The 72,089-nt window shown below is 39.6% G+C and overlaps 1 protein-coding gene across 3 annotated transcripts; it reads left to right on the plus strand.

Annotated features, from left to right (window-relative positions):
• The first annotated feature begins 10,081 nt into the window (after positions 1-10,081).
• Positions 10,082-52,034, plus strand: si:ch211-57n23.4 (immunoglobulin superfamily DCC subclass member 3). Of its 3 annotated transcripts, none has more exons than XM_062056691.1 (14): positions 10,082-10,812; positions 22,295-22,600; positions 23,153-23,297; positions 25,657-25,787; positions 25,945-26,082; positions 26,160-26,318; positions 36,082-36,247; positions 37,560-37,810; positions 37,884-38,048; positions 38,319-38,507; positions 41,443-41,556; positions 43,819-43,945; positions 44,039-44,132; positions 44,276-52,034. In XM_062056691.1, the coding sequence occupies exons 1-14, from the start codon at positions 10,764-10,766 to the stop codon at positions 44,354-44,356; spliced, it is 2,115 nt and encodes a 704-aa protein (XP_061912675.1). In that variant the 5' UTR covers positions 10,082-10,763; the 3' UTR covers positions 44,357-52,034. The 3 variants fall into 3 exon arrangements, with proteins under 3 accessions (XP_061912675.1, XP_061912676.1, XP_061912677.1); XM_062056692.1 differs by having other exon boundaries at positions 44,279-52,034; XM_062056693.1 differs by having other exon boundaries at positions 41,446-41,556.
• The last annotated feature ends 20,055 nt before the right edge of the window (positions 52,035-72,089 follow it).

Consider the following 72,089-nt stretch of genomic DNA (forward strand, 5'->3'; position numbering starts at 1 on the left):
ACGTGGAGAAGGCTAATTGGTCTGTACATGTTCTGGTCTTTTTTATTTCCTGCTTTATGGATTTAATCATAGTAGCAGTTTCTCGACGTGGTAGGGAAAGTGTTTTCCGTTATTGATTTATTTACCAATTGTTGTTACACGAGCAATAATACAATCCTTATGTTTTTAGGAAGATAGTGTCCAACCCATATATATATCTCTAGATCGTGAGTCTGACAATGCAGCGAAGATTTTGTTTAACTTTGTTTCATTTGTTAATTCTAAAATTAGTCCATCCTGAATAAATGACAATTATTTGCACTGATTTTGAGGGATTTTTTATTCAGGGTTTGTACAGACTGGATGAAATGTTCATTAAAATTATTACTTATGTCCAGACTGTCTGCGACAGTAGCGCCATTGATATTTAATGTTATTGTGTTGTTTCTTGTTTGCTCTCTTTCCGTAAGTTTGTATCTGGTTTTCCATAACTTTCTAATGTTCCCTTTTGCAACTTTGATTAATTCTAAGTGAAAGTCAGCCTTAGGCTTCCGCAAAAACATTGTAACTTTGTTCCTCCAAACTTTTAAAATCATACGATCTGTATTTAGACCTGTTATAATTGCTCTTATGAGAGCTGAGTCCCGATGTCTTTATTAGAATCCAAATTGTTTTATTAATCCAATGGTATTTTTATTTTAGCACTCTTCTTTCTGGTTTTGTATTCGTGTATTTACAGATGTTCTCTTTAATTTTTGTCATCCAATTGTAATTCTAGTAGGGCTGCTTATCATTTGTATCATATAGAAGCCGTTTATAATATCCTTAAGTTTCTTTCTACGTGTTTTATTTAACCAGTCCAGATTAACGTCCTCCATGACGTTACTTCTTTCATACTATGCTGTTTGAGGATGTCTGAAAATGAATCAAGAAAAATGTCTTTAGCTGTGGTCGGTCGGTATACTACAATTACCTTGAAATACATTTCTGAGGAAAATGTGATTTTAATTTCAACATTCCCAAATTGATCTACTTTTAATGTTTTCCCTTTCATAAATCATAATTCCTCCCCCCTTTGTCACTCGATCTGTCTTTTCTGTAATCTTGTCCCCCGGGACATTAATTAGAACGAAAGTTCTTGTGGGTTTTAACCATGTCTCTGCTAGACAAGGTAATCCGGATTAGAGTCTGACAGTAACTGCTGTATTTGTTCAGTATGTTTCCTGTGGTAGAAAGTTTAATAATGCGGACACGTTTGTTACTGAATACTTTCTACAGACTTCTGTCTCTCTGCGACTTTGTGTATGTAATAAGCAACTATAAATATTTGATATGCTTAAATTTTGTTTTAGCTCAGCTGTTGTGTAGCTGCTAGCTCTTTGTAGCCTACAGCAGAAATGTCCAAATTGCAGCCCATAGCTATGTTTTTAACAGACAACTGAAATAATTGAAAATGTGGCATTTGCGTATCGGTTCAATCAGCGGCAGTTACGCCCTGTTTTATCATTTGACCTAAATTTTTGGTTTCGTAGGCAGGACAGAGGGAACAATGTGGTTCATTAGTTGTCCATCTTATACCATTCTAATTGTTGTAAGGATAGTTCACATGAGCGGCCATACCTTGAGTCCTACCATATATAAGAGTCAAAAGGCTCCTATTATGAGTCGTCTAATTGGTGATCATACACTTTGGCGGTTTGGGTGGCAGGACACACGGACGCACCTCAGTCAGCTAGTGCTAGGACAGTTGGAGCAGTCCCCGTCTTCCACTCATTTCTGGGAGGCGTCCCCAGTAGTTGTCAGCTGATGTCGTGCTGTCAGGCAACATCGGGAAGTTCCTTCTGTGCAGTATTGAATTGTCAGGGCACAGTTCGTAAGCAGGTCATTACAAGGTGTGTGCAGGTTGACCACAAAGGAATGCTTCAAAGATTGTGTTGAACATTGTCCGTTGACACTTATGTCCAGCAGGGGTCTGTTTGTATCCTGCTGTTCGTCCTGCTGTCACACCTGTATTTTTTGTGAGCATGTTCTGGCTACAACTTTGGAGCTTGTCTTGTTCAGAGAAGTTGGCAGTCCCCCTGCTGCATATATTTCCACCCTCGCTTGACCTAGCACAACCGTGGCTACCACCCAAGTCCGTCTGTATGGTTTTACGTTTTGTTGAGGTTTTTTCCTCCAGAATTTGGAACTCAAAACATGTACACCCATCGTTTTCATATCCTCTCGGTTAGTTCAATTTGCATATCACGTTTTAAAATTACAGTCTTAACTATCCCATTAATTGCTAATCAAAAACCTTAATTCAAAGATTATACGTACTACTGGGCAGTATAGCTCGGTTGGTAGAGTGGCCGTGCCAGCAACTTGAGGGTTGCAGGTTCGATCCCCGCTTCCGCCATCCTAGTCACTGCTGTTGTGTCCTTGGGCAAGACACTTTACCCACCTGCTCCCAGTGCCACCCACTCTGGTTTAATGTAACTTAGATATTGGGTTTCACTATGTAAAGCGCTTTGAGTCACTAGAGAAAAGCGCTATATAAATATAATTCACTTCACTTCACTACTTCGTGCGTATTTAAGTACCCTTTTAATTCACTTAAAGATTATCTATAAGTTAATTTAAACTATCATTTGTCTATCAGTAGGCGCGAGCAAGCTGTCATGCTTGCACTCTGACCTCCCGCTGTACGTGATATTCTCCAAAACAAAAGAATGTTTTTATTCACGTTTCTCCTTATCTTTCAGCTAAATCTTTTAATCTTTTAACTTTTAACTTCCGCACTGTGTTTATTCTTATTGTCTGCATTTTAATTTTGCTTTTATTTTCTTTCATTTCACTTTGTTGCATAAAAAACGCCACACAAACAAAGCTGCATATCCTTGCCTTGCCCGTCTCCGACTGGTTATCCAACCTAGTCACAACAAACACAAGGCCATGCTCTAAGCGCCAGCCCTAATCACACTTCTCCTCTTTTTAACATTTTACATATCGGCTCTTATTCTATTTATTAATGTAGGCTGTTATTTGTAATTATTATTCAACACTATTCACAGCAAACAGTTGTAAAGTTATAGTTATTCGCATTATACTCTCAAAATCTGTAGCTAACTGAAAGCTGTTGAGATTTGGTTTGCCTCCTTCATCTCAGTGGCCTAGTGGTTAGAGTGTCCGCCCTGAGATCGGCAGGTCGCAAGCCCAAAACCCCGGTCGAGTCACACCAAAGACCACAAAAAACTTGGGAGCCAAATCACCAAACATGATTCCCCCACCTCCCAGGGGCAGTCACGGGGGATGGGCCAAATGCAGAGGACAAATTCCACCACACCCAGTGTGTGTGTGACAATCACTGGCACCCCAACTTTAATTCTAACTTTATTCTGTCATGCCATTATCCTCTTCTAGCTCAACATCCAGAAGTATGGTGTACTGCAATGTCTAAATAAAAATATAAATTACTCCAAACTAAAATGTCAGACTGCACTTTAAAGTTACTTTTATTAAATTAATTTCCAAACTAACCACCACCACAGCAGACATCTTCCTCAATCCTATCCCAATACTCCCATAAATTAGAAAGGTGTTTCACAACAGTGGTTAAGTAGTTATTTTAAGTAATAGATCTCAATATGTAGAAATTAATAAGACTAAATTTGCCCTAGTGTGTGAATGTTGTCTGTCTATCTGTGTTGGCCCTGTGATGAGGTGGCGACCTGTCCAGGGTGCAAAGTCAAATTGTGAAAAGTAAAGTTTTTTGAACATTATAAAATATAGTAACAATTACTTTCATCTTTTAACGTTGATGTTCCAGGTAATTTAATGTTCAGTAATTGTATATCATAGGCCAATATAAGCTTTGGCTTCCGCCTATTCTTTTTTTTTCGGTCATTCTTTTTTTTTCTTTTTTTTTTCTGTGTGTAAATGTGTATGATTGTTAATATGTCTAATTTACTGTTAAACTGCTCACACAAATTGGTTGATGGTTGATTATATGACCAAAATAAACCTATTTCATCTATTCATTCATTATCTATCGCACTCATAGTTTTATTCCATTTTGCATGTAATTATTCCTATTGATCTCTTCCCCTTTCACTCAAAAAACTAAACAAACAAACAATTAAACAAACTTGCAGCTAACCACAATCAACAGCATACCATTTACGAATACCTTCATTTGTCACTTTCTCATCTTTTCTTCACTTTCGTTTTCCTTTACAAACAACATCCTGTATCCATCTCTTCCTTACACTTCACACAATGTTTCTATTTTCTGTTCTCCTAGAAACCATTCACATAACGTAAGGTTATAAACATCCTTTTCCCATATTTTCTCAGACCATCCTCTTCACCCTCATTCTGTTTTTTCACCTGCTCTCTCTTCCTCTCTCTCTCACTTTCTCTCCTTCTCTCACAATACAAACACAATAATCCAAAATAATCAGTCTTATAAAATAATTTTAGCTTTAGATATGATTTAGGGCAGTGGTTTTCAACCTTTTTTCCCAGTAAAATAAAGAAATAAAATACAGCATAATGTCATTATTTTCTGATTTATTAAATTGTATAACAGTGCACCATATTGCTCATTTGTTGTGGTCTTACTTGACTTATTTGGACAAACAAAAAAAATAAGAATAACTAAAACGTTTTAAAAATTAAACAAGTGATTAAATTATAATAAAGATTTCTATACATATAATCAATCATCAACCTTCTTTGGATATTGCAATAGAGATCCATCTGGGCTCGTGAACTTAATTCTAAATATTTATTTTGTTGAAGAATTATTCTTCTATAATTATATTTATAAAGGATTTTGAATCGTCGCTATTTTAAAATATTTAAAATCTCAGGTACCCCTTGGCATACCTTCAAGTACCCCCCTTTTTTGTCCGGGCGGAAACACCATACCCTCCTTTGAGAACTACTGGTTTAGCCTATAAATAATCCTTTGTCTCATACTTCATTACACTGTACAACTCCTCTTTGGGGGGGCTAGGATGACAGGGAATGCAAAACAATGACAGTGCAATACTTTTTTATATCATGGTCGTTAATGCCTAGTTTCTCTTATTTTACTGTTCTATTTTTATTGTCCTTGTAATATTTTTCTATTTTGTTTCCATTTATACCCTTATTAGTTACTGTTTACTTTTTAGTTCTTCTTCCTGAGGGAACTCTCCTGAAGGAATCAATAACGTTTTATCTGTCTATCTATCTATCTATTACTAACCCGAGCACAATTCATGACGTCATGCTCATCTTGCAGACAGTTATTTCCATTTAGTTTTATTCTCTATTTGTAATTCTACATGCACCAATGTCACATAGAAATTTGCTTTCTTTGTTATTTATTTACATTATTATTTCTGGTTTACTTGCTGTCTGTTTACTTAAGTTCTCATATTTTGGTCTGTCTTCCTTCTGATTAGAATTTGTTTAACGCTTCTCTATGTTTTGTTTTGACAATGGCGCTGAGTGGCTCTTATCTGTACTTCTTCAGACTCTATGTTTCACAGATGCCCTTAGATGTATTAGAATATAAATTTAACTTTTATTTTATTGTGTGTTTATTCCTAAAAAAAATTAAAATGTCAATGTATGATCAATTTATCTTTATCAAATTTAAATTCAATATTATTAATTTATTTGTTGTATAACTATTAATTCAAAGTTACAATGTGCCCTAATCTATGATGTTCGTGCGTGTGTGTTTGTCTCAACTTCCACACAGAAACTGGATGGATCAGCAGAGCATCAAGGCTGTACCAAAAAAGTATACTAAACATATAAATGAATGATGAATTAAACAATGTTTCAATGTCCCACAATCCGTATTTATTTATTGATATTTAAACGTGTAATTTTCCATATATTTATTATTTTACTGGACTTAGCAAGCACCTACTACTAGCACACTCTACAGACCGAGAATAACTGTTCAACCACACTTAGTAATGCCAAGCTAGATGCTAACTTAGCCTTACTATGCCTCAGTAAGCAAACTTTTGCTAACCTAGCCCAATGCTATGCTAACACAATGCTAACCCAGCTCAATGCTATGCTAACACAATGCCAACCTAGCTCAATGCTATGCTAACACAATGCTAACCTAGCTCAATGCTATGCTAACACAATGCTAACCTAGCTCAATGCTATCAGTGTCACTCCTCTTCGAACCAATGCCTCACGCAGCTGTCACTCACACAGCCTCGTCACACGCACACACTCTTATCTCAAAATGTCTCCCAGCTGAGACTCCTTTTTTTTTTTTTTTTTTTTATATGCGTCACACAGTCACTCACACACAGAGAATTTACCAGCGAGCAAGAGCCTTTTTTCCCGTACTCAAAATCTCAGTGTGTAAAACAACTGTAATATCGCACAGTCACAATCACCAGTATAGTTAAAAACAAATTCAAATGACTGGAATTCGCTCGCAGCGCCCAAGAGGGGGAGCCTCCCTGCTTAGGCTGCTGCCTCCGCGATCCAACCTCTTGATAAGCGGAAGAAAATAATTATATGGATGGATCATTCACTCATGTGTTTTCTGTACATAACTTTGTCTATTTTCTCACACGCACACACATAACCGACAATTTCCCAGCTCTTGCAGATCAGCGTGGGTGCGAAAAAAGCGTTTGGGGAGAGGTTGATTTTTTCAGAGGGGAATTAAAACAGATAAGAAACCAGGTGCTACACAAATGTTATTACAATACGCAGATATATATATATATAAATTTAAAAAACACACATTTTTATCCCACAAACCACTCCCCCCTGGTCCGGACCAATATAAACAACTAATGCACGCGTGCTTTTGTGGAATCGGCCGTCTCATTAACAAACACAGGTCCCATCATTACTCATACAACGGCGATTAACCCGTTCAGCGGAGCAGCCCCTGGTTTTACTCCCTGACCAATACACGGCAACAGCATAAAAGCACCATAGAGTCACTGATAATCACCCAATGCTCTACAGTCATCATGTTTTGGTCAGTTCCATACAGTTTCACCAAAGCTTCACCAAAGCTCCACCAAAGCTCTACCATATGCAGCCCGATCAATATCCATCTATACTGCAGCCAATTAAACAGAACGTCGTGACAAATACAGCTCAGTTGATCTCCTTTACCGGAGTCACCAAACGGTCACCCAAAATGAGGCTTTTCCAACGCTGCAGTTTCCACATAGAGAGATATGTCGCACATTCATAGACTTCATAAATTTGTATGGGCCAAATGTCACATCAGTTAGCAATCCCTGCCTTAAATTTAGCTGTATCCAACTCTGGCTAATTCTGATGCACTTGCAGAAAGAAGCATCCTCTGCCAGCAACGACAGAGGATGAAGAGGTTAAGAGAAATTTTTCGTCTCACATAGTCTATGCTTCTACACTCCAAACCACCAAAATTCTATCAACAATCCCCTTATGTTAAAAACAAGAAATCACAAGTTTTCAACAAACACACAGACAAATGATCACATATAAAACAACTCAATCCAACCATAATTTACCCCATTCCAGTTTGTTTTTGGAGAACCTGACTAAACCTATCTTTTATCAAAAATAGATTCAGCAATTAGTCTTATCGATCCGGCTCTCTCCAGGCAGAAAATGTTTACACTTCAAGCAAAACGCTTACCTTGTATTAGATGCGCGCGTGCAGCACACTGTCTGCCTGACAGAGAGAGCGGGAGCGGCTGTCGACCTGTAGCTTCTAAACCATCCTGTTCGTGACGCCAATTTGTGTAGTGGATTGTCCGAAGCTTAAACAGGCAACAAAAGTAGTTTAGTACAACAAATGTATTTACCCATTATCAGAGGTGCAGGTTGAATTGAGTTGGCCGTGCAGACAGACCACATGTCACTCCGGAGCAAACAAGACACACACAAGCCAAAATCACTGTCGAGTTCCGGTCTTCTGCCATTTTTTATATGTCTTTTGTGCGTCATTGTTTGTTATCTAAATGCGTCAATGTCTTGTTGTTTTTCCTATCTGTTCCTTGTGCGTCATTGTTTGTTATCTAAATGCGTCAATGTCTTGTTGTTTTTCCTATCTGTTCCATAACAACTCGAATCCTTTAGACAGTCAACACATTCTGTAGACAGGTTGGCACGACTTAATATTCACTTTTGTCCCACCACTGGTCCATTCAATGGCACAAAATACAAGAGAATTGAAAATGAGCGGACATTCTTAAAAGACAAGAAATATAGGTCAAAAGGTCAGAAATTCTACTACAAACTAAACTGAACTTTGTTTAAATATATTTTTTTTAAATATTATTTTTAGAATGTGCCGCAGGCCGTGAAAAAATGACCTGCGGGTTGCAAATGGCCCCCGTACTGCACTTCAGACAGCAGTGGCATAATCCATTCCATAATTTAATTCCACATACTGATATATTAAATGTCTTTTAAGTGTTGGTCGTGCATACAAATGTTTTAAGTTAAAATTTTCTCGAAGAGAAATCTAACTGGATCCGGAGAGTAATTTATGTTACGCAGTTACAACTATTTAAATTCTTGCTAAACAAAGCACTGTTTTTTTTGTGTTTTTATTTTAATTTTATAAACCTTTATTTATAATATGCAACATTTACATAAAATCAAGAAATAATACTAATCAAAACAAGTTCAGAAATAGTTCAAAAACAGTACAAAACAGCACTAGGGGGCTGTAAACTCAATAAAGTAACTAAAATAGAATGCAAAATATATATTTGTAACAAAATGTAAAGCCATAGGCTCACACAAATAATAATTGGGGGTTAAATCACCAAAAATGATTCCCGGGCGCGGCACCGCTGCTGCCCACTGCTGTCCACTGCTGTCCACTGCTCCCCTCACCTCCCAGGGGGTGAAAAAGGGGATGGGTCAAATGCAGAGGACACATTTCACCACACCTAGTGTGTGTGTGACGATCATTGGTACTTTAACTTTAACTTTAATAGTAATGGAGTGCTTTCCTAAGTCCAAAACAGGTGGTAAACAGTCCCTGGATGCATAAGGTGAACAAAGCACTGTTTTTTTTTTGTTTTTTTTAAATAAACCTTTATTTATAAATTTCAGAGTGGATCGTGAGATCGACAGGCGGATCGGTGCGGCGTCTTCAGTAATGCGAACGCTGTATCGATCCGTTGTGGTGAAGAAGGAGCTGAGCCGTAAGGCAAATCTCTCAATTTACCGGTCGATCTACGTTCCCATCCTCACCTATGGTCATGAGCTTTGGGTTATGACCGAAAAGACAAAATCACGGGTACAAGCGGACGAAATTAGTTTCCTCCGCCGGGTGGCGGGGCTCTCCCTTAGAGATAGGGTGAGAAGCTCTGTCATCCGGGGGGATCGTAAAGTAAAGCCGCTGCTCCTCCACATCGAGAGGAGCCAGATGACGTGGTTCGGGCATTTGGTCAGGATGCCACCCAAACGCCTCCCTAGGGAGGTGTTTAGAGCACGTCCGACCGGTAAGAGGCCACGGGGAAGACCCAGGACACGTTGGGAAGACTATGTCTCCCGGTTGGCCTGGGAACGCCTCGGGATCCCCGGGAAGGGCTGGACAAAGTGGCTGGGGAGAGGGAAGTCCGGGCTTCCCTGCTTAGGCTGCTGCCCCCGCGACCCGACTTCGGATAAGCGGAAGAAGATGGATGGATGGATGGATACATTTCAACATTTACAAACAGTTGAGAAATGATAATCAAAGTAAGTACAACAACAGTACAAAAAACGTATAAAACAGCGCCAGGGGGTTGCAAATTCAAAGTAACTAAAATAGAATGCAAAATATAAACAAAATGCAAAGCCATAGGCTCACTCAATTTCAGTAAATAACTTAAATTTGGAACACAGCATCATCGTTTTCACAGCTTTTTGGTTGTTAGAGGTAGAGAGCGTTTTAACGTAGAGTTCTAATTCTTTATTAAAGGCACAAAAAACAGGTCGGGTATTGAGAAACTTACATTTATGAATATAAAACTTAGCCAATATATAATGAGGTTGCAAAGGCAAAATTTATTTTCAATAACAAAGCACTGTTTTCAATGAACACATGTGTTGTATTACGTCATCATTGCACCTTTATTTGGTTCCTGCATGTTGTTTCCGTGTACCTGAATACAGGACGGACAGGAGAGTTGAAAAGGGAGCGCGAAGTACAGGACGTGCACGTGAGGTTAAATAAAGTGTTTTTTTTATTTTTATTTTATTTAGCAAGGAGGACAACAAAACTAATACTTCAATTACAACATATTGCCGCAGGGACTGGCGAGAGACCAAATATTAGGATTCCATTGATTAAATCTGCTTGGGGTCAAAGAGCTCGCTGCCAGCTGACCGGGGATCAGCGTGTCCAGCTCAGGCCACAGCTGGTCGGAGGCCGAGCGAGTGTCCGGCGGTTAAGATGAAAATGAATCAGGCCTCTCAGGCTAATTAGCGGGCCGCCGCCCTCCGCCCCCGCCGTGCTGCGATTGGTCCTGAGGAGAACAACCTGCCGATGGCCGCCGCATCATCATTGTCCCTTCAACGGCAACAATGAGGCGGAATAACTAATGAGCTCGTCCGGGCTGAGGTCTCACTATTCTCAGCCTGGCTTTGGACGTGACCAGCAGCCTTCGGTGGGCCCGTCACCCCGCCAGGAAACCAGAAGAACAGAAATGCTCTAATATTCGAAAACAACAAAAACATTTAGCCTAGCAACCAAAGAACACATATAGTCATTTGGATTACTTTTTTCTTCACTATTTACATTTTTGTCAAGGATTTCACAGAGGAGAACAGCAAAAATGAAAGCAAGAAGATTTCCCAGCGCCTTGACAGCAATGTTGTGTTTAAGTAAGTCCACTTTCTTCAACTTTACAATGTCTGCTTGAACTTATATTATTGTCAATGTCCTATTTTAGAATCCTGCTGTTTCTCATGAAAGTTGCTTCCAATATTATTCTAATACACTCAAAGTTTAGTCTTTTTGAAACATGCCAAACACTTGCACAGCATGTCTGAAAAGGAGTAGGAAGAAGCAGAGTTTATTTAATCATACCACTTTTCCATTTTTCGGCAATTACTGATCGCTGTTTAAAACAAGCAGTTTATTTTCTAGCTGTGAATGAAAAGCAAGATGATGTTTGTCAAGTAGTCTTAAGACAATATATTAAGTAATATTAATAGTGTAAAGAACCACCTCTGCAGTGGACATGTGTGGTTTTCTCTGATAAAAGCCCTAAACAGCATCTTCTGAATTGCACATTTTTGGTTTTCTTCCAAAAAAGCCCCAAACCAACATCTTCTCCAGTGGATGTTTGTGTTAATCTGTGAAAAAAGCTTCAAACCAGTATCCTGGTTGTGTCAATGGTGTTTTACCACATAACTAGCATCCTCTACAATGGACATTTGTGGGTTTCTCGAATAAAAGTCCTAACCCAGCATCCTCTGCAGTGGATATTATGGTTTTCGCTGATAATAGCCCCAAACTAGCATCCTTTGGAGTGGACATTTGTGGTTTTCTCCCCCCAAAAAACCCAAAACCAACGTCCTATGCAGTGAACAATTGTGTTTTCCCCCTAATGAAAGCCCAAAACCAGGGTTCTCTGCATTTGTGTTTTTCTTTGGTAAAAGCCCCAAACTAGCATCCTCTGCAGCGGGTATTATGGTTTTCGCTGATAATAGTCCCAAACTATTGTCCTTTGGAGTGGACATTTGTGGTTTTCTCCCCAAAAAAACCCAACACCAGCATCCTCTGGAGTGGACATTTGTGTTTTTCTCTGGTAAAATTTCAAATGCAACATCTTCTGCAGTGGACATTTGTTTTTTGTCAGAAAAAAAGCCCCAAACCAGCATCCTCTCCAGTGGACTCTATTTTTTTATATGTTAAAAGCCCAAAACCAACGTCCTATGCAGTGGACAATTGTGTTTTCCCCTGATAAAAGCCCCAAACCAGTGTCCTCTGCAGTGGACATTTGTGTTTGTCTCTGATAAAAGCCCCAAACCAGCGTCTTTTGAAGTGGACATTTGTGTTTGTCTCTGATAAAAGCCCCAAACCAGCGTCTTTTGTAGTGGACATTTGTGTTTTTCTCAAATAAAAGTCCTAATAGAGCATCCGCTGCAGTGGATATTATGGTTTTTGCTGATAATAGCCCCAAAGTAGTGTCCTTTGGAGTGGACATTTGTGTTTTTTCCCCAAAAAAAAACAACCCAAACCAGCGTCCTCTGGAGTGGACATTTGTGTTTTTGTCTGGTAAAAGTTCAAATGCAGCGTCTTATGGAGTGGACATTTGTTTTTGTCAGAAAAAAAGCCCCAAAACAGCATCCTCTCTAGTGGACTCTGTTTTTTTATATGTTAAAAGCCCCAAACCAACGTCATATGCAGTGGACAATTGTCCTTTTCCCCTGATAAAAGCCCAAAACCAGGGTCCTCTGCAGTGGACATTTGTGTTTTTCTTTGGTAAAAGCCCAAAACTAGCATCCTCTGCAGTGGATATTATGGTTTTCGCTGATAATAGCCCCAAACTATTGTCCTTTGGAGTGGACATTTGTGGTTTTCTCCCCCCAAAAAAACCCACACTAGCGTCCTCTGGAGTAGATGTTTGTGTTTTTCTCTGGTAAAAGTTCAAATACAACATCTTCTGCAGTGGACATTTGTTTTTTTCAGAAAAAAAGCCCCAAACCAGCATCCTCTCCAGTGGACTCTGTTTTTTTATATGTTAAAAGCCCCAAACCAACGTCCTATGCAGTGGACAATGGTGTTTTCCCTTGATAAAAGCCCCAAACCAGTGTCCTCTGCAGTGGACATTTGTGTTTTTCTCTGATAAAAGCCCCAAACCAGCGTCTTTTGAAGTGGACATTTGTGCTTTTCTCAAATAAAAGTCCTAGAGCATCCGCTGCAGTGGATATTATGTTTTTTGCTGATAATAGCCCCAAACTAGCATCCTTTGGAGTGGATATTTGTGGTTTTCTCCCAAAAAAAAACAACCCAAACCAGCATCCTCTAGAATGGACATTTGTGTTTTTGTCTGGTAAAAGTTCAAATGCAGCGTCTTATGCAGTGGACATTTGTTTTTGTCAGAAAAAAAGCCCAAAAACAGCATCCTCTCTAGTGGACTCTGTTTTTTTTATATGTTAAAAGCCCAAAACCAACATCCTATGCAGTGGACAATTGTGCTTTTCCCCTGATAAAAGCCCAAAACCAGGGTCCTCTGCAGTGGACATTTGTGTTTTTCTTTGGTAAAAGCCCAAAACTAGCATCCTCTGCAGTGGATATTATGGTTTTAGCTGATAATAGCCCCAAACTATTGTCCTTTGGAGTGGACATTTGTGGTTTTCTCCCCCCAAAAATCCTACACTAGCGTCCTCTGGAGTAGATGTTTGTGTTTTTCTCTGGTAAAAGTTCAAATGCAACATCTTCTGCAGTGGACTTTTTTTTTTCAGAAAAAAAGCCCCAAACCAGCATCCTCTCCAGTGGACTCTGTTTTTTTTATATGTTAAAAGCCCCAAACCAACGTCCTATGCAGTGGACAATGGTGTTTTCCCTTGATAAAAGCCCCAAACCAGTGTCCTCTGCAGTGGACATTTGTGTTTTTCTCTGATAAAAGCCCCAAACCAGCGTCTTTTGAAGTGGACATTTGTGTTTTTCTCTGATAAAAGCCCCAAACCAGTGTCTTTTGAAGTGGACATTTGTGTTTTTCAATCAATCAATGTTTATTTATATAGCCCTAAATCACAAGTGTCTCAAAGGGCTGTACAAGCCACAACGACATCCTCGGTACAGAGCCCACATACGGGCAAGGAAAAACTCACCCCAGTGGGACGTCGGTGAATGACTATGAGAAACCTTGGAGAGGACCGCATATGTGGGTAACCCCCCCCTTTAGGGGAGACCGAAAGCAATGGATGTCGAGTGGGTCTGACATAATATTGTGAAAGTGAAGTCCACAGTGGATCCAACACATCAGCGAGAGTCCAGTCCACAGCGGGGCCAACAGGAAACCATCCCGAGCGGAGACGGGTCAGCAGCGCAGAGATGTCCCCAACCGATGCACAGGCTAGTGGTCCTCCCGGGGTCCCGACTCTGGACAGCCAGCCACCGGACCTATGCAACTCCCCCTCGCAAGGGACAGGGGAGAAGAGGAGAGAAGAAAAGAAACGGCAGATCAACTGGTCTAAAAAAGGGGGGTCTATTTAAAGGCTAGATTATACAAAAGTGTTTTTCTCTGATAAAAGCCCCAAACCAGCGTCTTTTGAAGTGGACATTTGTGTTTTTCTCAAATAAAAGTCCTAGAGCATCCGCTGCAGTGGATATTATGGTTTTTGCTGATAATAGCCCCAAACTAGCGTCCTTTGGAGTGGACATTTGTGGTTTTCTCCCAAAAAAACAACCCAAACCAGCATCCCCTGGAGTGGACATTTGTGTTTTTGTCTGGTAAAAGTTCAAATGCAGCGTCTTCTGCAGTGGACATTTGTTTTTGTCAGAAAAAAAGCCCAAAAACAGCATCCTCTCTAGTGGACTCTGTTTTTTTATATGTTAAAAGCCTAAAACCAACGTCCTGTGCAGTGGACAATTGTGTTTTCCCCTGATAAAAGCCCCAAACCAGTGTCCTCTGCAGTGGACATTTGTGTTTTTCTCTGATAAAAGCCCCAAACCAGCGTCTTTTGAAGTGGACATTTGTGGTTTTCGCCCCCAAAAAACCCCCAAACCAGCGTCCTCTGGAGTGGCCTCTGTTTTTTTGTTTTTACATTTTAAAAGCCCAAAACCAATGTCCTATACAGTGGACAATTATGTTTCCCCCTGAAAAAATCCCAAAACCAGTGGACATTTGTGTTTTTCTCTGACAAAAGCCCAAAACCAGCGTCTTTTGCAGTGGACATTTGTGTTTTTTTCGAATAAAAGTCCTAACCCAGCATCCTCTGCAGTGGACATTATGGTTTTCGCTGATAATAGCACCAAACTAGCGTCCTTTGGAGTGGACATTTGTGGTTTTCTCTGGTAAAAGTTCAAATGCAGCCTCTTCTGCAGTGTTTTTTTCAGAAAAAAAGCCCCAAACCAGCATCCTCTCCAGGACTCTGTTTTTTTCTTACATATAAAAATGTGAGTGTGAATGTTGTCTGTCTATCTGTGTTGGCCCTGTGATGTGGCGACTTGCCCGAATGCAGCTGAGATAGGCTCCAGCACCCCCTGCGAGCCCAAAAGGGACAAGCGGTAGAAAAATGGATGGATGGATTAAAAGCCCAAAACCAACGTCCTATGCAGTGGACACTTGTGTTTTTCTCTGATAAAAGCCCCAAACCAGCGTCTTTTGTAGTGGACAATTGTGTTTTCTCAAATAAAAGTCCTAACCCAGCCTCCACTGCGGTGGATATTATGGGTTTCGCTGATAAAAGCCCCAAACCAGCGTCTTTTGTAGTGGACAATTGTGTTTTCTCGAATAAAAGTCCTAACCCAGCATCCACTGCGGTGGATATTATGGGTTTCGCTGATAATAGCCTCAAACTAGCGTCTTTTGGAGTGGACATTTGTGGTTTTCTCAAAAAAAAAAAAACCAAAACCAGCGTCCTCTGGAGTGGACATTTGTGTTTTTCTCTGGTAAAAGTTCAAATGCAGCGTCTTCTGCAGTGGACTCTGTTTTTTATATGTTAAAAGCCCAAAACCAAACGTCCTATGCAGTGGACAATTGTGTTTTTCCCCTGATAAAAGCTCCAAATCAGTGTCTTCTGCAGTGGACACTTGTGGTTTTCAAGCGTCCCATGAATTGGACATATGTGATTTTATGAAAAAAGCCCAGACAATTGGGCATTTGTGTTTTTCTCTAAATTTAGCCCAAACCCAAATGTCCACTGCAGAGGACACATGTTCTCAGCAGGTTGTATATATAAACAGATGGATAATAATTATTATTACAATGTGGAAATGTAAGGTGAACAATTAGATTGTAACAACACAAAGCTAACATACAAGCTGTTTTGTTTGTTAGGTAGATCTAATAACTTTGCATATTAGATTTGTTTTAGCCCATCTTTGGACTTGTCTACCTTAAAGCGATCATTGTGCTGACTCAGCAGTTAAGTCAACTCTTCTGTGCTGGTACTAAAATAAAAAAAACATTTGTTATGTCTAAAAAATAAAAAATAGGGAGGGTGTCGAGGGTTGTGCAGACGGTAAGGGGTTCAAGTCAATGACCTATGACCTGTGCAAGAGGGGGTAGGGCCGTGGGTTGTCCTGGCCAGCGGTTCAGCCTGCAAGGGGGTGTGTGTGCGTGTGTGTGTTTGTGTGGGGGGGACACCCTGGACACAATAGGCTGCCCCCTTTCTTCAGTGTTCAGTGACATGACCCTCATACCCTCATCTCCATAAGACTACGTCCAGTCTGTGCTCCGATTGAGACCTTATTAAATCCAGGGTAATCTTCCTATCACTGCCCCCCACCCCCTCTCCTATCAGCATCCATTCTTGTTTGTTGTATTTTTAGAACAAGCTGCGGGCAAATAAAAACAAGCTGCGGGCCAATAAAAGTGCCCCAAGCCACACTTTGTACACCCATGAAGTCAGCAGTGAAATAAAAGAGATGGTCATTTCCACCGTGGCGAAATATTAGCGCCTAACTGACTGAAAAGAAAAAGAGTAGGAGAAGGGATACTGCAAGATGTTGCCATGTTATAAGAAGAAAAGTAGTCCTGACAATGAAGATGTGATGATACGCCAAGGTCAGACCATATTTCCTCCTGAGAACTTGTGTTTTCTCCAGTGAACATTTGTGTTAATGGGGTGACTCTTTGTTGCTACGGTAACTGCTCAATATCAATAAACAAAAAGAAGACTGTCAACTAAAAGCTCAACCAAACTGATTCCATAAAAACAGGAGACACCTGAGCACTTAAATGGTAAAATGTGGAAAACAAGCAAGTAGTCAGTCATTTCATCCAAAAAACAATAAAACACTGTTACCATGTACCATTAAAACTCTGAATCTTATCCAGTGGTTCAGTTATTGTTACGTGTAAATTAACCATGCACAGGAAAATATGACTTATTTTGGATTAGTCGTCGTCTAGTCAGCCCGCCGAGGGTTTAAGAGGTTAAACAGAGTTTTTAGACATTGATCTTGGCCTGGAGAAAAGAGGCATGACAGACCCGACGCAGCAGCGACAAAAGCATTACTCATGTTTGCTTAACATAGTCGTGAGAGCGCAGCAGTGCCTCGCAGCAGCAAGAGTTTGAACTCCCGTCAACAGGACAATAAAGGAAGCCCTGAGGTGATGGATCTCATGTCTATTCTTCCCTGTGTCCTAGTCTAGGCCTTGCAATGCACAGTCAGCGTTTATAACGCCAACCATACTGCAGTTTGGGCGTTCAATACACATATGTGTACATGCATACATGAAATTTATAATACATACAAAAAATATATATAATAATATTGTCATAATCTCCATGACAGTTGAGGTATTATTCATTTCATGTATTTTGGTTTATTTCCTGGTAAGTGCTCTTATTTTTCTTTCCACTTTCTTTTTGCCTCCTCTGGTCTGAGCGCTGATTCCCTCACCTGTCCCTGATTGACAATCAGGACACACCTGTCCCTGGTTGCCAATCAGGATGCTTCTGATGCCAGGATGTGGCTGGATCATTTGCGTTGCGCTTCACACGCACTTTTGTTTGCTCTTTGGGTACTTAAGTGCACTTGTACATTTGTTTTGGTCTATTTTTTTAGTCAGAGTGGCACATTTTGGGAAAAAAAAACACTTGCTCTCAAAAGGGTATTTTTTCAAATGTGTGAAGTTCAGGGTCACCAGCCCAACAATTGCATCATGGTCTGGGGGGGTACATCTTACCGGACACATGCACCCTCCCCTTTGGGCACATCCATCCTCCCTTCTCCTGACTCTCTCATGACCCCTAAGGGGCTCGGGGTTACAGACACGGGGGGTCCTGCTGAGGGGGGTTGCTGGACAACCCCCTCCTTTTAAAATATCTCATTATTAGTCCTTACCCAATATTGAAAAGGCTCCAATCTACAAGGCTGTGCTTGTGCACGATGTCCTTTACGAATAAATACGAATAAAAAGCATCCATATTCATAAAATTGTATTTCTTCAAAGTAAACCACTTTGAACTCGAGACTTGTGTTGTAATTCTGGGTAATAATTGGGGTACATATTACATGTAACAGGGACATTTTGCATTCTGCTCGTATGGTTCTGCTTTGAATAGACAAGTATGAAGTGTTCTATGACGAATATAAAAGCAGAATTCTGACATAACCTTGCTGAGGTTAACCTGGAGCTGCAGACATCCTCCTTGCCTCCCAGTTTGCAACGCCATGTGTTCCATAATCGCATTGTCACAAAATGCAATGCATGTCACCCCTTGGGAGCCCTGAATTTCATTACTAGCTTCGACGGATGGGAAGCTCTGAGTGGGGGAGTGAAGGGGGGTTCTGGGTCATATCGGCTCATTCAGGCACAGCTGAGTGGGAGATCTCTCATTAGAGGAAGGGGCAGATGCTCATTTCAGGAATGACACATCAGTAAAAGAAATGACACTAACATACTCGTGTTGTTAACTGCTAGCTTGAATGTTTTGATGCTGGTATGGTTGGAATGGGCTGAGAAATGTGGGAAAAACACATACATTTGATTGCAAATTAATCTACTGGCCGGAAAATGCATGATTACAGAACATTTTCAAAGTTTTCGAATGTTGAAAATAGCCGGAATTAGTTGGATATTTAGTTTACATGTTCTAGAAAAGAAAGGGCATTGGTGTTACGGGAAATTTTGAATTTTGGGAGAAGTTTGGAATATGAAAACATGTCACTCTCAATAAGCTGAATGTTTAGATGCTGAAATGGTTTGAATCTTGGGGTAAAACTTGAAAAATTAGTATTTATTCATTTTTATTGGGAACGTTGTCACGGAAAATGTGGAATTAGGGAACATTTTGGATTTCTGAATTATGTTTCAATGTTGGAAATGATTTGAATTGGGTGAGAAATAAGGGTCAGCTATTTTGAGCATATTTCGATTTGATTACGATTCAGCTATGATATATTCATCATTTATATCTATGACTTACAGTGTTGTTCTGTCTCCAGTCATCCATCCATTTTGTACCGCTTGTCCCTTTTGGGGTCGCGGGAGGTGCTGGAGCCTATCTCAGCTGCATTCGGGCGGAAGGCGGGGTACACCGTGGACAAAACGCCACCTCATTACAGGGCCAACACAGATAGACAGACAACATTCACACTGACATTCACACACTAGTCTCCTGATTTATTAAATTACTTGCTTATTTTATCTTCTTAAAGTTAAAGTACCAATGATTGTCACACACACACGAGGTGTGGCGAAATTATTCTCTGCATTTGACCCATCACCCTTGATCACCCCCTGGGAGGTGAGGGGAGCAGTGGGCAGCAGCGGTGGCTAGCTGGTTACTATCTGCTGTAACGCAAATCTAGTAAAATTTATGTTGGAAGTACAAATAATTTATTCTTTTGTTGTATTACTACTCCACGTTCAAGCTATCTTAGCAGTTAGCATGGCTTCTCGTCTCCTCCTTTGCCTTGTTTGTGTCAACATAAGTTCTACATTTTGGAATAGTCTGTATTACTTTATTCGGTAATCAATATTTGGACGTTTGTCCATATATTCAGTATCTTCTATGCATTTATCAATTTCATAAGAAACATGGAAGTAGTAAACATTTCCAAAGATCAGAGGGCATCTGTGTTTAGAAAATGTGGAATTTTGAGAAAAACAGGAATTTGGGAAAATAGATATCCTGAATTTGCTGAACTACAGAAAGGTGCGAAATGTGAAACTTTGTCCTTCAAATTTCAATAGTTGTCACGGAAAGTTTGGGAATATTGTGGTATATATCGATGCATACAGTAGTCATCACGTCCCGAGGACCTGAACATCTTGGAAAGGTTTCAAAAACCTGGCACAGAATAACAATTGTGGGGCATAAATGTTTTGCGTTTATGCAAAATGTACAATTCAATTGAAAAGGAGAAGAATGTCATGTACCGGTATATAATAGTGTTTCTATTCTTACAGCTTTTCTATAGAATAAAGCGTCTTGCATATCCTAAAGTTCATTTTTCATGGCAACAGTCACACATTTTGTTCTAGCAGTCGAGTAGAACATCTTGATTTAGCAACAACCTTTGCAAAAGTGCTCCAAATGTTCTTGATTGACTCTCTTCAGGTCCACACATACACATACTCAAAACATTTGTATACAATATAGCAAACTTGTATTTGTTATAATTTTGATGACCATGGTTTACAGTTTTTAAAAACACAACATTTTCTGAAATGTTTAATTCAATCTTTTCATAAGTTCTAAGACATTAAAACTATATCAAAAAGAGTCTTGAAATATTTTGAGTTGCTTGTCATGAGCTTATGTCATCTATTAGTTTCACCTTATGAATCTTAATTGCTGGTATAAACAAACTTTTGCACAATATTAAATTTTTTGTGTGTTTCACCAGTATACCTGCAGTTGGATTTAGGTCTAAGATCTAATTGGGCCAAGGCAAAACATCACTAGCAGTGGGTTCCTGAGTTTTTGTTGTGTGTTTGTTAAACTGTGTACTTTTCTACAAGTATTTTCTTTGTGGCTCAGTCAGACAACACCAGACGAGCGAAACCAATCACAGTCAAGTTCAGCTGCCAGTTGCTTTGTCTTGAATGTGGGAACTGCATTACAATGGAGTTTTTTGGGGGCAGGACAGACGCAAGGCTCCATCGTGACATTGATAGGGCATTGTTGGGGTTCAAGTACGGTCTGTGATGGCTCTGGCTTTGCAGCTGGGAAGGAGACGGCTGCCGTCGCGTTTTGCATATGAGGTCATTAGCACGCGAAGACTGAGAGAAAAGATTGGGGGGTGTACCACGGTCACGGCGAAGGGGTGACAAGGGTGCAATGGAGGAGATCTGGTGGCATGGGAAAGTCACCTCTGAGATGGATCTGAAAGGATTGGGGGACATGGGAGGGGTTAGGGGATGCATAAGAAGGGGCAGATGGTGCCCTTGGGTGCTTGATGGCTGGCGGAGTTTTGCAGAGGTTACTGGGGGCTGGGTGCAAATAAGCATAGTCACAACATCATTGTCACAGTAGGCCCCTGCTTCTATTGAGGCGCTCATAAACTTGACCCCTGAACCCAGGGCTAGTGTTCTCCTGCTCAATTGTTGTTGCCCTCTCTGCATGGACGGCTCACTGGCATTCTGCCGCTGTTGTTGCTCATCTTCGTAAAAGTGATAAATTCAGCGAAACCAAGTTCCTCATCAGTCAAAACTAAAGTGCCCAGTGAAGTATTCTGAGTCAAACACAAAACGCTGCTGCAGTTTTAGCTTGGTTCCCAACATAAATCCATGCTAGGAACTTAGTATGACCCTGAAAGAGTTTAGATAATACTGATGAACCTTCCATCCATCCATATTCTACCGCTTGCGGGGGGGTGCTGGAGCCTATCTCAGCTGCATTCGGGCGGAAGGCGGGCTACACCCTGGACAAGTCGCCACCTCATCAGAGGGCCACTGTTGAACCTCTTATTATTAATCCTTGTATCTTTCACAGGAAAAGTTATGCCTATGGGTAAAATGAGCAGGCCAATGGGCAGGCCAATGGGTAGAATGGGCAGACCTATGGGTAGAATGAGCTGACCTTTGGGTAGAATGGGCAGACCTATGGGTAGAATGGGCAGACATATGGGTAAAATAGTAAACCAATAAGTAGAATGGTTAGACCGATGGGTAGAGCTAAAGGTACAATGGTAGAAGTTTGGGTAGAATGGGTGGACGGGTATATGTACATGATCAAAGAAGCAGTGAAAGGTTGAGGCAGTTCCAGGTGTAACAAAAAACTAAAGTGTTTAAGTCAACAATCGGGGACAAACAATAAACCACATCTTCCTGAGAGCCTTTTGGCAAGAGTTACACACTTTATGAAACAATAACTAGCTAAAACAAACTAAATACTAGCTCTCAGGGACCATAAGGATGAGGCATTTAGGTGAAAATTGAACATGAATGTTCATGAGCTGTTCTGACATGTAAGACTTTCAAATTTGATTAAGTTCTCTGTTTCATATTCGTTCAAATCCACGGAACATAGAAGCATAGCATTAATATGACCTGGCCCACATTGATGAGAAGAAGTTAATCCTCCTCAGAAATAAATTGGTTAGAGACCCAAGACATGTGTAGTATTGTGTTGCACAAAAGTTACACAAACCTGAATACCGGTACATTTAAATGTGGCAAAAGTTGTTATCTGAACCAAACAGAGTTTTAATGATTGTATTTTTTCTTCCCAGGTGTGTGTTGGGCCTCGGAACTGTCCTTCCTGCAGGAGCCCAGAGACGTGATTGCAGTGCGCGATCGCTCGCTCATGCTGGACTGCAGGGTGCAGGGCGAGGAACCCGTCCAGATCACGTGGCGTAAAAACGGAGTGCCTTTAACCACCAGCCCGCGGCTTCAGGTGCTGGCAAACGGCACTCTGTTGATCCAAAGCTTCCAGAAGCGCAAAGACAGCAGCGACGCTGACATGGGCGAGTATGACTGCGCCGCCCGGAATCGCTACGGCATGCTGGTCAGCCGTAAGGCCAAAGTCCTGTTGGCCTGTAAGTATTTTACATATACTTTGGGGAACACAAGCCTAAAATTGGTATTTCTAAATATCATGAGAAGACTTTGGCGTTTCCAAGTAAATCTGATGAATTACAGTATACTGTATGGGCAGCATTGTTCCGGAATTATCTTTTATTGAGCAAAAACAGTACATAACCTCCACCCTCCTTCCTCTTGACTATCAGTACCAATAAAAGATGGGGTTTATGGGTAATCTGGCAGAGTTATAGCTATCATGTTTTACCTCAATGCAATGAGTCTCCATGGCGATACGCTCTAATTTGATGCCGCTCCTCTTGTATCGATTACCGCCATCACGTTATGAGGGGACCCTCTCTGGGAAAGTGGAAACACCATTTTTGGAATTGCAGACAACCACTATGGTAGACATTTGTACTTTTGTTGAAAAAGGCTAAACACAATTGTTTCAAGAGGATATTGGATTCTTCTCCACAATAATAAATTAGGAGTCACTCTCTATAAGTAACAATATAGTATTAATATGTTTCCATGTGCGCTGATGTGTTCAAATCTTTGCTTCCCAGCTCTTCCCAAATTCCACACGCACCCTATGTCAATGACAGTGGACGAGGGCGGTGTCGCACGCTTCCAGTGTCAGATCAATGGAATACCTGAGGCCAACATCACTTGGGAGAGAGACAGAGTGCCACTGAGCACTGATGACAACAGGTAATCACTGACACAGGACAACCATACTCACTTTCCTTTTCTTTGCCGCACTGCCATCAGCAGTCTTCCTAATGCTTGGGGGACATATGTTGATAGGGAGAAAAAAGTTCAGTAAAAAGATCACAAGTGACATTGTCCTTTTTTGTTGTAGTGGCACACTCCTAAGTATTCTTCAAACTTCGTGCTACTGCATTACATGTATATTTATATGCCATATAATATGCCCACTTAACATACAGTATTGATACATTTTCTACATTTAAGACGCTAAAAATAATCTAATGTTGGTCAGTATATGCTAAACTGTCTGATCAAAACATCCACAGCATGCTTTGTGCTTTAGCTGACCAATTAGGTTCACATATAATAAAATATCTACGGTAATTAATAATGGATATTCAATTATAACAATATGCCAAGGGTATTTTGGTACTTTTCAAAATAAAGGAGACCACAAAAGAATGTCATTATTGGCTTTATTTTAACAGAAAATACATCCTATTATACATTAAACATACGTTTCTTCTTGCAATCAGAGAACAATTATTCCATTAAATAATAGAGTGAACATACTGGACAACTTCTCTTTTACTAGTAAGTAAGCAAACGGGTTAGTAACATTGTGTCATTTCCGATCTGTATATACAGGTATATTTCTGATGTATTATTTTGTCAAAATTATGAGGGACGATAGGTAAAAAATTTATTATTATTCTACTTATTATTAACTGTTAATATCTGGTTACTTTCTGTTTTAACATGTATTATCTAGACTTTTATTAAAATGTAATAAGCACTTGTTCTTCTGTTGTTTGGATATTTACATACATTTTGGGTGTGGGTTAGTTAGTTCAGTGATACCATTCTCTCCATTCTTTATTTACACTGTTTTCACTTGTAAGTGCTGTGTGCGTGTGTTGACTGGCGACATGCTCGCGGGTCAATGTCACCACAGCACGCCATCATGGCATATTTTTTAAAGGCACTATAGTAACTTTTTTTTATTCATTAGTATCATGGTACTTTATTATTATCGGTATGTCATAGAAGACTACTTTGGACACATCTATCCTAAGGTCACCAAAAAGATCCTCATTCATAACTGTCAAAATTAGGGGTGCACGGATCGATAGATCACTGATCAATATCGGCCAATTTCCGTGAAAAGTATCTGATTGGCCAATGGCGGTTAATGCCTATCAATGCCGATCACAAAAGGCGAGTCCCTCCGGCTAATACTTTATTTAATTTTGGTGCCCCAGCTGACACAGGAGCTAACTATGTATTTCCATACACAGTGTGGAGCTGCTCCTCTAAGTTATTAATCATCAACTGTATTGTGGCAAATAAACTGCATTTCTTACAAGGTATCATTATCACTGAAGGACAAGGCTTAACATGTTACACACCGAGTATGACCAAGCAGAAGCAGCTAATCGTTACAGCTAATTTAGCTTGAAACAACACAATAAAAGTGTAGTGCATTTTAAGAAGTTTCTTTAAGAAGGTCCTACTGATCAGAACATCCCTCATGAAAAATATAACTGTCATCATTAGATGATTAGCTACTAGTATTTAGAGCTAGCACTAAGTGTTTCTTCCTGTCCTAATTCATAACAAATAGCATTTGAATGTATTCTAAAAATGTATCAATAAGCAATTTATAACGTTAATTTCAACTCCAAAGACTACACTGCAAAAACTGAAATCTAAGTAAGATTAAATATCTCAAATAAGGGTGATATCTTTTTATTTTCTGTCTGATAAGATAATTATTCTCACTAAGCAGATTTTATGTTAGTGTTGTACTTGTTTTTAGGGTTTTGGTCCTAAATTATCTCAGTAAGATATTACAGCTTGTAGCTGATATTTTATGACCTTTATTGAGTAAAACATGCTTGAAGCTAGAGTATCAACTGATGCAAAGCTGTGTCATCAACACTCACAAGTATAAAACTACTTTTTTAAAGTAATAATTTGTCACTTCAAGCATGAAAAAAAAAATCATGATGTCGAGCGCATATCATTATGTCAAGATAATGGCACTAGCATTTACTTAATTTAAGAATATTTTTCAACATATTGAGCAAAAAGGTCTCTTTTTTTTTTTCTACCAAGAAAAGTACACTTGTTATTAGTGAGAATATACTTTTTTTAAGGTATTTTTGGGTTCATTGAGGTTAGCTAATTTGACTTGTTCTGGAAAGTCTTGACAAGCCAAATTTTCTTGTTCTATTGGCAGATATTTTTGCTTAGTTTAAATAAAATACCCTTCATTTTTGTATTTTTTTCTTGTTTTTGAACACTGACTTTTTGCAGTGTAAGTCCTGAAAAATATTGCCGTGCTCTCCACATCCAGGTACACGCTCCTGCCAATGGGCATCCTGCAGGTGACAGGCGCCAGGCAGGCGGACGCTGGCGTGTTTCGCTGCGTTGCCGCCAACATTGCGAACACGCGCTACAGCCACGAAGCCGTGCTTAACATCAGCGGTAGGTGGAACACATCTGTGCAATGTTCAGTTTGGAACTTCCTGTTTGGGAAGTGTCGAGAGAACACTCCGGAAGACTATTTTTAAACAAATTCTCAACATGTGGAAATGCATCAAACAGACATATGATTTGTCTGTATACTTTTCTGTGATTGCAGGTGGAGCCCCCAGAACTTACAAGGAGCCTGTCATCCTGTCAGGTCCTCAGAATCTAACATTAACCGTCCATCAGACGGCCATCTTGGAGTGCATTGCAACAGGAAACCCAAAGCCGATCGTTTCCTGGAGCAGACTAGGTACCACAAGGACATTAATAGCAGGAAGTCATTGTACACTTTATTTACAAAAGTTATTTTGTTTTTCTCCTGATCAGACGGACGCTCCATTGGAGTCGAAGGTATCCAGGTTCTTGGAACAGGGAACCTGATGATCTCAGATGTTTCTCTGCAGCACTCCGGCGTGTATGTGTGTGCCGCCAACCGACCCGGCACCAGGATGAGACGTACTGCACTTGGCAGGCTCGTGGTACAAGGTCAGTTTGCGACTTTGTTTGTTTTTCAAACTCTATCTCTTGCTGTATATCGGAAGGCCAAAACATCTCAAGCATATAAAAGTTGTATCTAATATTTTTGTGGAGGTGGTCATAACAGAGTGAAAGAAATAAGTATATCGTGCGGGGCTATAAAAAAAGTAGCACTTGTCCAAAAATGGATTTCAACCCTTTCATTCTCATTTTTCTCCTATAATAAATCCATAAAAAGTGGATTAAATAGAGTAATCAGATCAGAATCAGAATCAGAAATACTTTATTAATCCCCGAGGGGAAATTAAAATTTTCAACACAATCCCATTCAAGACCAGACAAACATTACAGGGAGACAGAACAGGATCACTGACGGGTCTGCCCACTTCCGGCGCCACTTACAAAAAAGGTGACAGACCATATCGACGGGATGTCAACCCTCTGCGCATCTGCTCAGTGCAGACATGATCACGTGTACACAGCATTGCCTCTGTCGCGTCATGCTGGCTTAGCTGCTACAAAAACAGTTAGACAGTCACCGCGGATATCAGTTTAAGAGAAGCAACTAACAATTTGCAGTGATGTTGTTATAATAGAATATACATTCAATGATAGCTAATGTTAGCCATCCAAATGGCTATCATTAGCGAGCAACACACATAGCAAATGCCCGTGCACATGTTACCTCTACGGGCGTAGTTACGTGAATTACCATGAATTGATTACGTGGACCCCGACTTAAACAAGTTGAAAAACGTATTCGGGTGTTACCATTTAGTGGTCACTTGTACGGAATATGTACTGAAATGTGCAATCTACTAATAAAAGTTTCAAGTAAAAAAACGTCATTACGTGCTGAAAGCCGTAAGTGGTGGGGATATAATGCTTAAAATACTTTGGAAAGTTAGCGACCTCTAGGCATGCGCGTAAAGTTTGCACACAGCCTCTTTTTGTGGGGTCCCACTGAATTTTCCAAGATTGACTCAAATCACCACCGGTGGGTTCTGGGGCTAACTACATTGAAAACTTATCACCATCCCTGGCCATTCTCGCATGTGTATATGTTTAATCAGTAATGTAATTACATGTGATGTGATGTCAGCCATGTTATGTGACTGATATCAGGTGTAGCTCAGTACATGTGTGTACGCAGTGGCGCGCCGTGTGTTTCCCACCTAGGCCTTCAGTGATGTCCGACTTCAAAGATTACCTCTCAAAATGCCATCATTTATGTTACCACATGACCATTGCTGGAGAAATATTATACAGGAACACATTTACGCCCTACTGGGCATTGGATGCACATCAACAGTGTACAAAAGGGGATATTTTCTGGAACATTTAAAAACTCAATTAAAACACATCAGCAACTAAAACATATCTTACATGGTACTGTCAAAATTAAAATTGCAAAATACATATTAAAAGTGAAAAAATATTTGAACTCACAATTAGTAGGACCTATTCGGCGCCGTTCCCCATTTCATCGCCAGAACAGCTGAGCCAACTTCCGCGGTTGGCCGACACCGTCTCACAAGATGTAGTTTCTCTTTAAATATCTCTGAAAATGGCCTTGCAAATATATATCTGCCACCTAATCAACGTTTAGTTTTTCTTCGCTGCTATGCCGGAACGTGAAACTTGTGATTGGATACTCACTTTGGAGTGACAAGTGAGTATCCAATCACAGTCTCGTTAACATCAGGCTACTCGGATAGGCTACTGTCAACAACTTGTGATCTGATTGGCTATCGCAACTGTCTGTTAACTCTGTGTTCTCAAATTCATCCGCTAACGGTCCCAATGAGTATCCAATCACAGGACGCGTGTATGTCACGTTCAACGTGAGGCCAGCTAGAAGGCTTTACTGACAACAACTTGTGATCTGATTGGCTATCGCAATTGTCTATTAATTCTATGTCCCCGTTCACTTACAGTGCACGGATGCCTCATTGTTGATTCTGAAGGCCTCTAGCAGATTTCGTACAGCATGGCAACATAAGCTAGCTGCATTCTGATTGGATACAAACTAAAACTAAAAACAACAGCGCTGGAACGAGCATGATATGACATGAAAACAATATGAATACTTTTAGATATTTAGGGAAAGTAAATTCCATCCATCCATCCATTTTTCTACCGCATGTCCCTTTTGCATGCGGGCGGTATGCGGGGTACACCCTGGACAAGTCACCACGTCATCACAGGGCCAACACAGATAGACAGACAACATTCACACTCACATTCACACACTAGGGCCAATTTAATAATCATAATAATAATAATACCTGGGATTTATAGAGCGCTTTTCTAAGTACCCAAAGTCGCTTTACATGTTAAAAATTTAGTGTTGCCAATCAACCTATCCCCTGGGTGCATGTCTTTAATTATGATCATGATTTCTGGTTATGTTAGACCAGCAGAGAAGGCCTTGCGGGCCCTGACGGCACACCACTGTGTGTACAACATGACGTAGTATGACTTGACTATAAAAAACTGTGGGACAGAGATGTTTGAGGGTTTCATTAGGCCTCATGATAACACTAATGTTTATATGTATGAGTGCACATGTGTGTTACACTGTACACTGTACATTGTACATTGTGTTTTTAGGACATTTCCTATTGCTCTAATTTTTTTCTGTGCTACTAAAATTTTTCTGTGCCACCTATTTTTTTTCATTTAGTAGCACCTTTGCTCCTAGTGAAAAAGCTGCGTGTACAGTCCTATCCTGACCTATGCTGTAGGTGTGACAATGTCATATTTGCCCCACCAAGACGTGAAAATACGTACAGTGGACTTTTTGTTTATAGTTCATGCTAAAACATTGATGTCCAAACTACGGCCCGCGGTCCAATTGCAGCCCACTGGCGTCTTGAATTTGGCCCGCGAGACGGCAAGAGTTCAACTACCAATCTGGCCAGGCAGAGTGGTTACATATTAAATTTAATGATCTGGCTGTTCAATAAGTGCTAGTAAATACTAAAAGTACAACTATCATGCAGTGAGAGATACTCTACTTGTGTCTTGTGTGTGTGTTAGTTTGTGAGTGTGTGTGTGTGTGTGTGTGTGTGTGTGTGTGTGTGTGTGTGTGTGTGTGTGTGTGTGTGTGTGTGTGTGTGTGTGTGTGTGTGTGTGTGTGTGTGTGTGTGTGTGTGTGTGTGTTTTACTTGATCATGTTCATTTGCAGGAGCAAAAGGGAAAGGGAAGAAGAGGATCAATAGCAAAGCTCTGCCGTTCGCATTTGCCCTTGACTCCTTAGCAGGGGTGGATGCCGCTCGTGTAGCCAAAACAAATATATACACACACACACAACTATATTTTCCTGTGCCAACTTCACATATGTAAACATTTTGATGGGTCAATGTTAAAAAAGTGCTGAGAAATAAGCATTATTCTTTCAATGTCCATCAAAACAAAAAGCTTCTATGATGGTGTGTTTGAGTCTGGATGTTGGGGGTGGACCATCGTCACATGTCCTCATCCATCACACCGCAGATTGCCTCAGCCTACTGGTACTTCTCAGTGTCATTAGCTCTGTTTTTATTGGCTGTCCTTCAGCTCATTAGCGACACGACACAGGTAGCATGTAACAGAAAGCATGAAAAATAAGCAATGATACCTATTCAAAGATGATTATCCCTACTAAGGCATAAAGGTAACTCTATCATGCACGAAAACACGCAGATTTTTATTTTATTTTAAAACTGAAAAATTTTACAGTATATTACAGTATATAATCAACACCCAATACAGTGTAGTCTGTATAATATATACATTTAATATACATACAATACTTGATACAAAAACTAATTAAATTAACTGAATTAGATTATTCTTTTTTCAAACAATTGAAAAAAATATTTAAAATCAAATTGTTGATAAAAAATACTTTACTAAATATTATAAAGATTAATTTCAACTACTGTACCGTAAACACTGAAAATATTGCCTTTGTTGCCTGTCCCCTCCTCTTGAAATTAGACTTGACCATAAGATCCTTCAGAAATATTATACTTAATTTTATTTATTTATTTATTTTTTTACATATTTGCATACCCCACCTACCGCCCGAATGCAGCTGAGATAGGCTCCCGCTTGTCCCTTTTGGCAGCTAAGCTAGCATGATTAACACCTGAATCATGGTTCTTATTTGTTATCAATCAATCAATCAATGTTTATTTATATAGCCCTAAATCACAAGTGTCTCAAAGGGCTGTACAAGCCACAACGACATCCTCGGTACAGAGCCCACATACGGGCAAGGAAAAACTCACCCCAGTGGGACGTCGGTGAATGACTATGAGAAACCTTGGAGAGGACCGCATATGTGGGTAACCCCCCCCCTCTAGGGGAGACCGAAAGCAACGGATGTCGAGTGGGTCTGACATAACATTGTGAAAGTCCAGTCCACAGTGGATCCAACACATCAGCGGGAGTCCAGTCCACAGCGGGGCCAACAGGAAACCATCCCGAGCGGAGACGGGTCAGCAGCACAGAGATGTCCCCAACCGATGCACAGGCTAGTGGTCCACCCGGGGTCCCGGCTCTGGACAGCCAGCACTTCATCCATGGCCACCGGACCTATGCAACTCCCCCTCGCAAGGCACAGGGGAGAAGAGGAGAGAAGAAAATAAAAGGCAGATCAACTGGTCTAAAAAAGGGGGGGTCTATTTAAAGGCTAGATTATACAAATGAGTTTTAAGATGGGACTTAAATGCTTCTACTGAGGTAGCATCTCTAACTGTTACCGGGAGGGCATTCCAGAGTACTGGAGCCCGAATAGAAAACGCTCTATAGCCCGCAGACTTTTTTTTGGCTCTGGGAATCACTAATAAGCCGGAGTTCTTTGAACGCAGATTTCTTGTCGGGACATATGGTACAATACAATCGGCGAGATAGGCTGGAGCTAAACCGTGTAATATTTTATACGTAAGTAGTAAAACCTTAAAGTCGCATCTTAAGTGCACAGGAAGCCAGTGCAAGTGAGCCAGTATAGGCGTAATATGATCAAACTTTCTTGTTTTTGTCAGAAGCAATTCATTCTGAATCGACTGAAAATGTTCAAGAATCAATTTGTAATAAGAATTTTTTAGGCCATCTCCGCGCTTACTCACTGCATGTGTATTCCTGTAACATGTTTTGAAAATGTTGTATTATAATTTGTATTAGGGTTGCATGATACAGGCTATATATATACGATATAAATGATAATAATTTCACTGACCAGCTTTTGATACTGTTGGTTTATGAAATTGCATGTTGCTGACACATTCTAGCAGTGTCCTGAAAATTTGACCTCGGCAAGCGAATGAAAGCGTCCCCAACGCAATATTGCATTTTTGCTAGTGGCTAATGTTCCTTTACAGTGCAAAAACAACGTCTAAGTCAGCAATCTTAGCCTCTATGGCGGCAAATAAACTATGTTTTCCACAAGTATCATCATCACTTGAGGACGAGGAATAGCTAAACTTGCTACACTACACATCTTAGGAGCATAAGCTAATTTAACTAAGTAACCAACTAACTAACTAATGTAAACAAAAGTGGGTGGATTGATGCAAATATCAACAGTAACAATACCAAGTGCAATGTTATTATGTGGTCGATACTACAGTGGTTAAATCAATATGTTTTATTATCAAAAATCTTTTTGTTGTTTTTATTATTGTTTATAAACTCACTAAACAAGTCACTGTACACAGGAGGGCTTTAAGGGCAAAACAACTAAGGATTAAAATAAGACCCAATATTAAGATATCATTTAAATATTTAATTGATATTGTTACACCGCCATCCTGTGTTTTTGTCTGATTATAATTGTGTTTAAAAATTGAATCATTGAATGATCTTGAACATTTCTAAAATCAGTATGTATAGATACCCAGATTTGTAGTATCACCCAAAACTAATGTAAAGTATTCAACAACAGAAGAATAATTGCTTGTTACATTTGAACAGAAGTATAGATAGAACAATGCTAAAAACTCACTCCTGTTCTTTTAAGTCCTGTTACTGAAATGAGTCGGCTTCGGCTTCAGCGTTCCTGTTCTGTAACCCTGTACACTGTTTGTTTTTCTAATCTTGAACGGGTTAGTGCTGAAAACAAAGTTTCGTTGTACTTGTGCAATGACAATAAAGACCTACCTACCTACCTACCTACCTAGGAACCTTGTACAAAAAGGAAATAAGGCCGTTTGAGATGGACCAATACACATTTGAGTATAGTGCATTTTATTCCGAATGTGTCCAGACTTAGAATGAATGATTGTTTTTTTGTATCCTGTGTCAGGTTTATGACATGAGTCTATTTTGGTATAATTCGGCTTCATGTTGTGACCGCACCAATCAATACCGTACACCCCCGTCACACTCTCACAATGATTGGCAGGGGCTCTGGTGTAGAATAGAGAACATATTCATGAATGTATTGATCTGGCTTCCCCCTTATTGCTTTAGAGAGAACAAAGAGCTTTGGACATCTGTTAACTGAGTCTGTAAATTGAGTTAAGAAGTTAGGAAGAGTTTAATCGCATTGAAGCTTAGATACTTGATATCCGTTTCAAGTACACCGTCGTTGTGAGGTGCAATGTTTGGCGGTACGATAATCAATACTGTTTAGGAAAACGTAGGCAAACTTTTGGCATCAATTTTTCACCTACATAGTCTTCTCTGGAGTAAGGACTTTTTTTTATTTTTTTATTTTTTATTTTTTTTTGTCCTGTCCAGCTTCTCAGGCAAATCATATAGTTGATATAGATGCCCATATCGGCTGTTCAGATTTACTTTACAAAAGAGAGTAAGGACTTAAGTGTTTTTCATGTCAAACTGGCAATAATAAGCAGCTCAGTGTTTGTCTTCTTGGCTTTAAACGCAATGGCTTTAAAACCAAACAATTGTTACCTTTGCAAAGTGTAAAGGGAAAGTCATAGCTTAGATTGTTAGCAGTTGTTAGCCTTGATGCTAGCAAATATTACGGTTTTTGAGCAGATGTTGAGTGTCTGCAAACATGTTTATCACAAGTCAAGTTCAGTCATTTTCTCGTCTCAAGTTTCACAACTGTGAGGTAGAGTGTGTGTGCGCGTGTGTGCGCGCGTGTGTGTGCGCGCGTGTGTGTGCGCGCGTGTGTGTGTGTGTCCGTCCACGGCCATGGTCAGGATGACAAAGGCAGGAAGACAAAAGCTGGCGAGATGGTCAATACGTCGATACGGGGGCGCATGGATCTGGAGAGAAACGGAAGGGGCGTGACCAATGACCTCTGACCTGTCACCCTAACCCTGACAGGAGGTTGGGGGGACGTAAATGTGTGAAAAGGGCGGAGCTGAGGGAAGGAGGTGTGATGTCATCGTTAATTCTGGAGGGCTAGAAGATGGATAGGATCCCACAAAGGGGGTTGAGGGTGACCCCGGGGGTCACAATGTAGAGGGAGACACAAAAGATGGCCAATTTATAAAATAGTGTTAGGAAAAAAAAGAAAGACCCTCCCGCGCCCCACCCCCACCCTTTGGTATTGTCCCGTCATAAAAGATATGCAGATCTTTTTTTATGCAAATTCAAACACTTCACTTGTCCTCAATCATATCAACAACTTTCACACACATTCACTAACAATGTTACTATATTAATAATACTACGACTACCATAAATATTATTAATACCATACAACAACATTACCTGTCTGTCACTCACCCATTGTTACTATTATTAATACTACTACGATAAGTATAAATAATATTTCTACTATTATACATACAACAACACTGTCAAAGACACGTTCACTAACAATGTTACTATTATCAATAGTACTAACTACGAGCATTACTATAATTTCTGTTAATACAACTTTAAATACAACACATTCACTAACAATATCTATACTTTCTTATTCCTTTTATTACTCTTATTTACGAAACTACTACCACTACACATTCCCTACCAGTGCCTGCACCTACACATAGACATACATACATGGATAGATGATAGATGGATGGACACACAAAGGAGTAGGTAGTAAACTGTATACTAAAACCCAAGGTCAACACAATCACCGATCAATACATTGACGATAAGTCAGCTGAGCACGCTTGACCATTTCCAGCATGCGGTTGGAACATTTGGAAAGATGAATGGGTGGACAGCTCTTCACACAATGACCACACACACTTACACCCACCCACACCCACCCACACACACACACACACACACACACACACACACACACACACACACACACACAAAATCGTTATATTTCATGAAATAATGACAATTACATAGTTATAAAAATATAAAATATAAAGACAAATATCCTTAACATAAATTAAATACATATTTAATTTAATCAATTGAATAAAAATAAGAAAATATGTACTTCTACTATTTATTAATAATATGTAAAAAATGTTTTTATTTTTTTTAAATAATTGTACACTATGTATTTTTGCCAAGGTATCCAGACTTTAGGGACATCCTGGAAAGGACATGTTGCTGGTGCAAGTTGGGACATAATAATAATAATAATATACACATACATACATTATACGAAAAAGTTATTGTATAATAATTATTTAAATGAATAATAATAGTCACTATTAAATATTTTTATTAATAAGTACAAGTATATGTTAAAGTTAAAGTACCAATGATTGTCACACACACACTAGGTGTGGTGAAATCTGCCCTCTGCATTTGACCCATCCCCTTGTTCACCCCCTGGGAGGTGAGGGGAGCAGTGGGCAGCAGCGGTGCCGCGCCCGTGAATCATTTTTGGTGATTTAACCCCCAATTCCAACCCTTGATGCTGAGTGCCAAGCAGGGAGGTAATGGGTCCCATTTTTTATAGTCTTTGGTATGACTCGGCCGGGGTTTGAACTCACAACCTACCGATCTCAGGGCGGACACTCTAACCACTATGTACTATATATATTAAAGTACCAATGATTGTCACACACACACTAGGTGTTGCGAAATTATTCTCTGCATTTGACCCATCAATATGTACAGGTATATAATTGTGTGTGTGTGTGTGTGTGTGTGTGTGTGTGTGTGTGTGTGTGTGTGTGTGTGTGTGTGTGTGTGTGTGTGTGTGTGTGTGTGTGTGTGTGTGTGTGTGTGTGTGTGTGTATATATGTATATATATATATATATATATATATATATATATATATATATATATATATTAATATATTAATATAAAAAATATCACATTGAAATACAAAATAGATTTATTGTATATTGTACTGTTTATTTTTATTATGATTTTAAAAAAAATATTATAATAGAATTGTATTTGAATGATTAAACATAATATCCATTTTTGCAAGTGTCCAGACTTTGGTGAAACCATGTAGTTTTCTACAATATTCTGAAATATAAAAAAAGGATTTAGTATTTTAAATTAATGTACATATTTTGATAAATATGCTCAATACAAATAAATATTAAAAAAACAAAAATAAAAACAGATGGATAGATACTTTATTAATCCCCTTGGGGAAATTCAGGATGATGCATTATATTATAAATACAAATATATTACAATTTACAAGTTAAAATATATATGTTATAAACTTTTTTTTCATAATTGTTTAACTTGCATTTTTGTCCGCGTCCAGACTTGAAGGGACTCCCTTATATGGTGTATATTTTAATAGCTGTGCATTCTTGACCTGACCTTTTAAGTGGTTTTAAATTAAAATTGGTTTCATTTCACACATTAAAAGCAATTTGGAAAGAAAAATGGAAAAACTCATTTTCTGTGCTTGTGCATCCTTAGCCCCTCCTGAGTTCCTGCAGTGGCCGCAGTCTGTCTCCAAGCCAGCAGGGGGCAGTGCTGTGTTCACCTGCGTGGCACAAGGAGTCCCAGAGCCTCACCTCATCTGGCTGAAAAATGGCAAGGTTTTAATGCCTGGACACAACATCAAGTTGACCAATAACAACAGGTAGAAAACATAATGACATGTTTATATTATTTACTACGCAGGACACGCCTTTTGAATTATCACATGAAATACCACATGATTGCAGCACTGTGCTGCTTTAACACAAAACTGACTACGATACATTCCACTTCCTGTGTGGCAATGTGGCAATGTTGCGGTTATATTGCATTTATTTCTCACAGTTATTAAGACCTTTAAGGAGAAGGTTTAGTACAAACTGCACTAATGTGGGGTCATGTGTAGCACTAACATATTGTGTCAGATTAAAGAAGCCACAGTGAGATGTGTTAGCAACACTTTTAAGTGTTAATACAGCGTAGTGCTTTACTTTCACTCATTAAGTCACTTAGTGAGGAATATTAATCATCTTGGAGTGGTTGTCATGTTACTATAGCCCAGGATATAGCCTCCCCTAAATGAAGGCTTGTCAGGTAAGCTAACTGGTAATGTTTTGTCATTAAAGCAAATTTTCAATACATTTAACAGTTGTAATGCTTTAATAAGGTGTAAAATATTACAATTAAATGATCTTACTATATTTCTTTGATGAATTAGTGGAAAACAAGCTAGGAAAATTAGACAGCAATGCCGGACAATCGGTGAATTATTTCGGTCCTAAATGAATGCAGACTCAGTACTTGGAGGGGATATTATACAAGTAATGACTTGTAAGTAATGTGGCGTCTCGACAGAAGCACACAGAGTCTTTTTAAACATAACACTTAACACCCGAACACGTAACTCGTAACACTGCTAGCTAGTAGCCACAAAAACACTTCTTAATTAGGCACCAAAGACGGTTACTGAGACCAAGGTGCATTCACAAACCCTTGGAATTATGAGTACCAAACGTTACAACACAGGCAAGTACCGTAAGTAGTTTTTTGCACATCTTCTGTTGTGAATTGCTGCAATGATGATGACGATTTTTTTGTTGTTGAATACGTTACTTAGTTGTCATTTAATTTATATAACTGAAGAAATTAAATTACGAGTCTGTTCAACTTTAATGTCACAAAATTCCATAAATATGAAAAAGCATAATTGTTGTTTTTTTTTACAAAAATGTGCATTTTTACCATTTAGGTCCCGGCATTGTTTTAAAAGTACCGATTAGGTACTAGTATCAGTTAGAATGTTAACAATACCCATCCCTACACTGTATCACTATCTACATTCTACACAGTGCTTCTCATAGTGGAGTGGGCCACAACAACAAAAAATGGCAGCCACTGAGGTCCGGTGTCTGCATGGTGTTAAGAGTGTTATGTTATGTGTGTAACCTAATCAGGTTTGTGTTTGATCCACGCAGTACTCTGGCTCTGACTCGTATCAGCTCCGAGGATGAGGCCATCTACCAGTGCATTGCCGAGAACAGCGCCGGCACAAACCAGGCCAGCGCCCGACTTGCTGTGGCGCAGGCCAAAGACCTCCCTGACACCCCTGAGGGACTCACCGCCAGCGTGCTGTCCGCCAGTGCTCTGCAGATCTCATGGCGCCAACCCCCTGCAGAAGTCACTGACGGGATTATCGGCTATGTGCTACACATCCGCAAGATAGGAGGTGAGCGGCAACACAAGATACATCACACTTGAATAATATTTCACTGAAAATGTAATGTTCGGTGCTTCTGTAGAGCCTGACACTCTGGAGCTGCAGGAAGCCATCAGCAAAGGTGCCTTCCAGCACGATGTAAACAACCTGGAGCCAGCCACAACCTACTCCCTCTACTTGAAAGCCTACTCGCCCCTCGGAGCCAGCCAGCAGTCCCTAACTGTGGTGGCCACAACACTAGGGGGCGGTAAAGAACATTTGGTCCCAGTTCAATTCTAAATGAATTTTTACTTGTGTTATATTGATTGCATTCACCAGAAAAATAAACTAGTCAAGTTTAAGTTATTTTATGGCGCATAACATAGTACCACACACACATTCTTTGTTCATATTTAGAATTAAACATATATACATGTTAAAGGAATGTTCTTCTTTATTTTAAGTACTCCTCTTTTATTGCTACTAGCATCTCAGCTGCTACAGTATTTTTCTTACCTTCTGTGTCTTTCCCACCCAGTTCCTACCATGCCCACCTTTTTCACCAAGGTGATGAATTCCAGCGCTGTGCAGGTGCTTTGGGAGCTGCCCAGCAAGGCGGGAAAGGCTGAGGGCTTCAGGCTGTCTTACCGCAGGGTCCCCAATGGCGACTTCCAGGGGCCAATCCAGCTGCCCTGCCACGTCAACGCCCACACCATCGCTAACCTGGGTGAGTTTATCCTAAATGATTCTTCTGTGTACACTTAAATGTAGTACAAAGCACAGTGCAATTGTACCTCTCCACATCCAGCTTCAAATATTGCAGTTTCACCCTGTCGTGGATTTAATTTTGTTAACATATATTTATGTATATATCAATATATTACTGTATAGTTTGAATTTTTTAAAGCACACTTTACAATTGTATCTTCTTAAATTAAGCATAACAAGCTTAAAAATGGCTAAATAAACTAGAAATATCAATACTACAGCCGTAATGGCCACTACACTAGACTAAACCAATCAGAACATGCTGTTCAGCATCATGGCTCAGCCTCAGTCAGCATTACTATATTGGATTAAAGAGTTTAGAGTTGACTAAAGGGTGTTATTTCATGTCAATAGGGCTCTCATAATGTGGAAAAACATAAACAAGTTTTTTATGCTCTTGCTATGAAAATATTTGATTTAGGATTCCTAGTTTGTGGAAATTCTATCATGTCTGAAAGTAATTAACAGCAATAAACGAGGGACGACTGTATTACAAATATACACAGCATTTTTTTTATACCGTACTCATTAGTTACTGCATCTACTGTATCCCCTCCATGACCCAATATTTTAATGATTTATATTTACAGTAGTTTTGGTTACTGTATGCAACTATAATTTCCATATAATGTGAGAAATATAAATAAACAATGTACATACATCATAACACTAAAATGTCTTTAATAACGAATTACTCCAAATAATTCCTGGTGGTATAAGGGTTCTGGTTGTGTTCTGCTGCATGTTCATGGTGGAACTAAACTAAAACCTTTCATGCCATTAACTCTCTGCGGCGACCACTAATGAGAAACGTTATGCATTTTTTAAATAAATATGTAATATATGTGAAAGTACTTAAGTTGGTATGCAGCTGAACCTGCTTTTTAATTGTTAATATCACTGGCAATCATCCTAATTTAATCATAGCTGCCAAAATTTAACAAATTGTGCAGCTGTAAGCTAAGTGTCCCCCAATAAGCACACATGGTTGGCCTTGTCTTGTATTTCAGTGAAGTGATTTATAAAAGGTAAACAGGGTAGGCTATATGGTACTAGGAACTAGCAGTTACAACACAGCCAAGCACACACTAGGACACAAGCTAAACATACGTAGTAATAAGTGTCCTTAATTGAAATCATATTACAGTCTAAAACACCACATTTGTCTATACAGTATGAACAAGTATTAAATAATAATACTTGCACATTATTAACAGATACAAAGTCTATTAGAAAGTACCAAGTACAAAACATGTCCTCATTATTCAACTTACTCCGTCATGAGTTTAACTTAATTTAATTATTGTGGCCACTAGCTGTAGCCAAAAACCCAATTACCGCTTCACTTTTACTTAAAGACAGCATAAATCCATGCAAAAAGTTGATAACAAATACATTAGTGTTTTTCATGGTTCTCTCTCAAACCTTCTTTAACATTGTACACTACAAAATACTAGAAATATGTACGATTGCTGCTGATATCGGATCAATATCGACACTGGCCAATACTCGAGGCTGCAATATCCGAATCGTATCAGAAGTGAAAAAGTTGTATTAGGATGCCCCAACATATACAGTGGTGCCTCTGTTTTCATATAAGAAACAATGATACACTCATCAATATGAAGACAAAACACATTAAATAGAGAATGCTTATAGTTTTACATGTAGAAAACAAGGTATACTACCGTATTTTTCGGACTATAAGTCGCAGTTTTTTTTTTAGTTTGGCCAGGGGTGCGATTTATACTCAGGAGCGACTTATGTGTGAAATTATTAACACATTACCGTGAAATATCAAATAATATTATTTAGCTCGTTCACGTAAGAGACTAGACGTATAAGATTTCATGGGATTTAGCGATTAGGAGTGACAGATTGTTTGGTAAACGTATAGCATGTTCTATATGTTATAGTTATTTGAATGGCTCTTACCATAATATGTTACGTTAACATACCAGGCACGTTCTCAGTTGGTTATTTATGCGTCATATAACGTACACTTATTCAGCCTGTTGTTCACTAGTATTTTTTTTTTTAAATTGCCTTTCAAATGTCTATTCTTGGTGTTGGGTTTTATCAAATAAATGTCCCCAAAAAATGCGACTTATGTCTGTTTTTTTCCTTCTTTATTATGCATTTTCGGCCGGTGCGACTTATACTCCGAAAAATACGGTACATATGAATGAACAATTATCATCACTTTTATCTTTATTGAAGACTCTTGATGGCAAAGTGAGTAGAGAAAGTGGGGGTAGGAAAGAGGCACCGTCGTACTTTGTTACGAGTTATTTCTGGACTTCAATAGTGTTTCTCACCTTCCTTATCAAAGGGCTGGAACTCACAACCTTTTTTGGCCCCATGGTGGATTACCGTATTTTGCAGTCATACTCAATAAAAAAGCACAGACAGTCAGCATCGTGTGGATTCTTTTTTTTGGACTAAATTGGAGAATGACACGTGTACAAAGGGACTAGTTTGTTTTTGGGCGTAATACAAGTATATAAAAACGAGGGCAATCTTTTTTGTGAAAATGTTCATCAAAAAACTAATTTTAGGCAAAATGCGGCATATGAAAACTGAGGTACTACTGTGTACGTGTGTAGTTTGTACATGTTGCATCATGTGTGCGTGTGGAGTTTTGTACTTGTTGCATCATATGCATGTGTTGTTTTGTACTTGTTGCATCACGTGTGTATAGGTGTAGTTTTTTACACGTTGCATCATGTGCATGTGTGTAGTTTTGTACTTGTTGCATCATGTGTACATGTGTAGTTTTGTACATGCTGTGCCCTGTGTACATGTGTAGTTTTGCACATTTCGCATGATATGCACATATGTAGTTTTATACATGTTGCATCAAGTGTACGTGTGTTGTTTTGTGTGTCTTCCAGAAGCAGGTGCAGTGTATGAAGTCAAACTGGTGGCCTACAATGGAAACGGGGAGAGTGACTGCTCCAAGAGACTAGTGTCCCTGGCAGATAAAATCACCAGTGCCCAAAATACCAGTGAGTGGCCGCATCACACATCACAAGCAAAAATGAAACACAATTATTATAGACAAAAAAATCCATGATGTTTAATCATGATTCATCATAATGAATCCACAACAATTATGTGATTTGATTGAGCATTTTATTGGTTTTACAGCCCTACTTATGATAAATTGATCGTTAATTTTCTAAGAAAATAATTAAATGGCACTTACGATTTACTAACTACAAATAATGTGTACCATTACAAAAAAACATGTTTTTACCGCCTCAAGAAAAATTTATAAATTGTCTTTTCAACAATTGGCCACTTGATGGCACTGTTGGTTTACATCGCCCCATCTTCCTCTGCAACTAAAGGGCTGCTCATGCTTTGATTGATCGACGACCAGCTGTTTTCTACCAAAAGGAAGCGGCATCATGTTTTATTGCCTCTTTGTTTTCATTTTGAAAAAAAGTTAAAGAAATTTAAATGTGGAGGAGCAATTGCATTACAGTTGGCTTGGTTGTTGGTCAATATTCGTAAGCCACCATCCTACCCCCAAAGCTGTACACCGAGAGGGAAGTTTAGTATTGTAAATATTTACTATAAAATGTTGTTACAGGCGAGAAGACGCTGTGTGTGAGTAGGGAAATACATATTTATAATATTTAGTATAATATTTAGTGCAAACATTTTGTCACAGGAGAGAGGATGCTGTGTGAGTGTAGGGAAGGACATATTTACAATGATCAATGTAATTTTTTGTGTAAAATGTTTAGAAGGGAAGGCTCTGTGTGACAAAGTTATGATATTCATATTTAATTTAATATTTCATGTAAAATGTTACAGGAGAGAAGACACTGTGTGAATGCAGGAATTAATTTAACTATAATATACTCAGAAGAGAAGAATATGTATATGTGAAGGGAAGTACATATTAATCAAAATATTTCATAAATATTTACTAGGAAATGTTACAGACGAGAAGACTCTGTTAAATGCAAGGAAGGACATATTTATAATATTTACTATAATCAGTGTTGGTCATCTTACCTAAAAAAAAGTAATTAGTTACAGTAACAAATTACTTCTCTCAAAAATTGATTGAGTTAGTAACTCAGTTACCTCATTGTTAGAGTAATTAGTTACTCAGCAAAGAAACTGATTTTATTTTTCAATTCGTTGTTTTATCGCTGGGTTCCCATCACATGACCTCGAGGCACTTTCAGGTCTCAGGCGATGGTCTAGAGTCCCAGTAGGATACTGTTTATTTTCCTGCATCAGTGCAGATTTAGGCGTATTTTGAAAAAATGTTCAGAGGCAAATGTATAAGCGATTATGAAAAAATATTTAAAATGGGATGAGTGGATTTATATTTATGTGTAAGTGCAGGGAAGGACATATTTATAATATTTATATTAGAGATGTCCGATAATATCAGACTGCCGATATTATCGGCCGATAAATGCTTTAAAATGTAATATCGGAAATTATCGGTATCCGTTTCAAAATTATCGGTATTGGTTTCAAATTGTAAAATGTATTACTTTTTAAAACGCCGCTGTGTACACGGACGTAGGGAGAAGTACAGAGCGGCAATAAACCTTAAAGGCACTGCCTTTGCGTGCTGGCCCAATCACATAATATCTACGGCTTTTCACACACACAAGTGAATGCAATTCATACTTGGTCAACAGCCATACAGGTCACACTGAGGGTGGACGTATAAACAACTTTAACACTGTTACAAATATGCGCCACACTGTGAACCCACACCAAACAAGAATGACAAACACATTTCAGGAGAACATCCGCACCGTAACACAACATAAACACAACAGAACAAATACCCAGAACCCCTTGCAGCACTAACTCTTCCGGGACGCTACAATATACAACCCCTCCCCCCCAACCCGCCCACCTCAACCTCCTCATGCTCTCTCGAGGAGAGCATGTCCCAAATTCCAAGCTGCTGTTTTGAGGCATGTTAAAAAAGATAATGCACTTTGTGACTTCAATCATAAATATGGCAGTGCCATGTTGGCATTTTTTTCCACAACTTGAGTTGATTTATTTTGGAAACCCTTGTTACATTGTTTAATGCATCCAGCGGGGCATCACAACAAAATTAGGCATAATAATGTGTTAATTCCACGACTGTATATATCGGTATCGGTTGATATCGGTATCGGTAATTAAGAGTTGGACAATATCGGAATATTGGATATCGGCAAAAAAGCCATTATCGGACATCTCGGATTTATATTAATATTTACTGTCAAATGTCGTTCCAGGGGACAAGACGCTGTGTGAGTGCAGGGAAGGAGAAGCGTCGCTGGGCAGCGTTGTCATTGGCATCCATATTGGCACGGCCTGCATCATCTTCTGTGTCATCTTCCTCATGTTCGGGTATCGTCGCAGGTAAGCGCCAATCATTCAGCGTCGTTGTGTATTTGTCGTGATACAGTGTTTGCAATAAAGTATCTTTTGTACTGCACATCTCTTTTTCCCCAGTTTGTTTTGCAACAAAGGGACTCAGGACAGCTGGTCAGTACCGAGGGACAACACAGGACACAATGGCGTCCATAAAGAGGTCACAGTCCCTCAGGTAGTTGAAGAAAACAAGTGTTTGTGGGCAATATATCATTGGTGTAATACTCTATGATGCTTCATATTCTTGACACTCGATTTTCTAGCAGGATGAGATCATTTATTTTCTTCCCCTTTCTGCTGTGCGTTACTTCCTGTCAGCAGGTGGCTGTTAGTCCAGCGCAATGCCAGGTGGTCATTGAGGAACACCCGTCGAGTCTTCCTGGCACGGGCAGCGGCTAGCACTGGTCAATGACTCTCTCTCTCCCCCTCCACATCCCTCCACCTTCCCCGCCAACACCCATCCGTTTGACTCAGGTTCTTTAAATTAGATGTGGACCGATTCAAACTGGTTCCACTGCACACCTCATTCCTGACATGACCCCCCAGGACTAGTGCCCCGCCCTCAAACCAAAGCAAGTTTGCCTTTATCGCCCATGCCCACGAGCAGAAGCGTGTTGAAAAAGCCTTTAAGAGCGTCTACGCCACAAATGTGCCGTGTCAGAGCGCTTGCTGGGAGTCTGATCAATAACCAAAATGTTTTATATACGCCTCAGATCTCGCCTGCTGCCGCGCTGACACGCCTTTAAGCCAAATATTAGACGAGTGGGAGCTCTTCACCTTGCCTTGGCTTCCTCCTCAATAGTGAGGGGAAGAACAAAGTGGCCTTCGTGATGAGTCGTGACGCTCCTTCCATGTACGCCGTCGTCTCAAAGCTGCTCCAAAGAACGCTACCTCACATTGGCGGAGACCCTCCGCCATATTGGAAACTCTTTTCCCCTTCGCTTCTTTGACCAGTGCCGCCGTGCCGTGCCAGCTGCCAGAGAGGGTTCACCGGGTGGACCAGCATGGAGAGATGGCGCCTGACCTCGTCCATCTACTGAACTTTTGCGACCAAATGAGTCATCAAAACCACACTTTCACTCTCCACACACCAAATCGTGTCACCCGGAAGCCTCGATGGCGCCGGATTGGCATCTGAAGAAGTCGTTAAGGTAAGACGCCCGAACGCACAGAGAAGGAAAACCAAGCTAAATGACACCCAAAGATCCTTTTAATGGTTTTCCTTGGTTTCCTCCTGTTGAGAGACTACTTCCTGGTTGAAAGGCGTCGCCAAGATTGCTTTAACTGAACTCAAGCCAAAAAAAAAAGCTAGCTCAGAATTTTTTATAGTATTTGTTTGATATTCATTTTCAACTTTTTTTTACAAACTTTAAGAGTGACCAAATGAAAATGTCAAACGTTTATGTCCATACAGGAAGCAGGGGTGTCCTTTGTTGGATTTGTTGTTATTTTTATTCATGAAATATATTACACTCATTTGCTCTGTCACCAAAACACAGCACATGTGTTTAGTATGGGACACATTCCAGCCAATCAGTGCACTTTGCTTGAACTAAACTTACATCTGTGTCCTTCTTCCAACTTCAATTTTGATTATTCACATATTGAACTACTCAAAATGCGTATTGGTCCATCACAGGTAATATTTTTTTTCATTTTACACGAGGTTCCTAAGTGAAGATGACTCATTTGAGTAACGTGATTGGAAGTAACAGGAGTGAGTTTTAAATACAAAAAGGTACAAACATATACATATATATTAGGGGTGTGGGAAAAAATCGATTCGAATTCGAATCGCGATTCTCACGTGCGATTCAGAATCAATTCTCATTTTTTAAAAATCGATTTTTTTTTTTTTTAAATTTATTTATTAAAAAAAATATATATATATATTTATAGTGTATATATATATATTTTTAAGTTAATCAATCCAACAAAACAATACACAGCAATACCATAACAATGCAATCCAATTCCAAAACCAGACCTGACCCAGCCAAACTCAATAAACAGAGCAATTGAGAGGAGACACAAACACTACACAAAACAAACCAAAAGTAGTGAAACAAAAATGAATATTATCAACAACAGCATCGATATTAGTTACAATTTCAACATAGCAGTGATTAAAAATCCCTCATTGTCATTATCATTAGACATTTATAAAATAAATAAAAAATGAACAATAGTGTCACAGTGGCTTACACTTGCATCGCATCTCATAAGCTTGACAACACACTGTCCAATATTTTCACAAAGATAAAATAAGTCATATTTTTGGTTTATTGAATAGTTAAAACAAATTTACATTATTGCAATCAGTTGATAAAACATTGTCCTTTACAATTATAAAAGTTTTTTTACAAAAATCTACTACTCTGCTTGCATGTCAGCAGACCTGCTGAAATCCTATGTATTGAATGAATAGAGAATCGTTTTGAATCGGGAAAATATCGTTTTTGATTTGAAAATCGTGTTGAATTGAAAAAAAAATCTATTTTGAATCGAATCGTGACCCCAAGAATCGATATTGAATCGAATCGTGGGACACCCAAAGATTCACAGCCCTAATATATATATATAGTAAAAAAAAACATGACATTTATGCTAATAGCATGTTGACACCAAGCACATTACAGTGACTCACCAGTATAATGTATGTAAAAATGACATTAAAAATAATTTAGGTAACATGATGGAACGTAACAGAAGTGAGTTTTTGTTGTTGTTGTTTTTTAGCATAGGTAGTAAATAGATTAAATATAGCCACATACTATTTATACTAATAAGTTGTTGACATAAGCACATTACAGTGACTCAAAAAATAATATATTTTAAAATATCATCAAGAAATAATATCAGAATCACTACTGAGAGTAGTGGTTTTTGGAATCTTTAGCAAATACATGAATTATAGCCACATTACATTAGCAAATACATGAATTATAGCCACATTACATTTTTGCTAATAGAATGTTGACACAAAGCACATTACAGTGACTTCACAAAATAATGAAAAATATTTTAGGTAACAGTACTAAAGTAACAATAGTGTGTTTTTAAGATAAGTAGCAAATACGTGAACTGTAACCACAGATTATTAAAGTATTTCTGATTCTGATTCTGATTACATTTATGATAGTAGCATGTTGACACTAAACACATTGCAGCAACTCAACAAACTACCGTATTTAAAAACTAATAACATTAAACAATTGTTTAGGTAACAGGACTGAGCTCACTTTTGTTCTTCATATGGCCTACAGAAAATGTGAATCATGCGACTTCCTGTAGCCCAGTGGTTCTTAAACGTATCTCTCCAAGTACCACCATAATGACCAACAATAAGATACAGTAGCATATTAGGTCTAAGTAGTCATTAAAAAAAAGGCACAGTTTTTATTTAGCAAGTTAAAGTAATATTTTAGCCACTACAACAGTGCTCACAGTTTGAACAGTGACACTGTGTTTGAATATTTAGTTAGGTATTCTTTGGCGTACCACTAGATAGAGCCTGCACCATAGTTTCAATCAATCAATCAATCAATGTTTATTTATATAGCCCTAAATCACAAGTGTCTCAAAGGGCTGTACAAGCCACAACGACATCCTCGGTACAGAGCCCACATACGGGCAAGGAAAACTCACCCCAGTGGGACGTCAATGTGAATGACTATGAGAAACCTTGGAGAGGACCGCATATGTGGGTAACAGAATCATTGTTGTAGACCATGCTACCCTACCACACGAGGGGTCGTGTGGTAGAGTAACAGAACTGAGTGAAATTCCAGACACACCACCAAAGTGTCATTTTTTATATTTCTTAAGGAAAATTTGAATAAAAGTATAGTGGTGATAGGAAGGACCACAAACATTTATGAAGGATTTAAACAATTCAAAATCTATTTTTAGGACAGCAAATGCTGCTTTTCCAGTGTTCAAAGACACATTTTCTTAGTAAATAAGGTGTTTTACAATATGCATACTATTTATTGGGCATGCAAATGGCACTGATTTGTTGGAATGTGGCAAATACTGCCTTTAACCAATCTTTTTTGGATTGTTTTGAGCATCTTTAACATAGAAAATGTGGCCGCCCCTGGCTGGAAACACCCTGGACACCCCCTGCTTTAAGAAATACTTCTTTTGTGTCCAAGTAGTGGACGTTTCTTGGCAAATATTTTGATATGTTGAAGAAATATGTAACCAAATAGTTCTACGTTTTGAAGAATATAGCCTTTACACGTCCTCACTGACCAAAACACATGCGCATGCACGTGTGTGTGTGTGTGTGTGTGTGTGTGTGTGTGTGTGTGTGTGTGTGTGTGTGTGTGTGTGTGTGTGTGTGTGTGTGTGTGTGTGTGTGTGTGTGTGTGTGTGTGTGTGTGTGTGTGTGTGTGTGTGTGTGTGCATGTCAGATATTAAGTGTGAATAACAGCAGAGAAACTTGAGCAAACTCACATTGACAGGAAGTGTGTGTGCGTCTTTATTATGCAGTTTAATGACATGCAGGCACATTTGATCATGCAGGTTTAAAAATACTCTAACGTACCACCTCAGAAAACACTTGGCTCTCTAAGCACCATAATGACTAACATTAAAATACAGTAGCATAGTCAGCCTAAGTATTCATTAAAAACAAGGAAGAGGTTTAATCAAACCCTTGAGTCAGCTCAATTAAAAAACTATGTTAAACCCCCTAACTGACGAAAAACCAATGCTCTCAAAAAATTGTTATAAGTGATATATTTGTTTTTAAACTATCAACACTTTAAATTCTTCAACAGCTTTAGACCTATTCATAGATATAAAGTTTTAATATATCGGTAATGGTTTTTTTAATGTTTTATGCTCTTTTATGTAAAAAAATAAAATAAACACAATTTTTTATAATGGAAAAAAAGCACAAAAAATACATACTTCGCAAAAATGAGGTGTAAAGTGTAATACTTTAGATGAAGTAATTACAGCCTTCAATAGGTCAATAATTCATAACAACACTGATTTTGATGCGTTATTATTTTTGGAACAATAACTGTTTTTTTCCAAAACTCACACTACCCGAAAATTATTATTTATACTTATATTATTATAAGTAAGTCCATTTATTTATCTCTGATTCTGAATCTTTTCAAGAGCATTTATTTTCATTCTTCTACTGTTTTTTTTTAATGCTGCAGGACTCCGCATACAGCGCTGCCTCAAATATACGACTACATGGCTTACGAGTTGCTCTGATACGAGCTGGCTACACGTCCGACCGATAGACTGATATATCTAGAGCGTTTCGAAATGTTTTTCCAACAATGGGAACAAAGAAAGTGAGTGTGAAGGACAGTGCTGAGAAGAAGAAGCGGATTGATAGTCATTGAATTAAAGAAACATTAATGAAAAACATGGCCGAGTGTGTAGCTAGCTAACTTGTTGAAGCAGTTGGAGTGTACCCTGCACCATACTGAATCAGATTTGTATTTAATAAAATAGCGATTGTTTATCCATGAAAATATGGAGAAGCTGCTGGAAGGCGATGTCGTATAAGTAGAAGCTGTATATTAACATAACAATTCTTCATAAAACTACTGTAGTTGTTTGTAGTACAGTCTATTGTATTGTTTTTCATAAAATATTTATTGTATGAAATAATATTTTTATTTATAAAAGACATGTCACATGTTAATATTGTGCTGTCTTTAAGCACAGATTAAATACATTTTAATTGATTTCAAAGGCGAACGCTGTTAGGCAATATGAGTTTTTTTGAGGCACTGTCTGCTTCACAGAACCAATAAAGTCATCCAGGAGTACTACTGTGCTTTTATACAGCGTTTCATTTGTTGATTAACAAAACAAAATAGTTCAATAAAAGTACAGTGGTACCTCATTTTGTGTTAGTAATTCGGGGGCCAAAAAAACAAGCATTTTTTTTCCTATAAATAATTTAAATATATTTAATTTGTAACAGACACACAAAAATATTAACACAAAACACATTTTAGAGATTATAGTATTGTCCTGCTGAAAACATTTTAAAATACGTAGAAATGATGAAAGAAATGTACAAATCAGATATGGCCCGCTACATCGTTGTATCGAGTCTGGCAAAAATGTGCATCAATAAAGCATATTTATTAATGACTATAGTTTATCTTTTAATATCAACTGTACGGCCTTCTAAACTGTGTTATCTGGACATGCAACAAGATATTCCAAACATTATTTTAGTTAGGAAAAATAAATACCTAAATATTGGCTTGTCACACAATGTATGATTTAAAAACAAGCTACCAATCTGTTAAAATAATGAAATACCTAGGCTTTTGTGTAATTATACAGTAATACCTTTATATTCATATATATTTACTGCTGCAAACGGCCCTGATGTGGCCTTCAATGAAAACACCCTGTTATAAATGAACATTTAACATCACTTTTACTTTTATTTAAAACTCTTGTCGGCAAAGATGGCGATGAGCAGTAGAAGGGGAGCGCTACCTTTTGTATTTTGCTACAACATTCTTGATTTCAACAGTATTTCTCAACTTCTTTATCAAAGTGCTGGAACTCGCAATTTTCTTTGGCCCCATGGTAGATTATTTTGCTGTCATACTCAATTAAAAAAAAAAAAAGTAGAAAAAGACTGATACAGCAGAATGATACGCGGCTAAACAGACAAGTTTGTTACGCGCAAAGTTTGTGTGTACCGTAACCGAGACGATGTATGAAAAAGTTTGTCATAGACTTATCAAAATCAGAATCTTACAAAAAGCGGGGCATATGAAAACCGAGGTACCACAACACTGACTGGTACTATGACTAGTAATGTTAACGCAACGTGACATTTTTTCGGGCTAGTCAAAGTTTTAATTCATGCTAAAGTCGGTGAAGTGAGGTCGGTCATGGCAACATTCATTATTCTGTTATTTTATTATTATTATTATTATTATTATTTATCCATTATTATTTTTACTTGACATATTTTGACTGTCATCTGCAATCTTCTTCAAAAGGCTCACCTGACCACTGTGAATATTGTCTGACATAATGACAATTGTAATATCATAATGAACCCCATTCGCCGCGGTTTACCTGAAACATAAAACGTAACAAATTTAGGCCGTGCACTATCCGCTTTAGCCGCCAGATGGCAGTGTTGAATAACTTCAAATGTGTTTTGCGGCAATTCCAACTTGGACCACAGCGTCAGTTGCTATGTAGAGTGGTGCTTTTCATCATTTCCAGCAGACCGCATTGCAAAATGATTAACCCGCCTCTTCCTCTCGCGCGAGATCCACCCGGGAATGGGGCCATATGAGTACCTTCCCTACTTCTAGGTTATTTTCAGACAGACTTTCTTCAATGTGAGTTTTTTTCAAGCTGCTGTTTTCCCTCCAAGTTGACCTTCTTGCTTTTCTGAGTGTTCAAAGTCGATTCCGTGTTAAACCTTGATTGCCTTTCACACATCCCAACACTTAGACAGCAGTTCAACACGCGCAATACCAAAAAAGTGACATGCGGGATGTTTTCGTGGCGTGTCGTTTTTGATGCGCCGCTTGTATCTGCAGGAAAAGTCGCCAAAAGAAATGTTGAATTGTTCCTGTTGATGATTAGATTTGATACTTTTTACCATGATTTCTTTTTGAAGTTGTGCAGAGTGTACATTTGAAGGCTGTGATATTTTTGCTTCGAGTAGAATTGTTAGTGATTAGAAAGCCGAGGAGAAACAATGCTTTAATGGTTCTAGAAGTGCTTCTTTGTTCGATATAAGCTTTAACTTGTTAAAAGTCACAGTGGCGAGCAACATAGCAGACAAGCTTCATTTTGAAACCAACACAAAGTTTCACATCTCACCAATTCATGCTGCTTGAAATATTCATGTTGTTGATTTATTTATATATCTAAAGCTGTATGTTTGTTAGGACCCAATTCAAAGACACTATATATATACACACAGTACATAACTATGTATAACTTTTTTCTAAATCACTATTCCACAAGTCATACCTAAAAAGAATCTGCTAAGCTTGGTGTCTGTTTTGTCTGCAAATCGCTGGAAACGTTCTATTTCTCACACACCAACATGCCTAAAAACCAAATAAAAGCATTTTTCATGAACTTCTGTCTCATTTTCTGACCTTTAAGCACGTTTGCATTGATTGATTGATTGATTGATTGATTGAGACTTTTATTAGTAGGTTGCACTGTGAAGTACATATTCCGTACAATTGACCACTAAATGGTAACACCCTAATAAGTTTTTCAACTTGTTTAAGTCGGGGTGCATCTATTTCAATGCTATCAAATTATTATTTTTTAAAGGCCTACTGAAACCCACTACTACCGACCACGCAGTCTGATAGTTTATATATCAATGATGAAATCTTAACATTGCAACACATGCCAATACGGCCGGGTTAACTTATAAAGTGCAATTTTAAATTTCCCGGGAAACTTCCGGTTGAAAACGTCTGTATATGATGACGTTTGCTCGTGACGTCGATGGTTGAAGCGGAAGTATTCGGACACATTGTATCACAATACAAACAGCTCTGTTTTCATCGCAAAATTCCACAGTATTCTGGACATCTGTGTTGGTGAATCTTTTGCAATTTTTTTAATGAACAATGGAGACTGCAAAGAAGAAAGCTGTAGGTGGGATCGGTGTATTAGCGGCTGGCTGCAGCAACACAACCAGGAGGACTTTGAGTTGGATAGCAGACGCGCTATCCGACGCTAGCCGCCGCTAGCCACCGACTGCATTGATGATTGGGTGAAGTCCTTCGTCGCGCCGTCGATCGCTGGAACGCAAGTGAGCACGGGTGTTGATGAGCAGATGAGGGCTGGCGTAGGTGGAGCGCTAATGTTTTTATCATAGCTCTGACGAGGTCCCGTAGCTAAGTTAGCTTCAATGGCGTCGTTAGCAACAGCATTGCTAGGCTTCTACAGGGGGCACAGCATTAACCGTGTGGTTACAGGTCCAGTGTTTGGTTCGGTGTCTCCTGATAGTAGTATTGTTGATCTTCTGTCTATCCTTCCAGTCAGGGGCTTATTTCTTTTGTTTCTATCTGAATTTAAGCACGATGCTATCACGTTAGCTCCGTAGCTAAAGTGCTTCACCGATGTATTGTTGTGGAGATAAAAGTCACTGTGAATGTCCATTTCGCGTTCTCGACTCTCATTTTCAAGAGGATATAGTATCCGAGGTGGTTTAAAATACAAATCCGTGATCCACAATAGAAAAAGGAGAGAGTGTGGAATCCAATGATCCCTTGTACCTAAGTTACGGTCGGAGCGAAAAAAGATACGTCCTACACTGCACTCTAGTCCTTCACTCACGTACCTCATCCACAAATCTTTCATCCTTGCTCAAATTAATGGGGTAATCGTCGCTTTCTCGGTCCAAATGTGAGGAGCCCTTCAACCTGCGACGTCACGCTACTTCCGGTACAGGCAAGGCTTTTTTTATCAGCGACCAAAAGTTGCAAACTTTATCGTCGATGTTCTCAACTAAATGCTTTCAGCAAAAATATGGCAATATCGCGAAATGATCAAGTATGACACATAGAATGGATCTGCTATCCCCGTTTAAATAAAAAAAATTCATTTTAGTAGGCCTTTAATAGGTTTAATCATATTTCTGACTTTTGATTATTATGATTTATAGTAGTTGCTACGAAAGCGTTGCTGAACTTACCTATGGTACTTTTATTGACATATATACGGGCTTTAGAGAGCACCCACCACATTTTAAAGAAATAAACATTTTGGGCTGTCAATCTTGTCAATAAAAGCATCAAAATTCAACATTTTTGCTTTGTACCATGTCTCATGTTCATCTGGCAACAGAGCCAACAAAGTTATGATATAAATCCATAAACCTGCTAAATTCCTCCTTTAACCCTTTAACCCTTGTGTAATGTTCATATTGTTGTTACTCAGCCAGCGTTTGTGGGTCTGATGGACCCGTTGCATTTTGTGGCTTTTAAGGCCTCACAATCAAACACTTTTATGTTCAAATACTGAACAGATGTTTACCTTATCCCAATAAACATCTGTCCAGTATTTGAACATAAAAGTGTTTGATTGTGAGGCATTAAAAGCCACACAATGCAACCATCAGACCCACAAACGCTGGCTGAGTAACAACAATATGAACGTTGCACGGAAAATTTCTCTGCCAGTTTCTGCATCCCACAGGGATTCTTCTTTTGTGTTTCTGCACCTGCGGTTCCCACACAAGGTTGCAACATTGTTTGTCAACACTGTCTGCTCTCATTTTCTCGCACATTTGACCCTCTGATGTTCTGTGTACCTACACCCTGTCCTCCTCCTGTCTAGGTGTGTGTGCGTGTGTGTTTGGGTGGGTGGGTTGGTGTGGTACACAGAACATCAATTTCCACACTTCTATTAGCCAGTCCAGTGGACCCGGACATCTTATATGTAATAGAAATGTATAGGGGGGGTGTATGGTGTGTGGTCATTAAATATGTATTCTGATATATGTTCTTCACAGAAAATGAGCCAAAGTCAGTGAGTCTCAGTTTGAAAAATTAATTAATTGTATCATTTTTCTTTTAATAAAAAATGAAAACGGGTCCCACAGACCCTTGTGGTGTTAAATGACGTGTTTCGTCATTTAACACGGCAATGGCCCCTCTTTCAGCATTGAGAGTCCTTCCAACTTTGATTTTCTTTCCCCCTGCAAACTTTCAATTTTGTGACCTAAAGCCTTGGGTGTCATTTTTACCACACGTTTTTTTCCCCTCAACCCCTTGCCCATTGTCACGTTCAGTCACATTGTCCTCCTGTGGCTGTTTATGTTCGTCAGCGCACATTTGTGCTTCCTCCTCCTCCATTTGGAAAAGTCAAAGTTTGTCAACTCGCGCGCAAGTCAAGTAAAAAATGTGTCAATATTTGTGTGCACACATTTTAACAATGGCCGTTATGTCGGCGCGCGGCTAAAACATACCACACAGGTGTAGGACTGGCTCAACGCTGCCCTGCGTCCTCCTCCACGCACGGTCCGGTGGGATGATCTGCTGCTGCTGCTGCTGGCTTCTGTCCCCTATGAGTGACCCTGTAGCTCTCCAGTGGGACTTGTAGCTGTTGATGAAGAGCTTGATTGCAGAAATGTCTACGCCGATTCGTTTCCTCCGCCGCCGGCCGCCAAACAAACGCTGACAGCGGCCTGTGCGTTCCTCTTCCAAACGAGCCTCAATGCTTGTTGCCTCCCAATAAAACAACTCGCGTTCCAGTGAGGCAGTTTTTCACTTAATGTAGCGGTAAAGTCCTAAACTATTACCGTGTTTTACGCATTATAAGGCGCACCTAAAAACCTCCAATTTTGTCAAAAGCTGACAGTGCGCCTTATAATCCGGTGCGCCTTATATATGGACCAATATTGAGCCTCCAACAGGTAAAAGTTTCAATCAATCAATCAATCGCAACTACGGTAAGCAGCCGCCGACTTCATTTTCCCCCGTTAGAAGAAGAAGAAGCGCGCAGTGCATGCTGGGATATATGACTGCGCGAGGCGTGCCATTTAATTTCCATTTGTTTGTTTATGTAAAGACCCCAAAATGGCTTCTATTAAGAGACACGCTTACGACGCAAAGTTTAAACTTAAGACGATCAGTCACGCAGTAGAACACGGGAATAGGGCAGCAGCGACACTGACTCCATTAATGACGACTTAGACGTGTTGGATGCCGTATCCGCCCAACTGTTTAAGACACTGAAGAAGAAGAATTCGAGGGATTCGTGGATGAGGAATAACTTCATGAAGTGAGCTTTACATGTTTATTTTGTGTGTTGTGTTGTGTGACATTAACGTTTGAGCAACGTTGAGTTATTGATATATTGTTATTGCTCTGCACTATTTCGAGTGTTACTATATTGTGATTGCACTAACGTTTGATTTACCGTAACAGTATCACTGTTTTTTACCTGTTTATTGAATCAGGCAAAAGTTCCCCTCCACTGTGTGATATAAATGTTGCACTACATGTTATACCTTGCTGTTGTTAAAAGATAAACAAAACACCACGTCACTGACTTTACCTCGGGGAAAATAATAAAACAGCTGTTTATTCATTTTGGGAGTGAACAGAGTTGTCAGAACGCTGGTTTGTAATCTATTAATAAAGTTTGACTGACCTATCTGACTGTTTTGTTGACATTCCCTTTAGCGCAGCTCCATCTAATGCAGGGGTGTCCAAACTTTTTCCACTGAGGGCCGCACTGAAAAATCAAAGCAAGCGGGGGCCATTTTGATATTTTTTATTTTAAAAACCAATACAATATATGTATAAAAAATATACATTCAGCCCTCCACTCAGATTTGATCCCGGGGACCCCAAAAGGTTTTGGTCCAAAAAATTATTACAAATGTGTCATTATTTAGTATTATTATTATTATTATTATTATTATTATTATTAATCTTCAAGGTTTAAATCTCTAGATCAACATTAGGTTTATCTGTCAATATAACGCTTTTAAAGATTTAATGCCAAAGATTGTATGCCATTTTTGTCAAGGAAAACCGTGTTTTTTTTATGGAAAAAAACACAAAATATGCAATATTTTCCCCCAATAAAATTTTAAAGTGGAATATTTGAGATTATATAATAATTGGAGTCTTAAAAAGGTCAATAACTCATAACAAAATTGATTTTGATTCATTATTTTTTTGAAACAATGACACTTAAAAATTTTTTTTAAAAAGTCCCACTAAAATGATTGGGGATCCAAAAGGGTACTGCTCAGTAAAGTTTAAAAAAATAAATCCAACCATTGTTTTAACTTTTACCACAATAGTCTCAAGATCAACTTCAGATCTATCCGTCAATTATAAGTTTTATTGTTGTTTATGTTTTTTGTTTGTTCTTTATAGGCCCTTATTTAAAAAACTTTGTTTTGTAAATGGCAACCAAAAAAGATGCAACATTTTCCCCCCAAAATATCTCAAAGTGGAATATTTAATGTGAAGTAAATGGAGCTTTGAATAGGTCAATAATTCATAATGATATTGATTTTGATTCATTATTATTTTTTAAAGAAAGAAACAGCCTGCATGGCAGCTTTGTGTTATTAGAGTAAATAATGCAACATTTTCTTGTTACATTTCACCTGTTTGCTCTTTTATAACACTTTTTATGTTTTTTGTTTTTTTTTCATCATATTTTAAGAATGTGCCGTAGGGCCGTTAAAAAATTACCTGTGGGCTGCAAATGTCCCCGGGCCACACTTTGGACACCCCTGATCTAATGGATGCATAACGTAACCCCAGCCTCTACTGTAGCGTCTATTCTATGCGCCTTATAATGCGGTGCGCCTTATAGTGCGGAAAATACGGTACTGCTACTGGTTGCCGAATATAAATGAAGCTAGTTTAGACGTGTGCAGCCGACTAATAATAGAAATGTGTCCATGTTCAACAAAAATGTTTATTATCATAAAGTCACGTAAATAAAACTCACTTTGTAACAAAACAGAAAATAAAAGGGAGCAAACAAATACTAGCCTGGCACACGTCTAAACTAGCTTCATTTATATTCAGCAACCATGTAGCAGTAATAGTTTAGGACTTTACCTCTACAAGCTTTATTTCATCTCCGTAATATCGCTAAAATTCGTTCCATTTTGTCCACCAGCGACGCTGAGATCATTATTCATGCGTTCGTTACGTCTCGCCTCGATTACTGTAACGTATTATTTTTGGGCCTAACTATGTCTAGCATTAAAAGATTACAGTCGGAACAAAATGCGGCTGCTAGACTTTTGACAAGAACAAGAAAGTTTGATCATATTACGCCTATACTGGCTCACCTGCATTGGCTTCCTGTGCACTTAAGATGTGACTTTAAAGGCCTACTGAAACCCACTACTACCGACCACGCAGTCTGATAGTTTATATATCAATGATGAAATCTTAACATTGCAACACATGCCAATACGGCCGGGTTAACTTATAAAGTGCAATTTTAAATTTCCCGGGAAATATCCATCCGAAAACATCTCGGTATGATGATGTTTGCGCGTGACGTCAAGGATTAATCAGACATTTTGGAATAGCACGGTTGCCAGCTTAAGTCGTCTGTTTTCACCACATAAGAATCTTTTGCAATTTGTTCAATTAACAATGAAGACTGCAAAGAAGAAAGCTGTAGGTGGGATCGGTGTATTAGCGGCTGGCTACAGCAACACAACCAGGAGGACTTTGAGTTGGATAGCAGACGCGCTATCCGACGCTAGCCGCCGCTAGCCGCCGACCGCATCGATGATCGGGTGAAGTCCTTCGTCGCGCCGTCGATCGCTGGAACGCAGGTGAGCACGGGTGTAGATGAGCAGATGAGGGCTGGTTGATGAGCAGATGAGGGCTGGCGTAGGTGGAGAGCTAATGTTTTTAGCATAGCTCTGTCGAGGTCCCGTAGCTAAGTTAGCTTCAATGGCGTCGTTAGCAACAGCATTTCTTTAGGCTTCGCCAGGCTGGACAGCATTAACCGTGTGGTTACAGGTCCAGGGTTTGGTTCGGTGTCTCCTGATAGTAGTATTGTTGATCTTCTGTCTATCCTTCCACTCAGGGGCTTATTTCTTCTGTTTCTATCTACAGTTAAGCACGATGCTATCACGTTAGCTCCGTAGCTAAAGTGCTTCGCCGATGTATTGTCGTGGAGATAAAAGTCACTGTGAATGTCCATTTTGCGTTCTCGACTCTCATTTTCAAGAGGATATAGTATCCAAGGTGGTTTAAAATACAAATCCGTGATCCACAATAGAAAAAGGAGAAAGTGTGGAATCCAATGAGCCCTTGTACCTAAGTTACAGTCAGAGCGAAAAAAGATACGTCCTGCACTGCACTCTAGTCCTTCACTCTCACTTTCCTCATCCACGAATCTTTCATCCTCGCTCAAATTAATGGGGTAATCGTCGCTTTCTCGGTCCAAATCGCTCTCGCTGCTGGTGTAAACAATGTGCAAATGTGAGGAGCTCTTCAACCTGTGACGTCACGCTACTTCCGGTACAGGCAAGGCTTTTTTTTATCAGCGACCAAAAGTTGCGAACTTTATCGTCGATGTTCTCTACTAAATCCTTTCAGCAAAAATATGGCAATATCGCGAAATTATCAAGTATGACACATAGAATGGATCTGCTATCCTCGTTTAAATAAGAAAATTTCATTTCAGTAGGCCTTTAAGGTTTTACTACTTACGTATGAAATACTACATGGTCTAGCTCCAGCCTATTTGGTTGATTGTATTGTACCATATATCCCGGCCATAAATCTGCGTTCTCAGAACTCCAGCTTATTAGTGATTCCCAGAGCCAAAAAAAAGTCTGCGGGCTTTAGAGCGTTTTCTATTGGGGCTCCAGTACTATGGAAGGCCCTACAGGTAACAGTTAGAGATGCTACCTCAGTAGAAACATTTAAGTCTCAACTTAAAACTCATTTGTCTACTCTAGCCTTTAAATAGACCCCCTTTTTAGACCAGTTGATCTGCTGTCTCTCTTTTCTGGTCTGCCCCCCTCTCCTACGTGGAGAGGTTATCAGGTGACCACAGATGATGCGCTAGCTGACTTGTCTCCATTCAAGATGATCCCCTGCTGGTCCCCCAATTGACTGGACTTTCACATGAAGTCCGGACCTAGGATGGACCACTCCTCATGCATTGATCGGTGATGTTTGTGCGCCCCGACTTGTCTACATGCAAGAAGTTCCCCTGCTGTCCCCACTATGGACTGGACTCTCACATTATTAACTGTGTCCACTCGGCATCCATTGCACCGGTCACCCAGGGGGGCTCCCCGCATCTGCGATCCCTTCCAAGGTTTCTCGTTGTTCCCATTGGGTTGAGATTTTTCTTAAAACGCTGGAGTAGGTGCAAAAGATGCGCCTTAGCCCAAGGTCTGGCCTCTAAAATGTTGTTTAGATCAGTGTTTTTCAACCACTGTGCCGCGGCACATTAGTGTGCCGTGAGATACAGTCTGATGTGCCGTGGGAGATTATGTAATTTCAACTAATTGGGTTAAAAATATTTTTTGCAAACAAGTAATTATAATCCGAAAATAATGTGCTGTTGTTGAGTGTCTGTATTGTCTAGAGCTCGGCAGAGTAACCATGTAATACTCTTCCATATCAGTAGGTGGCAGCAGGTAGCTAATTGCTTTGTGGATGTCGGGAGCATGGTTTGTCGTGATCCCAATATGCAGACGACAGCGGGAGGCAATGTGAAGGTAAAAAGGTATCTAAGGCTTAAACCAAAAATAGACAAAAGGCGAGTGCCGCTAAGAAAAGGCATTAAAGGCCTACTGAAACCCACTACTACCGACCACGCAGTCTGATAGTTTATATATCAATGATGAAATCTTAACATTGCAACACATGCCAATACGGCCGGGTTAACTTATAAAGTGCAATTTTAAATTTCCTGCGAAACTTCCGGTTGAAAACGTCTATGTATGATGACGTATGCGCGTGACGTCAATGGTTGAAGCGGAAGTATTCGGACACATTGTATCTCAATACAAACAGCTCTGTTTTCATCGCAAAATTCCACAGTATTCTGGACATCTGTGTTGGTGAATCTTTTGCAATTTGTTTAATGAACAATGAAGACTGCAAAGAAGAAAGCTGTAGGTGGGATCGGTGTTTTAGCGGCTGGCTGCAGCAACACAACCAGGAGGACTTTGACGATAGCAGACGCGCTATCCGCCGCTAGCCGCCGCTAGCCGCCGACCGCATCGATGATCGGGTGAAGTCCTTCGTCGCGCCGTCGATCGCTGGAACGCAGGTGAGCACGGGTGTTGATGAGCAGATGAGGGCTGGCGTAGGTGGAGAGATAATGTTTTTATCATAGCTCTGACGAGGTCCCGTAGCTAAGTTAGCTTCAATGGCGTCGTTAGCAACAGCATTGCTAGGCTTCGACAGGCGGCACAGCATTAACCGTGTGGTTACATGTCCAGTGTTTGGTTCGGTGTCTCCTGATAGTAGTATTGTTGATCTTCTGTCTATCCTTACAGTCAGGGGCATATTTCTTTTGTTTCTATCTGCATTTAACAGAGGTGTGGACTCGAGTCACATGACTTGGACTCGAGTCAGACTCGAGTCATGAATTTGATGACTTTAGACTCGACTTGACAAAATGTAAAGAGACTTGCAACTCGACTTAGACTTTAACATCAATGACTTGTGACTTCACTTGGACTTGAGCCTTTTGACTTGACATGACTTGCTACTTTCCCCAAAACCTAAAGCTTAAAAAGTTATTTGGGAGCGCTCCGTATCTTTCATTTTGTACGTGTCTGTCTATCAGCGTGTGTGCTGCGTGTCAGCGTGTGTGCTCTCAGTACAACAGCCAATCAAATTAGATCTACATTGTTTTCATCACACAGCATTCATCCAATCAAATTGCAGGACAACCAATGAACAAGAGTTGTCAAACAACGCGCCAGTGAGAAAGATTTATACCAAAGTTGGTTTCGTTCGGGTATAAAAACTACGACTTGGTCAACGAATTGCCGTATGCAAATCACGCGGTTGGAATATTACAGACGGAGACGCAACAACTTCCAACTTCGTTCGACATTTGAAGTTGCACAAAGAAGGGTAAGTTTTGAATGTAAGCTAACGTTTATTGGCTAAGTAACATGACTTTTATTTGCTGTGTAGTTAAATCAGTGAGGCTGTAAACTCACTGCTAACGTCATAACCATAGACATCTTATAAGGGTACACAGCATCGAGCGCTACTGCCTACTGGCGCAGACGAGACGCGGGGCCGCCATCTTGGAGTGGTGATCCGCTCCACTCAGTGCAATTCATTTGGCAGGAGCAATGAACTGTCAACGCATTTAATTCATTTTACCTCACTGATTACCACTCATTTTCACGCGCTTTTTTGTCATACGTGTAGCTATGATAACGGACACATGTTTTATTATTCATAGTTTGCTTAACAGTAATAGAATATTCTTATACGCTATAAGTGACCAGATGTCCGAGATTAAAACTGGGAATATAATCCCAGAGAAGGGGAAAAAACGGTCAGCTATTTTTAAATTGAAGAAACAATATGATGACGTTATATATACATGCTACATAAACAATGTATGAATACATTAGATATCTATATATCTTAGAGACCGTATCTCTGTTGCTGCAGCAGCAGAGAGTTTATTCTGTCTTGACACTTTGTATTGATATGTTGTATTACATTCTTCCCTTAAATGATAATGTTTACAGTGATTGTTATATATGTATTTTTTTATGTATGTCGCTTTGGATAAAAGCGTCTGCCAAATACTTAAACATATATAAACACCTGTAAGTCTTTATATCAGCTAAAACCACCAATCTGTTTCACTGGATTCAGAATAAAACCAAATTCTGTTTTACCCAACAAAGTTAGTATTTGAATATTGTTACTTGAAGACTTATTCCTGGTTACAATTATACTGTTAAGAAAGTATTGTCTTATATTTTAATGCATTATAATCAATGGCGGCTGGTGAATTTTGTTTTAGGTGGGGCTGAAAGTTTGTAAACCAAACCCCTGTAGGGGCGTCATCCTCCCCCAGAAGATTTATTTGTGATTTTCACATACAAATATTGAAGATCTTTGCTCCTTCTCAACTCTGTGGTAATGTTATTTTCATAAAATACAACCAATAGTACATTAATGTTAAATCTTACTTGTGAAAAGTAATCCCCCGATTCCTATTTTCAACAGTCCGCTCATTTGAGCAGGAAAACGCTGAACACCATCTTTGTTTTCTACCTGTCAACTGTCAGTTTAGGCTGCTCGCCGGCTCCTCATCACCACTTCAAGATGCAAATTGCTCGCGTCACAGCAACCAATATTGCGTCTACTTATAAGATGTTTATGGTTATAACGTAATTTCAAACACGGCAATATGTTGCGTCCACTGCAGTTTGCTACCTTATTCATACTTTTTGTCAAGTGATTTTTTAAGCAGGGTTGCATGAGGTACCTACAGGTAACGTTACGTTAGTCAATGTATCACACACAGTAACATAACGTTAGACGGCGGTCAGCAGCACCGCGTATTTTAGCCACCTACAAAAAGACAAACATAGTCAAATAAAGGTCAGTTAAAATATATACTGTATTAAGAATATGTGTACATATTGCATAGGGCCCTGACATCTAAAAAGTACAACTCTGTTCATTGTTATGTTCATGTATTTGTTATGTTTTTCATGTGTACGCACACATCAACACACATACAGTATGAGATGAGATCAATGAGATAAGGTAAGAACAGAATAGAAACTGCTGTGGAACTAGTTACAATGCAATATGCCATGGAAATACAATGTTAACACTTTTGTACAAATAAGTACAGTTGCACTTGTTTTTGCAAATGTGTTTATTCTGTAAAGGAATGAGTTAAATGTTTAAAATTGTTTAAACTATTAAAATTACTGGTTAATAGTGCTATTATGAATTGCAATGTCAGTACTATTTTCTTTCCTGCTATTTCAAATGCACTTGTTTTAATTAATAAATACCGCGGTTTAAAAGCATACACAATCTGTGTAAAAAATATTAGTCTGTGGTCAAAAGGACTTGAAAGGACTCGAAACTCAAAATGCAGGACTTGTGACTTGACTGGAGACTTTCCAGTCTTGACTTTGGACTTGACTCGGGACTTGCCTGTCTTGACTCGGGACTTGACTCGAGACTTGAGGGCAAAGACTTGAGACTTACTTGTGACTTGCAAAGCAATGACTTGGTCCCACCTCTGGCATTTAAGCACGATGCTATCACGTTAGCTCCGTAGCTAAAGTGCTTCACCGATGTATTGTCGTGGAGATAAAAGTCACTGTGAATGTCCATTTCGCATTCTCGACTCTCATTTTCAAGGGGATATAGTATCCGAGGTGGTTTAAAATACAAATCTGTGATCCACAATAAAAAAAGGAGAAAGTGTGGAATCCAATGAAGCCTTGTACCTAAGTTACGGTCAGAGCGAAAAAAGATACGTCCTGCACTGCACTCTAGTCCTTCACTCTCACGTACCTCATCCACAAATCTTTCATCCTCGCTCAAATTAATGGGGTAATCGTCGCTTTCTCGGTCCGAATCGCTCTTGCTGCTGGTGTAAACAATGGGGAAATGTGAGGAGCCTTTCAACCTGCGACGTCACGCTATTTCCGGTACAGGCAAGGCTTTTTTTATCAGCGACCAAAAGTTGCGAACTTTATCGTCGATGTTCTCTACTAAATCCTTTCAGCAAAAATATGGCAATATCGCGAAATGATCAAGTATGACACATAGAATGGATCTGCTATCCCCGTTTAAATAAAAAAAAATTCATTTCAGTAGGCCTTTAAAGCTTAGGGATGGCTATGCAAAACAAAATTAAAACTGAACTTGCTGCAAAGTAAACAAAAACAGAATGCTGGACGACAGCAAGGACTTACAGCGTGTGGAGCAGACGGCGTCCACAAATTACATGACATGACGATCAACAATGGCCGCACACCTTAAATAGTTTTGATTGCCAAAACAAAGCAGGTGCGGGGAATAGCGTTCAAGGAAGACATGAAACTGCAACAGGAAAATACCAACAAAACAGGAAAAGCCACCGAAATAGGAGCGCAAAACAAGAACTAAAATACTACACACAGGAAAACGTCAAAAGCCTCAAAATAAGTCACGGCGTGATGTGACGGGTCATGACAGTACACCTACTTTGAGACAAGAGCTATGGTGAAGCATGGTTGGTTATAGTTTGAATTCATATCCAACAATTGCGAGAACAACTTTTTATTGTCAATATTGGCTGCTGAGTTTCATTTTTCCATGATTTCTGCTGGTGTTTTGCCTCGGGATTTATTCAATGAAGAAAATGTGCCTTGCCTCAGAAAAGGTTGAAAAACACTGGTCTAGATAAATGAACACAAACTTGATGTGCTTCAAAACAGAGTCCATTATCTTTTAAAACTTCTGTGCTGCCCTCTCAGGCCAGAAGGTACTCTATGTAGAAAAATGTTCAAAAGCCCAATCAGAGCTGCTACGGCTATAATGAGCACGTCCTCCACACAGTCACCTGGGCCTTCATGTATTAAGCTTGCGTAGGCACAAAAACCTGCCGTACGCCCTTTTTCACGGCAAACTTCATGCTTCACATGTGCACATTTCTACAGACTGTGGATACATTTGGGACACAAAGAGGAGGTTGATCGGGCTTTGCCAACATTTGATTTCATTAATGTAAAAAGATCGAGGCAAGGACACAAAATTCACTTTTTTACCAATGCATCAAATGTGTGATTACTTTTGATACTTTTGAGGATGTATAATAATCCATGTAGGTCAGGAGTGTCAAATTAATTTTAGCTCAGGGGCCGCATGAAGGAAAATCTATTCCCACGCGGGGCCGCACTGTAAAATCATGGCATAATAACTTGAAAATAAAGACAACTTCAGATTCTTTTCTTTGTCTTACTTTGGCCAAAAATAGAACAAGTACATTCTGAAAATGTACATACTACAAATAATCCTCCGGACAAAACACTTGACGTAAGTTGAAAACACCATGAAGAACACAATGAACTTAGACTTTGTCTCAGTGTTTTTACATCCATCCATCCATTTTCTACTGCTTATCCCTTTCGGGGTTACGGGGGATGCTGGAGCCTATCTCAGCTACAATCGGGGTACACCCTGGATAAGTCGCCATCTCATCACAGGGCCAACACAGATAAACAGACAACATTTTAGTGTTGCCAATCAACCTATCCCCAGTTACAGAAAGATCCCGAGCGCAGGATCGAACCCAGGACCTTCGTATTGTGAGGCAGACGCACTAACCTCTCTTCCACCGTGCTGTTAAATAAGAAAAACAGGGCAAATTAATATTACACAGCCGTTATTTCCCAGCACTAAACCTGTAGAAAATAGTTCTTCTCAGGTTTCTCTTTGTTTACGTTTTCACACTTTGCACTATTTTCTTACACTTTTAGTCCTTATTTTTATTTCAAGAGCTTATTGTTAGGTGCTCAATGTGATTTTACAATTTAGTTGACATTGTTTGAGTGTTTTCCATGCTTGTGTAGACATTTCCTTCCTGCCTTGATAGTATATTCCATGCTTGTGTAGACATTTCATTCCTGCCTTAATAGTATATAGTAGTTATAATCAGAAGGTTACATTTGAAATAAAAATGTTTACTTGTCATATATAGCAATTAAAATTCAAGCACTTCCTGTTTAGCATTCCAACGTTGGCAGTTTATTAAAAATGTTTGGAAAAGCAACCGATTGTTTCCACAAACCACCGCATTGGTGAAATCCGCATACTGCCACAACACATTCATTTATCATCATTCAAACATTACAATTATAATTAAACACGGTGTCAATTTATCAAACACCATAGCTTTGTGATGAGGCTTTTGTGAACCTCGTTTTAATTCTTCCACCTTCTGTGGCCTTTGTTCCGTGTCCATATTCTTGTCTTTGTCTCTGTGTTTCTTAGACGTCTCATAGTGCCTTCTTAGATTATATTCTTTAACTACAGCCACACTTTCTCCACACAGAAGACACACAGCTTTGCCTTTTACCTCCGTGAACAAGTACTCTGCCTCCCACCTGGCTTGAAACCCCCTGTTCTCACCGTCCACTTTCCGTTAAGCCATTATTGGTGAGTGGGGTTGCTGAAAGTTGACATCTGCCCTGAATGCTGATCAATAATGAAGTAGAGTTTGCGGGCTACGGTTGCATTGTGGGGAATAATATATATGTGTAATAATATATATATTGGTGCGTGCAAAACAGCAGCAGGTGGCTGTGGCCTGCGGGCCGGTTCTCATACTAATCAAATATCATCCCGGGGACCATAGATAATTCATTCGCAGGCCGGATCTGGCCTGCAGGCCTTGACTTTGACACCTAGGATGTAGGTGTTCTTTTTGCCACATTTTGCTGTCACAATGTGTTCCTGTGACTCCAGCACAGCTGGGCCAGTCGGGCGGATAGCAGCAGCCAGTGGCGGCACATTAATGGCACACGGTGGAGGACTGGGCGGACTCTGTGTCGCATGGCCGCGACAGCAAGTCCTCTACTGTGTTGTAATAATACATTGAGTAATCAAACAGGAGTCAAAGTCTTTCGTACCATTTGTGCTGGACAAATATTAAATGATTTTCACATGGAACTCTAATCTGGCTGTGAGCAGGCCATACTGTATTAACACATTTTGTAGTAAGTTACACAAATTATATTTATATCACAATACAAAGGTCCTGAGTAGTCCTGAGTTCAATCCCGGGCCCGGGATCTTTCTGTGTGGAGTTTGCATGTTCTCCCCGTGACTGCGTGGGTTCCCTCCGGGTATTCCGGCTTCCTCCCACCTCCAAAAAAATGCACCTGGGGATAGGTTGATTGGCAACAATAAATTGGCCCTAGTGTGTGAATGTGAGTGTGAATGTTGTCTGTTTATCTGTGTTGGCCCTGTGATGAGGTGGCGACTTGTCCAGGGTGTACCCCGCCTTCCGCCCGAATGCAGCTGAGATAGGCTCCAGCACCCCCGCGACCCCAAAAGGGACAAGCGGTAGAAAATGGATGGATGGATTGGGGGTAATCAGAGTCACCCGCCTCTTCTAAAGTTTTATGTATCATTGCAGCGACTATCTTTTCAAACAGGGTGCATTATTTCTGGTCCTTCGATTCAGTTTTGGCCATGCACATCCATCTTATACTTCACCTTCTTCCTGAAGTCCAACCATTTCTTTTTTTGTCTCAACCTGCGTGCACACAGCAGTGACAGGCTCTCAATACCAGCCTTCTTTCGTTCGCTTTCAACACACGAAAGAAGCAACTCCTATCGAATTCATACTGGGGGGGAGAAAGAAAAAAAAAACAGTCTAAGCCTGGGCCCCTGGAGAGGGGTCCAGACTAAAATGTGCTTGGATTTGTGCGTGCACGCACTTTAATACATCTGAATGTTTTCTTGTGTATAATGTTTTATTCTAAGCAACTGTTAATACATGAGGCCCCTGGTGATAACAATGGATCTGGTCCACGTTGGGAATTAAATGTTCAACACCGTCCATAGGATTAGTGCATGAAAAAAGCAGGGTGATCAGCGACGTAATTTCTGCCAGCATTGAAAAAACGTCACCTGGTGCTCAATAATTAGTGTGTGTTAAAGGCCCACATGCTGGATGGAAAGGTGGCAAAAAAACAGCATTGATTAAATGGCTGTTAGCATTACGCACGCAGAAAATCTGTACCGTAAGTAGGGACAGTGATGGAGGCAATGACAAAGTCACACTGGAAATTGCAAACTGTCGATTGATGAGCCTTAAGCTGCACACAGCTGTGGCCTGCAGCAACAGGCCGTCTTGACCACCAGTTGGAAATAAAGTAAAATAGATGTTCGTCAATGAAAGAGTCTAGGCTAAAGCTATTCATCTGGCAATTAATCTAGTTATATTGCAAAAGCGTAAAAGTTAAATGTCGTTTTATGAATTGCAACATTTGATACTGTTTTGTAATTTTTCATATTCAACAAACAATTTTCCGGGGAAAACTAAGGTCTTTTAAGTATTAATTTGAGTATTCAAATAAGACCAGATTAAAAAAGAAGAAAGGTTTTACGCTGCTACAGAAAGAAAGAAAGAAAGAGCAAGAAGGAGCGACAGAGAGAGTGGGAGAAAAAGTGATTGAGAGAGAGTGAGAAAGAACTCTTTCCAGAACTTTTGGGAATGAGAGGGGAAAGCAACGCTGAGATCATTATTCATGCGTTCGTTACGTCTCGTCTCGATTATTATTTTCGGGTCTCCCTATGTCTAGCATTAAAAGACTACAGTTGGTACAAAATGCGGCTGCTAGACTTTTGACAGGAACAAGAAAGTTTGATCATATTACGCCTATACTGGCTCACCTGCACTGGCTTCCTGTGCACTTAAGATGCGACTTTAAGGTTTTACTACTTACGTATAAAATACTACACGGTCAAGCTCCTGCCTATCTTGCCGATTGTATTGTACCATATGTCCCGGCAAGAAATCTGCCTTCAAAGAACTCCGGCTTATTAGTGATTCCCAGAGCCCAAAAAATAGTCTGCAGGCTTTAGAGCGTTTTCTATTTGGGCTCCAATACTATGGAATGCCCTCCCGGTAACAGTTAGAGATGCTACCTCAGTAGAAGCATTTAAGTCCCATCTTAAAACTCATTGGTATACTCTAGCCTTTAAATAGACCCCCTTTTTGGACCAGTTGATTTGCCATTTCTTTTCTTTTCTGCTCTGCTCCCCTCTCCCTTATGGAAGGGGGGGTACAGGACCGGTGGCCATGGATGAAGTGCTGGCTGTCCAGAGTCGGGACCCGGGGTTGACCGCTCGTCTGTGCATTGGTTGGGGACGTCTCTGTGCTGCTGACCCGTCTCCGCTCGGGATGGTCTCCTGCTGGCCCCACTATGGACTGGACTCTCACTATTATGTTAGATCCACTATGGACTGGACTTTCTCAATATTATGCTAGACCCACTTGACGTCCATTGCATCCGGTCTCCCCTAGAGAGGGGGGGGGGGGGGGGGGGGGGGGGTCGGTCACCCACATCTGCGGTCCTCTCCAAGGTGTCTCATAGTCATTCTCATTAACATCCCACTGGGTTGAGTTTTTCCTTGCCCTTATGTGGGATCTGAACTGAGGATGTCGTTGTGGCTTGTGCAGCCCTTTGAGACACTTGTGATTCAGGACTATATAAATAAACATTGATTGATTGACATTGAAAGAGAGGGAGTTGGGGCGATACATCCTGTCTGGTGGGAGGGGGATGAGCAAAAGACACACTTTCATGGTATTAGCAAAAACCTGGAATGTTTTGGTCCAGGCAGTTATTGACATCAATGATAAATGAAACCCATTTGAATAGTAACCTTTTGACCTATTACAAATACCACATAAATTAGTGATCAACCAACATCACAGCAGTCATTGTCCTTGGAGAAAGTGGTGGTTTGGAGATATCCGCAGCAAGTCCCAAAAATGCGTAAAAGGTCATGAAAGGGTCTTACCTCTGACAAAACCCAGGCACCGGCAGCTCAGGAGAAGAAACCTGTCAACCTTAATCCTAAATTCCAATACTTATTGACCTAAATAAATGTGTTAAAAGACTAATACTTCTTTTTTTAAAACTAAAACTAGACCAAAACCTTTTTCCGTTTCCGTCAACTAAAACTAGAGTAAAACTATCACGCCTAATAATGACTGAATTGTGCCTAAGTCTACAAAACCCAAAACCAGTGAAGTTGGCACGTTGTGTAATTTGTAAATAAAAACAGAATAGAATGATTTTCAAATCCTTTTCAACTTATATTCAATTGAATAGACTGCAAAGACAAGATATTTAATGTTCGAAACTGAGAAACTTAATTTTTCTTTTGCAAATAATCATTAACTTAGAATTCAAAGGCAGCAACATGTTGCAAAAAAGTTGGCACAGGGGCATTTTTACCACTGTGTTACATGGCCTTTCCTTTTAACAACACTCAGTAAACGTTTTGGAACTGAGGAGACCAATTTTTGAAACTTTTCAGGTGGAATTCTTATTATGTATCTTATTTTTATTATTTTACGCTTCATTATGCACCACACATTTTCAATGGGAGACAGGTCTGGACTACAGGCAGGCCAGTCTAGTACCCGCACTATTTTACTATGAAGCGTGGCTTGGCATTGTCTTGCTGAAATAAGCAGGGGCGTCCATGAAAAAGACGTTGCTCAGATGGCAACATATATTGCTCCAAAACCTGTATGTACCTTTCAGCATTAATTGTCATGATCTGTGGTCCGGATCATGTTTTTGTTATGTTCTGTTAGTTTTGGACTCCCTATGTTCTTGTTTTTGTGCACCCTTGTTTGTTACCATGGTTAATTATTATTTCCACCTGGCTCTGATTAGTGTTTGCCCACTCACCTGCTTCGCAAGCACTAATCAGAGGCATTATTTAAGCTTGCCTTTGCCAGTCAGTCGTCCTGGCGTCATTGTTTGCCTCATGCATTGCCACGTAAGTCTTGTTAGTTTCATGCCACAGTTCTCTGAGTATTGCTTGTCCATAGTCCATGCTAAGTGTTAGCTTCTGTTTCCTGCTCTAAGTTTTTGGGCTTTAGCTCTAAGTTTTTGGGCTTTAGCTCCAAGTGCGATCAGCGCGTTGTGCCTTCGCCTTGTGTTCCTTTTTGTTTGTACTTCTTTGAGTTTTGGATAGTTAAATCATGTTCCTACCTCACGCTTTCGTCCGGGGTCGTCCGTCTGCATCCCGGGAGAACGAACTGCGCAGTAAGCCGCAACCAAACCGTGACATTAATGGTGCATTCACAGATGTGTAAGTTACCCATGCCTTCGGCACTAATACACCCCCATACCCACACAGATGTTGGCTTTTGAACTTTGTGCCTATAACAGTCTGGGTGGTTCTTTTCCTCTTTGGTCTGGAGGACACGACGTCCACAGTTTCCAAAAACTATTTGAAATGTGGACTCGTCAGACCACAAAACACTTTTCCACTTTGTATCAGTCCATTTTAGATGAGCTCGGGCCCAGCGAAGCCGGCGGCGTTTCCGGGTGTTGTTGATAAATGGCTTTTGCTTTGCATAGTAAAGTTTTAACTTGCCCTTACAGATGTAGCGACCAACTGTAGTTACTGACAGTGGTTTTCTGAAGTGTTCCTGAGCCCATGTGGTGATATCCTTTACACACTGATGTCGGTTCTTGATGCAGTACAGCCTGAGGGATTGAAGGTCACGGGCATTCAATGTTTGTTTTCGGCCTTGCCGCTTACGTGCAGTGATTTCTCCAGATTCTCTGAACCTTTTGATGATATTACGGACCGTAGATGGTGAAATCCCTCAATTCCTTGCAATAGCTCGTTGAGAAATGTTGTTCTTAAACTGTTGGACAATTTGCTAACGCGTTTGTTCACAAAGTGGTGACCCTCGCCCCATCTTTGTTTGTAAATGACTGAGCATTTCATGGAAGCTGCTTTTACACCCAATCATGGCACCCACCTGTTCCCAATTAGCCTGTTCACCTGCGGGATGTTCCAAATAAGTGTTTGATGAGCATTCCTCAACTTTCTCAGTCTTTTTTGTCACTTGTGCCAGC

The sequence above is a fragment of the Entelurus aequoreus genome, linkage group LG08 (genome assembly GCF_033978785.1).
Source record: "Entelurus aequoreus isolate RoL-2023_Sb linkage group LG08, RoL_Eaeq_v1.1, whole genome shotgun sequence".
NCBI classification, from domain to species: Eukaryota; Metazoa; Chordata; class Actinopteri; order Syngnathiformes; family Syngnathidae; genus Entelurus; species Entelurus aequoreus.

Bases quoted from the DNA above. Each gene is read 5' to 3' on its own strand.
- si:ch211-57n23.4 (XM_062056691.1), top strand. From the start codon at position 10,764: ATGAAAGCAAGAAGATTTCCCAGCGCCTTGACAGCAATGTTGTGTTTA. The intron at 36,248-37,559 runs GTAGAAAACATA...TGATCCACGCAG, and splicing joins AAGTTGACCAATAACAACAG to TACTCTGGCTCTGACTCGTA. The intron at 37,811-37,883 runs GTGAGCGGCAAC...GTGCTTCTGTAG, and splicing joins ACACATCCGCAAGATAGGAG to AGCCTGACACTCTGGAGCTG.